Source organism: Mus caroli, unplaced genomic scaffold (assembly GCF_978045245.1).
Source record: "Mus caroli unplaced genomic scaffold, Mus_caroli_1 scaffold_3, whole genome shotgun sequence".
Taxonomy (NCBI): Eukaryota; Metazoa; Chordata; class Mammalia; order Rodentia; family Muridae; genus Mus; species Mus caroli.
The window spans coordinates 8,219,600-8,291,688 of NW_028227258.1; the positions used below are offsets into that span (position 1 = coordinate 8,219,600).

Here is a 72,089-nt window from a genome sequence, read left to right on the forward strand (position 1 = left end):
AGTCTATCTTGATTGTGGTAAGGACACACTAACTTGGAAATTGATATTTCTTTCATTTTACTTTACCTTATTTTGCCTTGAAAAAAATTAAGAAGGAATCCTAGTGTTTAAGTTTAAATGTCATTCATTCTTCTCTGTCTGCCCCTCCCCATCCATGAGGCCATAAAGCAAAATTCTCGAAGAGGAAACCTTCAATCTTAATGGTATTTGCTTCTGGATATTGGAGATTTGAGTTAGAGTTCAAAAGTGGTCTTTGCATTTTCCTTTAACAGTTACAGCGGTTAGTTAATATTTTTTTTTACTATAACAATAAAGCCATTAGTCTTTGAGAAAGCTCTGGTGAGACCTTGGCAACCAGCTGGGAAGAAGCTTTAAGCAACCAGGGAAGAAGCTGGGGAAGGGACTGAGTGGCTGTGCTTTCTGCTGTGCAAACGAAGAAGCAGAGGCTCTGCAAAGTGCGCACCAACTTCTGTTTCTGTACAGTTCAACCCCTGTGAGCCGATGAAGCCGAAGCACTTCCCTCACGCCGCCTCGCCGCCTCTGCAGGACAGGATTCACTGCGTGGCTTTTGTCCTAGACATCAACTCTGTTAATACACTACCTGATAAAATGGTGGCAAAGCTGAAAAAAATTCGCAAAGATGTCGTAGACTGTGGTAAGTGTTGTCTAAACGCTGAAATTTTTGAAATGATTATAATGTCATCGGACGCTACAAAAGGAGCAGTTTAGAGCCATATGCCCTGTGACTTTGGCAAAGGTCCTGAGGCTGGTGGCAAGCACAGAAGGAATCACTGAAAAATTTGCTTAACAGACATATGTTAGCCTTCAGAACTGAAGGCCTAGGCTGTCTATAGGTTTCATCTGTATAATGCTCTTGTGGTTTTTAAAGGGACTCACCTCCTCACAGGAACTAGCCGGTAAGGTTAAAACCAGTTAGACTGTTTTATCATACATAGCAATTCATGAATACATAGCTATGTCTACAACCCAGGATACTGAATCATCTCATGCCTACAAAGATTCCACTCTGACCATTCACCATCCTTAACTACTTGTCACCACATCTTTATGGTTATGTCTTCACATGAGAATATTATATAACTAGGATAATTCATAAGCCATGTTTTGAGAATGGCTGTTTTAACTTGGCCTAACTAACACCCTTTCAAGTTCATGTCAGACCTTCTATGTAGTAACTGTTTACTCTTTGGTTGTTGAGTATATTCTCTGGTATAGGTATACCAGAATGTGTTTACCCATTGTCTAGGTTTTAGATATAATAAAAAATGCTTCTGGACATTAGTGCTTTAATTTTTGGAGAGCATAGATCCCTAAAGGTAAGACTTCTGTGTCAAGAAGAAAGTATATATTAATTTTTAAAAAAAAATCACTAAAATGCTACTCAGAGAAATGACTCCATGTTACATTCCAATTAGGGCTATATGACCAATCCAGGTTTTCTGTATTTTTTCTAATATTTGTCATTATTTTTGTCATTATTAAAATTTACATCTGTAATAGATATGTAGAAACATATTATCATAGTCTTAATTTGCTTTACTTAATTGACTCTTTATTTCAACGGTGCAGTAGCCATATTTCTCACTTTAAAAGCTTACCAAGTTTTCAGATTTACTGTGAGTTTAGATATATCTCAAAGTAAGTTCTCCTTTTAGAAGGAAACAAGCTTTGGAAGAAGATCTCGCTCCATACTGAGATAATTGGGAATAGTTCACATTCAACTTTTCAGAGAACAGTGTTTACACATACATTTAAAAACCATCTTGCCACATTCCTATAACAATGGTGTCTGTTTGATTCAGGTATAGGATATGTAGCCTTGCTTACAAATGTGCAGGAGTATGATGAAGTTCTTGATGACAATTTTGCAAACATGACAGAAACTGTGACTTCTCTAAGCCAGGTAAAACGTGGTGCTTATAACCAGATGATATGGGGATAGAATCACAGCTATGTGCTCACTCATTGTCTTCTCTTTCTCCTCAAGTTTAGTGTGTGTGTGTGTGTGTGTGTGTATGCGTGTGTGCATGTGTGCGCGTGAATGATTATTCATACATGAAATGAGAATTAGGTCAAGGTGGGTTCAGTTCTGCAAGTCTGATGCTCAGAGGCTGATATCAGAGGGTTACAAGTTTAAGGCCTGTGTTGGGCTACATAATAAATTCAAGACCATGTCTCAAAACAAAAAGTAATAAGGAGATGAATACGTAGTTCAATGAGAGGGTACTTGCAAGTGCATTTGAGGCCTTGAATTCAGTCCTAATTAGTACAAGTAACTGGATAGATTGCTAAGTTCAGTCCAGTTTATATATTTGCTTTACAACCATAATTATCCATATTATAATTGTATTCTGAAGAGAATTTATCAACTCATCACCATTTCAGTTTCTGCTGTTAATTGTATTTAATAGTCAGTTAAATTTTTAGTATGATATACTGCTACAGACGAAACTCTATTGGGTTTCTGATCTGTAGGGAACGGGCTTCTGGTTGCAGGTGAGCAAGGGTCAGCGAGAATTGACAAACAGACACAGACACAAGGGAGTGCTGAATCTGAATGTATTTTGTCCAAACAAACACCACACTTTTAATACAGAAGAAAAACAAGAAAGCCAGGTGAACACATCTGCCAAGTTACATTGACACAAAACAAAAAAGAATGCATACATAAAAAGATGGCAGGAGCCAGGCCTTGCTTACCACTGAGAATAGGAACAACCTTTAATTTAAAAGATCAGTTAAACAGAGGGGCTAGGTGAATGCTCTGATGCAATGCTAGTCTATTGTTAAACCCACCACCTGGGGTATTTTAGTAAATACCTGGTTAGGCTATTCCTTTGGGCCTAGTGAAAAAAACCTGCACAAGGGAATTCCATTCTACTAACCCTTTCATGCTACAACCCACCTATTTCCTAGGCCATTATGTATTCCTGTGTTTGGGTATGACTTGGCTATTGTCCTAAGTAATTACTATGCAGACTAGCCTGAGCTTTTCTAGCTCTAGACAAGTAAATAGTAATGCCTGATTATTTTCACTATCTCTACTAGAAGTAAATTTGAGTGTTACTGAATAGGTAACATTCTTACTGAATTCCAAGCTCAGGGTCGGCTTTAAGGACTGCCTGGGACATTGGAACACTGGCGAAGGGTTAGCTATATGTCAAAATCAATCCTAAAAGGCACTTATAATAAAACAATACTGAAAGAGAGCACAGGGATCCATATACCAGACTAACACGGGAACAGGTTTTGAGTGTACGGGCTATTGGAATGCCAAGGTTCCAGGAGTCTGTTTCTGTGAAACTCATTGCCTTGTGACTGCTTCCAGGCTTTTAGGCCTGTAATGCGTGTCACTACTGGGGTGGATGTAGCAATATACTTCATATGTAAACATATGTATGCTTCATAAATATATTTTTACATATCACGCATCCTAAATACATTTTCCACAGGTGCAGAATGTCCAAAAAATGCTAAATATTCCTATAGCCAATATCTTGATGGTCAGCAATTATGCTTCAGAGCGAAGGTTGGAGCCTATGAAGGATATTCTGGTCTTTGCTGCTCTCAGGCAGATGTTGAGGGCTGCGGATGATGCCTTAGAGGATTTGCCTCTTGAGGATACTGGTAACCTGGCTCCTTTCTAAAGCACTGTCTTTTGGGAAACCCTCAGCTGTAGTTCACTAGGGTGTTTGGGGACCATTTTCCCAGCCCTGACATGTATTGTAATATGTGCTAGCTTCTGCTTTTGCTTGCCTTGTTTTGGAGCAATCTGAGGATTGGCACATGCTGCTGTGACATTAGTGTCCCTGGTTTTAGTTTAAACCTGGTTGCCACAAGAAGAGGCATTCTGCTGAAAGCCTTTGTTAATGTTCGCTGTCCTTCAATAATGAGTCACATATTAAAAATGCAAACCCTGAGAAGTGGAGAGAGAAAGGTCCTAGGAAAAATGGGCTTCCATATGCCCACACCATCTACAGTTTTATATGTGGAGGACAGAAGTGTCAGATCCCCCCGGAACTGAAACAGGGGTTCATGAACCATCCAGTGTGTGTACACATATACATGTGTCTTTCTCAAGCTCCTTAGGCAAAACAAATTTGGCTTTGCTTTTCCTTCTCCAGTACATTATACAACTCTATGTACCCGAATTGATTGCACAGTAGTTAGAAAATGATGTAGATGTCTGCTATTCCAAATGGAGCATGAGTTCTTGAGAAACAGGACTGGATTTGCCTTGTAGTCCCAGAGCTCATCACAAGGTCTACTAAGCATTAAGGATCCTCATTATAAGTCCTCTGTACCACTTTCTCTAACAATGATATTTACTTAGATATCCACTCCATATGGATGGGAAGATATGGAGAGTGAGATGCTGGAATGAGGACAAGGAAATAAAGCATGGAGTGAGTTTCACTTGTCTCTGGTTGAAAGCATGAATGTCTCTAAACACATTTAAAGGAATTGAAAAGAGCCAATATTTGTTAACAACTTGATTAATTATAGTAATGTTTTAATTTCATGAAATAAAGTTTCTGCTTGAATGTTTCCATGCTTGATTTTATTTATTTTTTATAAATTTTTATTTATTGGATATTTTATTTATTTACATTTCAAATGTTATCCCCTTTCTTGGTTTCCCCTCCAGAAACCCCTTATCCCATCCTCCCTCCTCCTGCTTCTATGAGAGTGCTCCCCCACCCAACCATCCACTCCTACCTCACCAACCTGGCATTCCCCTACACTGGGGCATCAAGTCTTCACAGGACCAAGGGCCTCCTCTCCCACTGATGCCCGACAAGCCATCCTGCTCCATATGCAGCTGGAACCATGGGTCCTTCCATGTATATACTCTTAATTGACTGAATCTCGAAACATCATAGCTGTGTCTCCAAAGTAGAACTATCAAGAGATGAAATCTATTAGTCACCAAGGAAGGTTGTCATGCAAGTCTTCCAAATGATTCTGAAGTCCCCCTGGTAGCTGTCAAAGTCAGAACTATTGTTAAAGAAAAATAAATCTTAAAATATTTTTCAGCTGTTTTTGTAAATCTTAACTCTTCAATTTTTTAGTTTAAAAATGTTTTTAATATTTCATTATGTCTGTAAATATTTATTACTTTTAATATGTGCATATGTATATGTCTCAGTGGTATGTGCACATGAGTACAGATGTATATGGAGGAAAGAGGTATCAGATACCCCTGGAACAGAGGTCATGAACCATCTGATGTATGTGCAGGGAACTGAAAGTGTCCTCTGCAAAGGCAGTATACATTCTTTTTTAAAAATATTTTTTATTACGTATTTTCCTCAATTACATTTCCAATGCTATCCCAAAAGTCCCCCATACCCTCCCCCCCACTTCCCTACCCACCCATTCCCATTTTTTGGCCCTGGCGTTCCCCTGTACTGGGGCATATAAAGTTTACGTGTCCAATGGGCCTCTCTTTCCAGTGATGGCCGACTAGGCCATCTTTGATACATATGCAGCTAGAGTCAAGAGCTCCGGATTACTGGTTAGTTCATCATGTTGCACCTATAGGGTTACAGATCTCTTTAGCTCCTTGAATACTTTCTCTAGCTCCTCCATTGGGGACCCTGTGATCCATCCAATAGCTGACTGTGAGCATCCACTTATGTGTTTGCTAGGCCCCGGCCTAGTCTCACAAGAGACAGCTATATCAGGGTCCATTCAGCAAACGCTTGCTAGTGTATGCAATGGTGTCATCGTTTGGAGGCTAATTATGGGATGGATCCCTGGATATGGCAGGGATGGTCTACTCCAGATGGTCTATCCTTTTGTCTCAGCTCCAAACTTCGTCTCTGTAACTCCTTCCATGGGTGATTGTTTCCAATTCTAAGAAGGGGCAAAGTGTCCACACTTTGGTTTCTCCATCTATGGTAATTGAGAGTTTGGCCGGGTATAGTAGCCTGGGCTGGCATTTGTGTTCTCTTAGTGTCTGCATAACATCTGTCCAGGCTCTTCTGGCTTTCATAGTCTTTGGTGAGAAGTCTGTTGTAATTCTGATAGACCTGCCTTTATATATTACTTGACCTTTCTCCCTTACTGCTTTTAATAGTCTTTCTTTATTTAGTGCATTTGTTGTTCTGATTATTATGTGTCAGGAGGTATTTCTTTTCTGGTCCAGTCTATTTGGAGTTCTGTAGGCTTCTTGTATGATCATGGGCATGTCTTTCTTTAGGTTTGGGAAGTTTTCTTCTATAATTATGTTGAAGATATTTGCTGGCCCTTTAAGTTGAAAATCTTCATTCTCATCAACTCCTATTATCCGTAGGTTTGGTCTTCTCATTGTGTCCTGGATTTCCTGGATGTTTTGAGTTAGGATCCTTTTGCGTTTTGTATTTTCTTTGATTGTTGTGCCGATGTTCTCTATGGAATCTTCTGCACCTGAGATTCTCTCTTCCATCTCTTGTATTCTGTTGCTGATGCTCGCATCTATGGTTCCAGATTTCTTTCCTAGGGTTTCTATCTCCAGTGTTGTCTCACTTTGGGTTTTCTTTATTGTGTCTACTTCCCTTTTTAGGTCTAGTATGGTTTTGTTCATTTCCATCACCTGTTTGGATGTGTTTTCCTGTTTTTCTTTAAGGACTTGTAACTCTTTAGCAATGTTCTCCTGTATTTCTTTAAGTGAGTTATTAAAGTCCTTCTTGATGTCCTCTACCATCATCATGAGATATGCTTTTAAATCCGGGTCTAGCTTTTTGGTTGTGTTGGGGTGCCCAGGACTAGGTGGGGTGGGGGTGCTGTGTTCTGATGATGGTGAGTGGTCTTGATTTCTGTTAGTAGGATTCTTACGTTTGCCTTTCGCCATCTGGTAATCTCTGGAGCTAGTTGTTATAGTTGTCTCTGGTTAGAGCTTGTTCCTCAGATGATTATGTTAGACTCTATCAGCAGACCAGGGAGACTAGCTCTATCCTTAGTTTCAGTGGTCAGAGTACTCTCTGCAGGCAAGCTCTCCTCTTGCAGGGAAGGTGCCCAGATATCTAGTGTTTGAACCTGCCTCCTGGCAGAAGTTGTGTTCCACTCACCAGAGGTTTTAAGATTCTGTGGAGGGTCCTGTGAGGACCTTGGGGGTGTCCAGAATCTCAGCGCACCAGGAACCCCAGTGCTGGAGTGGACCGGAAGGGACTTGTGCCCCTGATCAGGCCGGGTTATCTGCTTCCTGAATTAATGCAGTCTCAGGTCCCACGCGATTGGATTGGAGCAGGCGCTGTGTTCCACTCACCAGAGGTCTTGGGATCCTGTGGGGGATCCTGTGTGGGTCCTTGTGGGTGTCCGAAGACTACCCAGGCCAGGAACCCCGGTGCTGCAGTGAACCGGAAGGTGGCAGTATACATTCTTAATGGATGAGAAATCTCTCTTGTCCCTTAATTTTCCTTTTAAAAATATGTTTGGGTTCAGTAGATTTTTGTATCCTGACAGTCTCACTTGCTTTCAACCAGATTACTATTTCTTCTCGGTTACTAAGAGGACAAGAATTCCTTCAGGATAGGCATGAGGAAATGGTTTTTATTAACATAATGTTTTAAGGAAAGTTGTGTTCTTGTGAATGTTCAAGAACAATAAAACCATTAATATATAGATTTGTTTTTTTTTTAACTTTTGAGTTTCACATCATGTACCTAAGTCCCGCTCTTCTCCCCCTCCCTTCATGTCCAACCTTCACCCTTGCAACCTCTCCCTGCCCCAAGATTTAAAACACATAAACAAACAACAAAGCATAGGGAACATCTCATCATGGAAGCTATAGTATGTCACAGAGTGCCCCATAATATAGTCCTCTGTCCACACATCTTCACTTGCAAATGTTCATTGCAATGAGTCATTGGTCTGGTTTGTGATCTCTGGCTTTCATGATACCATCAATATTGGAGCCTCAACAGGACTCCTCTCTGTCATCCCATTGCTGCCCTGTGCCATGGAGATCCTGCAGCTTTAGAACTGTAGGAGTGGCCCTTTCATGCATCCCAACCATTTGCAGATGATATATATTTCAAGGTGAGCCATCTCAGAGCCCTGAATCTGGACCCGGGTGGCAGCCAAGCTGGCTAGTGAACTGGCTCTCCCTTTTGCACACCACCAGAGCAAGGTCCCCAGCACTGCTCCAGTTAGGCTACCCAGCTGCCATTAGCAGGGGACAGGGGCAACTTTCTCCCTCTATGCCCTAAAGCCGACTCACCAGCACTCATGCATCCAGAGCCAGCTTCACTGTGCTGTCCGATCAAGGCATGTGACCCACTATCCCAAGTCCCGAAGCCTTCAAAGGGCTCTCCTGTCTTTTAAGGCAGAAAGCCAGCTGTCTGCCTTTCATGAATCTGAGGCCAGCTCTCCTGACTGCCTCACTTATCAAGGGGGTTGAGTGAAGATGGAGAGTTTTAAGGAAGATCTAGAAGTTGAATAATAGAGGGAAGTGATGGGTAAAGACAGAGGAGAATATGGAGAATAGAATTTGAGTAGCAACCAGTGCAACTGTGACTGGATGTAGAAAGTGCAGATAGAAACATCAGGTAGGTATTTCTGCATATAACCTAGAGAAAAACAAGGCATAAACATTGTTGCTTGAGAGAGACTGAAAATGGTTGAAGATAGTCTCCACACTGACTGTAAGACCATAATCTTGTTCTTGTTGTTATGGAGAGATTTTCTGTGCAGGTGACAAGTCCTCATTTTATATAAAGATATAGCAGAGAGTAGCCTTATGGAGGAGATATAGAACCTAGAAGGAACGTGGGAGCAAGGCATAGAAGAACTGTCCATTGGAACATGTATATACTTTGGGAGTAAAAGCTTTGAGGCCAAGTTTACTGTCCAAAAAACCAACATGCCTAGGAATGGTTTGTAAACATATGTGTCTCATGCAATTAAATGTGAACTTGAAATTCACATAGGGAAAGGTTGGCAAGAGGGCTTCAAGAAGGCTGAATCTTCTATGTAGGAGGGGCCCTTTCTTGACTCGCTGACTCCTCTAATGTTTCTCAGGTGGAGCTGAGGGGTAGTAGATCTTACCATTTGGTGCATTCTAGAAGCTTCCGGGGTTTTGGAACTTTATTTAATTCAGCATTCAGCAAGGTGTGTAGCCAAAGTCATGGGATTCTTTCTTGACAGACAAGTGTGTTAAATGGTCCAATAAATAAGGCCTGAATATAGCATGAGGCAGAGGGAAGGTGTGGGGACTGCTGGAGTGTTAGTGCTAGAGTCCTTGAGGCAAATTGGTGAAGAAGGGAGACTTACATTACAAAGTGATGGCTTCTTAAGTATAGAACTTTGTGCAAACTCATCTATTATCTCCCACATGATACCAAGAGTGTGTGTACCAGAGTGTGTAAGCCCATGTGTTCTTTAAAAAACAGAAGTCTAACAGATTATCACGTGTTGGTTGATTCATTAGTAGAAGGTGGGTCTAGAATTAGTTATGTTGTGTGAAATATTTAAAAGGTAATTCACGCTACCACCAGCATGGCAGACAGGCTGACCTGTTCTCAGCTCAGCAGACTCTCTGACTCAGAGCTCTTCTCCACCCAACTTGCTAAGTTCCCACCCATGTTCCACACTTCCAAACTCCTATGGCTGGCTGGGGTTCTCTGGAACCCAGCTGAGTGAGTCTCTGCGTGAAGGAAAACACCACACAAGTTTAGAATCAACAGGCAACACAATCGCTGGGTGCAGAAACTAACATCCTAATTTTGTAAGCTATTTAAGTTATAAATCCTCCAGTGGTGCATCCCAGCAGATCTGCCACCTAAACTAGGGCCTCTCCCTACCAACATTGTGTCTCCATCCTCTCTCCAGTCCAAAAGAAATTATCTTCTCCTGTCTCCTCTCTTCCTCTCTCTGATCCAGAAGCCCCGCTTCCCTCTCCCCCAGTGATTGGTCCCTTGAAATCTTTATTCATTAGGGGAAGGTTCTGCCACATAGCTGAAGCTGGCTCCACATGCTTCAGAGATAAGCAGACAACCCCCAATCTGTTAGGATCATCTCAGTCTGATACTGACATCACTACTCAAGAGCTATGCTGATCAAAGATCTCACAGTGACCTTACAATAACCTGACTGCTATCTATAGGTTATATAACAGAAAGACATACTAGACATACCTGTCTTGAGAGCTAGATGAGACTAACAGTTTGATCAATTGAAATACATCTTTCTATATACAGATTTAAAATACTACTGATGTATAGGGTTCGTGCTTCACACTAAGAAAACCAGCAGATACAAACTGGGGACTTCAAACCCAGGTGGGATATATCAACAATCTAAACTCATATGGATTATTTATGTCTTCTCCAGGTTCAATGAATGTATACATCAATTTCATCCTTTTTTTTTTCTTTGTTGCTCAGGCTGGCCTTAAAATCACTATTCTTCTCCTCAGGCTCCCCAGGTTAGGATTTCAGGTATGTGCTACTACCCACAACAGGAAATACAAGATTCTTGAAGGTACTGGTTCATTAAGATAATTTCTTTCATTTGGAAATGTATTATTTCGAGTATGGGCTACCTAAGTTATTAGAATAACCGAAGAACAATTTTACTTGTTCTCTCTTAGCCAGAGCTGGAAATGTTCTTTGGTGTATGGGTAGCTTACTCCTAGTCACAGGCCAGAAATAACAAACATGCTTAGGGCGTTTCACTGGTTCATGTTCTAGTTTCTGGTTTTATTTCTTCTCCCTTTACATAGGAACTTAGTAATCATGGCTTTATGAAGCATATGCATTGAGTGTGACCAAGACTCCAGCCCAGTCATGGGGATAGGGAGACACACAAAACCTCATGGGTAGGACAACTGGGCCACACCTCAACTGAGCACAGCCTAATTAACCTCTGGAAGGGACCCTTGAAAGCACTCTATCATAGCCTGCTTTTCTTCCTATCTCTTAAGTTCTCACCTATAAGTCTGCCATTAACCACTTTCTGAGACTCACCTTTCTGTGGTGTGTGACACCCATTCTTTAAGATCAGGAGACAAAGACCTGGAAGTCAATGGCCAAGGGTGTTATTGATGGCCATCTTTCTCATTTATTTTTGAAATTGTAACATAATTGCATCATTTCTTCCTTCCTTTTCCTCACTCCAAACCCTCCCATATACCCTTTTGCTTTTTTTCAAATGCAATACCTTCTTTTCATTAATTGATGTTATATACATACACATGGACACACAAACACACACACACACACACACACAGAGAGAGAGAGAGAGAGAGAGAGAGGGAGAGAGAGAGAGAAAGAGAGAGAGAGAGCAGACAGACAGACACATTCCTAGATATAACCTACTAAGTCTACATAATGATAATCATATGATTGTCCAGGACTTTAGCCCCCTGGAAAATTGCTCATCTGAAGCAAGAAAACCACCAACAAATGCAAAGATCTTCCATTTTCCCCTCATAGCACTGTGCACTTAGTGAAAGAGAAATCTTATTTCTTTCAGTTTGACTGACATTTTTTGAAATCTAAGATTTCTAGATACATTATTTAACAAACAGGTGCCTGCTATACATAGGTTAATTTCTGTTGGTAAACATGAGTCTTTAAAGAAGTCCTCAAAAAAAAGGAAGTAATAATTAGTCAATTTCCTCATTGCTGTGACTGGCTACCTGATAAGTAGTATGTAAGAGAGGAAAGGTTTTTGACTTACACTTTTAGAGGGTATAGTTCATCTTGGTGGAGAAAGTATAGTAGACTATGGAGACTATGTCTGGGACTCCTTACTGCAGATCAGAAAGCAGAAATCTCAGATAGGTTGTTGGGAACTAAAAAAGGAGGGTCCTGGGGAAGAAGGGGAAGGGCAGACCCACGCCCTGCCAGAGTTCCACCTATTTTCTGGTCAGTCAGGTGTGGGAGGGCTGCTATCTACCTTCCATCCATCCCCAGGTGGGTATCTAAGCCTCTGATCCACTCTTCTGGGGGTGGCAAAGGGGCAGCCCTACCTGGGATCCCCGGCTACTTTGCTAAAGCCACCGGGGTTATGGGAGAGAGGGATGAGGGAAGAGGTTCCCAACACTGATGAGAGTGAGCACATTGGATCTTGACTGGAGCAGAGACTCTCTATGGTTTTAGAGCTTTATTATAGAAAGGAAGGGAGAGGAGAGGAGAGGAGAGGAGAGGAGAGGAGAGGAGAGGAGAGGAGAGGAGAGGAGAGGAGAGGAGAGGAGAGGAGAGGAGAGGAGAGGAGAGAGAGAGAGAGAGAGAGAGAGAGAGAGAGAGAGAGAGAGAGAGGAAAGGCTAGAGAGAAAGAGAGAGTAAGAGGGAGAGAGGAGAGGAGAGGAGAAAGGGGAGGAGAAGACAAAGAGGGAGGAGAGAGGAGAGAAGACAGAGAGGAGAGAGGAGGTGAGAGTAAGAGGTAAGAGAGTAAGAAGTAAGAGAGAGACAAGTAAGAGAGTGAGGTGGGGCTGAACAGCCCTTTTTAAAGTATGTTGTCTTATCTTATTGTTGCTAGGTAACTGGGGAGGAGTTTAGCCTGAAGGTCAGAAGCTTGGGCCATTGCCTACGTGACTTCTATCCATGCTTCTCTTGTGGGACTTGTGGGGGGTGGTAACTTAAGCAGGAGCCAGAGTTCCAGGAGACATGAGAGAATTCCTTCCATCCCATGTAGATGAATTATCACCACAGGGTCCTGGGGTTCAGCATCTCAGTTCGACTGAAGACCAGCCTGTCTGTGCACAGCCCAGTTCCCCACAGTAGGTATCAGGGTTGATCTGAATCATAAATGCCCACCTCGTCCCATCCCAGATACAGAGACTTTCTTTAGCCAGGTTCCACCTTGTAAAGCTTTAAAACTGGCTCTCTAGAACAGTTCTATCACCTGGGGACCATGACTATTTGTTAGGATCAGCGACAAAGCATTCCTTGTTGCTAGCATCTCTTGACCAGAGCTGAGAAAACCAAGAGCCCATACTTGTAGAGGGTTGAGCAACTTGGCCACAAGGCTGTCTCTGCTGGGTATGAGAGCATGTCTGAATCGCTCCCCCCTAGCAGAGTAATTCATTGGCTGTTGTAAGAAGCCACCTTTGGATTGCTTGTTAACAATAAATCCCATACTTTGTACTTCTGTTCAACCTTATGGAGATAGAATATCTTCAGTTTTATCCCTCTCTTGTAGCAGTTTCAATATCTAGCACTTCCCAGCTCTTCTGCAGACAGACGAGACTATCTAACCATGATGCTCTCTTCTTTCAGCTACATTTCCATGCTGCTCAAATTCACAGCTCGCCAGGAGGAGTGTCTTTCCCCATGTGCTAAGTAGAGGAAGCTCTGAAGGAAAGGAGAGCATTTGAGACAGGTGACCACTTTTTCCTTTCTCAACTAGCTTCTGGGACAGCTCACTCTTCTGACTTCTCACTAGTCCCAGGTTTCTGGGGTAAAGATTTTGAATACAAGGTTTGTTCTATAGAACTGCACTTAGAATTTGCCCTTCACTTCCTGTGTCTTTATGTGCATGCTGACATCTCTCAGGTTACGCTCATTCCGTAGTCTCCAACCTCATACACTAACCACTCATGCTTTTACTTACAGCTTCCAATGGAAGACAGAATACATGGTCCTCTTCGAGAACGTTTCCAATAGTCTCTTGTCAATAATCAATAGTCTCTCCGTGCTCAAGTAAAAACAATCCCTTTCTCCACCTCCACTCCTACCCCAGCTAACCCTCATCTGTCCCACTAGTTATTTCTTTCGGTGTTCTTCGATGCTTGAATAGACCCTGAATCTATTCACTTTCCACTGCATTTGCCTCTAGCATCCTCCAATTGTTCCATTCATCTCCTTCGATGACCTGAGGAAGAAGTAAAACATTACAGTTCATTATCAGTGTGAGGTTAATTAAAACTCTCCAGGGAATCATAGGTAAGCAGGAGGCACTGGACTCCTGCCTTCCCTAGCCAGTTTCAGTTCATCTTAGGGGTGAAATATATAGTTGAGCCAACATATCAGGACAGGTTGGGGGATCTTGAGCCTGATGGTGGTTTGGGGTAAGGACTATGCTGGATGAGTGGGAGGACTTCTTCCTGAAGAATTCAGCCAATGAGACATTGGGGGGGGGGATGCAGTTGGATTCAGCCAATGAGGCATCCTGGAGGCAGGGAAATGCAGTTGTGAGAATAAGTAAAAAGCAGTGTTCTGCATCAAATTCCATTTTTGATTTTTTCCTGAGTTGACACCTGACTTTTCAAGGTCAGAAAATAAACTTATTTGTGTTTGCTACTCTGGGTCTCCAGCACTCTTATTTATTTATTTATTTATTTATTTATTTATTTATTTATTTATTTATTTAAAATATTTTTTGGTTTTTCGAGACAGGGTTTCTCTGTATAGCCCTGGCTGTCCTGGAACTCACTTTGTAGACCAGGCTGGCCTGGAACTCAGAAATCTACCTGCCTCTGCCTCCCAAGTGCTGCGATTAAAGACTTGTGCCACCACTGCCCAGCAGCACTTCCTGGCAGCACTCTTATTTTTAAGCGAAGATCACTGATGTTCCATCCTGCTGACAGGCAGGATACTCCCCATCCCTCTCTGTACTCTTCTTGTTGAGTATATTGCCTATAGTGTATGGTGTTGACCATGTTTGTTTCCCTTCAAATTTAGTGAAATAAAAGCAACATCCTTCTTGTAGCCAGATGTTATAGAAGGGCACTTGTGCTCGCCGTAGCAGCCTCTGGAGGGATGCACACTAGTTTGGAATAAAATGATAACAGAGACTAAGTGAAGTGGGTGACTTTAAGATGCATTTCAGAGATACAATAGATAGTTAATTTTGCTTTGCATGTCCATCTACAGCAACTTGTTGAATTTACCTAAAAAAAAAAAAAAAGAAAAGAAAAAAAGAAAAAGAAAAAACAAAAAGCAAACCCCTGTCCCATGAGAGCCCCTGCTTCCTAAAATTTCCTGACACACTCTTGGACTGACTTTGCTATTTAAAAGCCTACTGAAGTTGGCCTGCTGCCAGCGTGAGTAGGTATATAGAGTTTCAGTTTTCATTTCCCGAGCAGGATGAGGCAAACCGCGGAAGTTTCTCTTCGTTTTCTACAGGCTTGGTCACGGAGACAGAAGCTGCCCTCCTCGGTGCCGGCCTCGGTGCAGACTCTTCACACAGGTATGCACTATAGCTTTCTTTCCACTTACCTTATTTGCTTGGAAACAGGAGTATTTAAAAGATTGAAAGCAATTATTTAAACGAACATTTTTGTAATGATTTTCTTGTTACAGGTTTGTCTCTTGTTTATTAATTTCCTGTGTTCTATGAGAAAATCGGAGTAAATGAGAGCTTTGTGTGTGTTTTTCTAGACTTCCGTGTTTAAAGAGGACTGTGCTCTTTAAGAGGGCTTTTCCACTAGACTGAAGTATGGTCATGAGAACTCGTTTGACATGGCAGCAAGAAAAGTGCCTGCAGAATTATTTTGGAGGAAAACGGTTTTGTCTTCTTTACAAGGCGAGTGTGCAGAAGTTTTTTCATCAGAATTTGCTCGGCACATGTGAGAATCAAGGTCCTACCATGATAGTGGTTTACAGTGAAAACTGTGTTATTGGCATGTACCTGAAAGAGGGCTTCCAGGAAAAAGACGTTTCTATCACCATCTTTGCACTCCAAGACACTGGATTTTCACTATGTGCAAAAGGACCAGATTCACCATATTTATTGTTCCATAAAAGAAAAACTAATGATTTCTCTATACTATTAGATAAGAAAGCTGTGATTATAAGTTCAGCAATCCGTAAAATGCTCCAACTGACTGCTCACAATGATGTCATACCTATTCAGGAGTGTGAAGCTTTTCGATGTGAAGGTAAGTTTGCTCAGGTAAACCCACTGAAGCTCTCCACTACCTGCTTGGTGACATATGACAATGTTAGATGACATATTCCTGAGGGAAGGACATGCTTAAACTCAGGCTCTCAAGTCTGGAGAGATGACCCACAGAACTGACCTGGCCAGAAATTACTAAAATTCTATCATGAAATGGGACTACTTAGCTATGTCTAAATTCCCTAGGATGTCGTTGTCTTGGGTCATGACATCTGCAGCCTTTACTATGAGCCCTCCCCCTTTGCCTGTGGTCATTAGTTGTTTTTTGTGAGTTTGACTGTGTTAGATTCCTCATACTTCTGTGATCACATAGAGTTGGCTTTCCTTAGTCAGCCCAGGCAGTTATTACTTCATTTCAGCTTAGGAGTCAACTCATCACTAGTTTGTCCCTGTCTAAGGTTTTACAATTTATATTCATGGTTTGACTAATCACTCCTGTTTTGGTTATTGTTGCTTTCCGTTTCTTTGGAGACCCAGTTTCTCTGTGTAGCTCCGGCTGCCTGAAACTTGCTCTGTAGACCAGGCTATCCTCAAATTCACAGAGATCCTCTTGCCTTTGCCTCCGAAGTGCTGGCATTAAAGCTGTGGTCCAACACTGCCTGACTCTTTTATGTTCTTAAGAGATCCTACAGTTTTTGTTTCCATTTTCAAACATTCCTTATTTCCTACCATGATAAAGCCCCAATCATCACAAAGTTGCTGTAAGATTTTTACACAGTTGATTTAACATAACTATAGTTTTATCTTTCCTCTCAGACACAGGTGCTATTTCAGAGAGTGCTTTGTATAAACTCAGAAGTTTGCTTTTATTTTTGTATGTGGTATTTATTTCAAGTTTAATTATGTCTTGGTCATTGAATGAAATTTTTATAATGATATTTGCTTGGTTGTTCTACATGTGGCCCCATAGTGAGAATTATTTAGAGATTCGATAGCATTGCTAAACTAATGGTTTCTTGGAGTGACTAGACATTATTATTATTATTATTATTATTATTATTATTATTTTTAATCTACTTTTGACTTCTCTTTTGACCCAGGAATGCATCAATTAAATAGAAGTTCCTATTGACAGCTGGCTTGGACAAAAATTTATGCATATTTTAAAAATTATTTTTATGCATCTCTGCATACTGCATCTTTCAGACCTAATACTACATTTGGGGGAAATATCAGTTGATGTTAGTCTTACCTTGGTTTGTGTATACTTCCACGTTCTGGCTTTCTGCTTCAGAAGACACTCCCAGTCCCAATCCCAATTCCTGTTAGAGTGAAGCTGAAAGGCCAGGGAGCAGCTAGGAGAACTCATCTGCAGGCTCCTCCTGAACGCTGCTGTCTCCAAGTGAGGCAACGTGGATGAGGCCCATTTGTGAATGATTAGTAATAGCTCTGTCCCTAGGGAGTTTGCTCACATTCATTTGACCTGCCAATTTAAGAATTTATAATCTATATTATCTGTTATTTTCCTTAGAGTTGTTGGATGAAAGAAAGACAAGAGGCATTGCTGTGTAAGTCAATGTTTTTTTTTAAATTATTATTAATTATTCACTTGACATCCCAATTGCTGTCCCCCCTCCCACAGTTCTTTCTCTCACCCTCCCTCCCCTTCTCCTCTGAGAGGGTGGAGGCCCCTCTTGGTATCCCTCTACCCTAGCACATCAAGTCTTTGTAAAGCTAGGAGCATCCCCTCCCACTTAGACCAGACTGGCAGCCCAGATAGAAGAAAGTGTTATATAGATAAGCAATAGCCTTAGGCATAGTCCCTGCTTCAGTTGCTTGGTGCCCACATGATAACAGAGTTGCACATCTGCTACGTATAAGTGGGGAGGCCTGGGTCCAGCCCATGCATGCTCCCTGGTTGGTGGTTCAGTCTCTGAGAACCTAAAAGGTCCAGACTTGTTGACTCTGTTGTCTTCCTGTGGAGTTCCCATCCTCTCTGGAGTCCTCAATTCTTGCTCCAACTCTTCCATACAAGTCCATAAGCTCCATCCACTATTTGGCTGTGAGGACTCTAAGTCTGCTTCAGTTAGCTGCTGGATTAAGTCTCTCAGAGGACAACCATAACAAGCATAACAGAGTATCATTAATGGTGTCAGGGACCGGTGCTTGCCCATTGCATGGGTCTCTGGTTGGGCCAATTATTGCTTGGTCATTCCCTCAGTCTCTGCTCCACCCCCAGTTCCTGCATTTCTAATAGATAGGATAAATTTTGGGTTGAAGGTTTTGTGGGTGGGTTGGTGCCCCTTTCAGTTTTTAACATTTTATTGCTCTACTACCTTTTATTATGACAGTGTATGTCACCAAACTTTTTGGTACAAATTATTAAAATTAATATATATGAATATCAATGAATAGCCAAAACCTATGTCAATAATTGCTAAACATATTTATCCTGGCAATGTTAATAGAGCAGTCAGTGGGAGGGGACTATTTTTAATATGTTTTACTTGAGGAAAAATAATGTTGCCTATGTGTTTGTGTCTTTTAGAATTCTTATAGTAGGGTTTTTACTTTGGAATGTGCTGAGAATTATTAGCAGGCTGAAAACATCTATTAATGAGAACATGTTAGAAATGTTCTAAGTCTATAAACTTCAAATATATGTTATATAATGACTTTTAACATTTACCATTATTAATCTTCACCTTTGGCATGACTAATATCTATTACTGAATTTACAAGATGTAGTAATATCAGTGAACAGTTTTAGGACTGATCAGCACTGTTTATATTTCTTTTACAATATGACTTAAAGGGGTGTGCATTAGCTATGTCTCAGTTGTTATAACAAAATACCGCAACCAAAAGCAACTTAAGGAAGAGAGGGACTATTTTGGCCTAGGGAGAGAGAGACTATCACGGTAGGGAAGGTATGGCTACAGTCACGGAAAGCATTGCAGCAGGCCCCAGGAAAACGGTTACAGAGCGAAAAGACAGAAAGTGCCTGAGGTTACAAGCACGCAAAGTGGGCCTTCACTGATGTTCCTCTTCCGGCAAGGTTTCACTTCCTAAGGGTTCTGAAAAATCTTTCCAAATACCAATGTCCAGTTCCCTAAGCCTATGAGGGACACTCTCATTCAAACCACCATATTCAATGGGCTTGTGTGCATGTGGAAGAAGGCAAGCTGCTAACTAGAAATGCTGTAGGGTAGAGAAGTGACTTATTAGAAGCTGCATGGTGAGCTCCTCTGAGCCGACCAGTCAGTTCTTAACGTTTGCTACGTCTTGACAGGTTACATAGTAATTTACTGCAGGCCCTGAGAGACTACAAGCCATATGGAGACCTGGTTCAGCACACACGAGTTCTGCTGCTGGGTCCTATTGGAGCTGGGAAGTCTAGCTTTGTCAACTCAGTCAAGTCTGTGTTCAAGGGCAGCATCACACACCAGATCTTGGTGGGCTGTGATGAAGATGGAATATCTGACAAGGTACTAGTATTTTAGCCTACCCAGGCTTCTCAGGTTCAACTTAACTGTATTGGGAACTATTTGGCCAGTCAATCTTATGTAGACTTTATTTAAATTTATAGCAAAAACAGAAATGCTGTTTTCAGGTTGTTGTCTTTCACTTTTCAGTACAGGACATATTCCATCAGGGCCAAGGATGACAGTGACCCCCTGCCATTTATTCTGTGTGACTCACTGGGACTGGGTGAGAATGCCGGCTTGCACATAGATGATGTATGGCACATCTTAAAGGGCCACACTCCTGACAGGTACCAGGTAAGATTTGACTGATATTTTTTTAAATGAATTTATTTTTTTAGGATGTTTGCTTTGCCTGCAACCCACCTCATACTCTGGCCTAACGTTGCCGCTTGAGCATGCTAAACTGCACTTGCTCAATCTCCTTTGTTCCTTTCAATAGAGAATTCACCAGGAATTTTAAATATCCAGAGGATTCTTCTGTTACACCTATTATAAGGGCCATCAAGTGTTTGCACTCTTTTTTCGTGAAACAGATATCCATCTGTATGAATTATATATCTAACTTCATCTTTACCAGCAGGAAATCTGAAGACAGAAACTTGGGAAAGTGAGAGCTTTTGTGGGGTTATTAATTTCAGAAATTCCCCCTCTTTTGAACACCGTAGCCTGGAATACTGTCTTAGTCAAGGTTAATATCACTGTAACAAAATATAACAAGACCAAAAAGCAAGTTGGGAAGAAAAGGGTTTATTCAGCTTATGCTTCCGCACCGCAGTTCATCATCAAAAGAATTCAGGACAAAATTCGGGCAGGACAGGAACCTGGAGGCAGGGGCTGACACAGGGGCCATGGAGGGGTGCTGCTTACTGGCCTGCTCCTCATGACTTGCTCAGCCTGCTCTCTTATAGAACTCAGGGCCAACAGCCCAGGAATGGCACCATCCATGATGGGCTGGGCTCTCCCCTATCCATCACTAAGAAATGCCACACAGGCTTACCTACAGCCAGATCTTATGAGGGCATTTTCTCACCTGAGGTTCCCTCCTCTCTGATGACTCTAGCCTGTGTTGTTAAGGTAAACCTTGCCAGCATGGGTGTTAGGGACTGAATGGCTCCCCCCCTCCCCCCAGGATGTCATATGTTGAAGCCTCTGACATCAGTTTGATGGCATCAGTAGGTAGAGGCTTTGGGAAATAGTCACGTCTTGTGGATGGAGCCCTTAAGGATAGAATTAATGCTCTTCTCAGCTGATCCCCTTTTTTTGCCATGTGAGGGGACAGGCTAAAGATGAACCTTTGAATAACCATCAGTAGACAAACTTTACTGGCACCTTGATTTTAGAATCTATGTGACAGATTGATTTTTATTTTTTTGTTTGTTTGTTTGTTTGTTAGTAAATTTCTAGCGACCTCACCTAAGTAGGTGTGTGTCCTCCATCGCTATACTTCTCAGTCTACACTGACCGCAGGAGGGGAGGATGCGGGGGGGGAAAGTCAAAGAGTTGTTTCTGTTTCTAGTTTGCTTTAAACTTCTAGTCATCTCCACAAACATTTAGATAACCAAGTAATCCTTAATCTTGAACCAAGTGAATAGCCCATTGTAGCTGCATCTTTCAGCGATGTCTTTGTCATCCTCTGTTCAGGATGATTAAAATGTATGGGAGTCACGTTTTGCATTCTGTAAGGCTTTTTTTTTCTACTGATATGTTTATTTATTCCTTTGTGATGTCACCTTAATTACATATTGCATAATCATTTTTATTACTGCAGAAATAAATAATTTCTTGATATACTCTATCATATTCAACTCTCTTGCTTTTCTTGACAGATTTTAAAAAAGATTTATTTATTTATTTTATGCACGTGAGTACGTTGTCTCTGTCTTCAGACATACCAGAAGAGGACATCGGATCCCACTACAGAGTGTTGTGAGCCACCAGGTGGTTGCTGGGATTTGAACTCAGGATCTCCAGAAGAGAAGTCAGTGCTCTTAACAGCTGAGCCATCTCTCCAGGCCACTCTTGACAGTTTTTATATATACTTTTGAAAGAAAGCTTTCTTGTGATTGATTTATTGTTGTTTTGAGGGACATTTTATTCATACTTTATGGCTTAATTTAATTTGTATGTTCACATATCCTGTGGATTATCCAGAAAGACTGTCTTAACTTTTTGATCTTGGAAGTTTCTTTTATTCCTTAATATGGAGATGACATGTAGACAGCTTAAAGACTGTTTTTTATTATAGAACACTTAAAATTTATATAAAAGTAGACAAAATAGATTAATGAATTCCTATGTACCCAGCTTTAGAATGAGCTTCAGAATTCCTGAGTCATGCATAATCTTATTTAATCTGTATTTCTTCTCTTCTCTTCTCCTGTATCATTTAGAAGCAAATCAGGGAAACCATACCTGTGGTATGTGTCACCTGACTGTACCCGCTGTGGAGTGCCAGCTGAGGTTCTGGGCTCTCTGCTTCCTCCCTCTCAGGTGTCCAGGTGCTGCTGCACAGCAGCCTGGAACAGCTCTTTTAGACAGAGGCCCACGCTGATGGTCTGCTGTGAAACTCTTACCTGGACACTTACCTTTATTGGGGTGGGCTGGTGTGCATACACTTTATTTGGGGTGGAAAAGGGTTATATACAAACTTTGGAGAGTGGCAAGTAGTTTTCAGGGCAAATGAAAATCACGGCTAGAGTTTAAAGTACTGCTGCAAATGCCTCATTTGTATGGAGAGACATTCCAGGAATTCTAGGTACTTGCTGGGTGGGTTCTTTTTTCTTTATTTTTTTTTAAACATTTTATTAGATATTTTCTTTATTTACATTTCAAATGTTATCCCCTTTCCTGGTTTCCCCTCCGAAAAACCCCTCTCCCTTTCCCCCTGCTCACCAATCTACCCACTCTTGATTCCTGGCCCTGGCATTCTCCTACACTGATGCATAGAGCCTTCACAGGACCAAGGGCCTCTCCTTTCATTGATGATAGACTAGACCATCCTCTACTACATTTGCAGCTGGAGCCATGAGTCTCAACATGTGTACTCTTTGGTTGGTGGTTTTGTCACTGGGAGCTCTAGGGGTACTGGTTAGTTCATATTGTTGTTCCTCCTATGGGGCTGCAAACCCCTTCAGCTCCTTGGGTACTTTCTCTAGCTCCTTCATTGGGAACCCTGTGCTCAGTCTAATGGATGGCTGTGAGCATCCACTTCTGTATTTGTCAGGCACTGATAGAGCCTCTCAGGAGACAGCCATTTCTGTCTCCTTTCAGCAATTGGGGGAAGTTGAACTTTGAAGGTCTGCCAAGGACTGATCGACCTTCCTGAGGTAGAGAGTGTGGGAAGTCACAATCTCCAGTCAAGGTCAGAAAAGGGGAAGACTTTCTGGTAAAGGGAGTTCTCTAATTTTTTACTGAGCTCGGAGGAGCTATGTAGTCTGGTAGACTGTGACCTTAATTAGCAAGTTGTCCTCACACATAAAAGTTTGGATATAGTTGGGTATCATTTTTATAATACAAAGAAACACACACACACACACACACACACACGTCTATCTATCTATCATCTATTATCTATCTATCTATCTATCTATCTATCTATCTATCTATCTATCTATCTATCTATCATCTACATATATTTTTGACCATTGCTATAATAACCATAACATGGTTACTTTTATTAAATATTATTATACTCTGCTTTTTCTTTGCAATTTAACTATATAAAAGATAAATCTCTTCCTCCACTGTGTGTGTGTGTGTTTGTGTGTGTGTGTACTTGTGTACGCTCATGTGTGAGTGGAGAGGTCAGAAGACATGTTGGGGAGGGTTGGTTCTCTCCTCCCACCATGTTGTTTCTGGGGATTGAACTCAGGTCATCTGGATTTGCTGTTGGTGAACACTTCCACCTGCAAGCCATCTCACTGGCACTACAACTTGTCTTTTTAAGACATTGGAATGGTTGTTTCCTAGATCTCTTTATAGCATGGACTCTGTTTGCATCCTTAAGTGTTATTTTATGTGTACCGCTTTCCACAGTACAAAAACCAGTTAACTGAGTTCAGAGAAATATTGTGAAGTGGATTCTACTTCATAGGTGGTGTGCCATCTGCAGGTGTATAGTGCCAGGTTTTCTTGATTTCATTAGTGTTCAGTGTGAGAATCATTTATTTATTAGAGTGAATGTAGTAATGTTCTCTTCCCATCATTCTTCATCATGCCCCTATGGAGAGAAATTCTCCCATGCCCACTCTCTGATTTCATAGTGGTACACATAAATACAAGGGAAAAACAGGATATAAAAACAAGCTGGAATTTTTTTTGTCTGCTTTATGAACTTTTGAAAATAGTAAGTTGTCCTCTGAATACTTGCCATCAATTATGTTGTTAATTTATTATCATTGTGAATTTCACACAAATTAACTATATTGGATGTATTTTGATACATTATAGTTTTTCCATTTTCCAATGCTGCCATCAATAGGGACTTTACAAGTTAAATCCCAGGTCCTTTGGCAGAGACACAGTCTTTCTATATTTCTTGCTCTGTGGTATACTGAGTACCCCAACCACATCTTATATGTTTCCTATCCTGTAGGGTGAATCAGTTGTTTCTTCAAAAAGCCTTGGCTTGTAGCATTAGAAAAGTTGTTGCTATTTTGTTGGTCAATCTTTTTCTTACACTTTTCAGGGAAACATAATTTTTTTCTAATAAGATATCTTATAAATTCATAAATATGTATTAAAATCCTGGACTTGAGAATTTTAATTTAATTTTTTCTAATTATATTTTACTGACTTCCTTCTAATTTGAGAACTCTTATTCTCAAACAGTAGAGTTGATAGAATATTGTATCAACTAATTTCTTCATCTTACACAGTAACCTCAGAACAGACTCCATTATTAGTGTACGCCACCTAATTTTAACATAATCATATTTAACATTACTTAGTAAAGTAACAATCACATCTGGATATGATGTAACAATACTAGAAGACTTTTATACCATGTTGGGCATGCATCATATAAGGATGTCATACTAATTACATTGTGTTTTGCAGTCACACAGAAACAATTTGACTTTGTACTTATTACGTCTATGTACCATATTTAATTTGATTTATGGATTTATCAATTAATGAATTGATATTCTTTCTGTTTATCCAAACAAATCCCTTTGTTGTTCCTTTAAGAAATCATAACAAATTTATGACTTTCTTCTGCTTTGCAGCATCAAAGAAAATACATGGATCATTGTATTTCCTTCTGTTTTAGGGAAATGGTAGTTAATATGGCTTATTGATATACTGCGCTTTTGTTGTGCAAATAGGTTTACAGTCAAGATGCTGTGTGGATACTGTGTTGTCTTTATACCATGCTCTCTGTGAGACACACCCAGGCAGAACAATTGTTAGCTCAAGATTCATGACACTTTTGCATCATGAAAGTTCTTCCTCTTAATACACTGTGTGATGACTCCAACTTCCTCTCCAAATGCTCTGACTCCTGTTTTCATACACGTGGTTTCTTTTATTTAAAGCACTAAGCTGCCACAGTCTTATTCACTTTCTTGAGAATCTTATTGCATTATAGCCCCTACATCATGTATCCCTTGATCAGAGATCCTTTATCAGGCTGTGTAAAAGAGCCACTGCCCACTTGTGTAATTACTTTCTTCTCCATCTTATGATTAGCCTTTTAGTATCAGGGATCTGTGCATTTTCAAATGTACAGGACTGGAGTATCATTTATAAGCAAACACACTGTAACTGCCACCTTCTTATATATTTTACAGTTCGATTCCATGAAACCAATCACATCAAACCATCCGAACTATACCCATGACCCACTGCTGAAGGACAGAATTCACTGTGTGGTTTTTGTGTTTGATATCAATTCTTTTGAAATGCACTCTTCTGAGCTGGTGGCAAAGATCAAGAAAATTCGAAGAGACTTGATAAAACATGGTGAGTGTTATTTCATTTTGCTACTGAAGGTAACTGACTGGACTTATCAGCAAAATTTTGGGGGGTAAGATGAAGGACTACCGTGCTTGCAAGTGGGAGTCTTTTCGGATCATTACCAGGTTACATCTCGTTGAGCTCTCAACAGCTGCATGATCATGCACATGTGACTTAAACTCAATTTCCCTCCATACCTTAACATGATGTAATGATAGGACCTCCCTCTGAATATTTTGACTGTAAATATTACACAAGGTGAAGAAAAGCCACCCCCGTTCACACACTGCTTTATATTTTGTCATGTAGTTTTTGGCTAGGGGCTATATCTTTTCTTTTGGACCTTAAAGGATTAGAAAATAGATAGCCATAGTTTAGAAAAAAGGCCAGCATCTAAGATGTCGGGTAGAGAAAGGCATCAGGAAGGCAGAAGAGAACACAAGCTGGTAGTTCCGGTGCCAATTCTGGCTTCTCTTGGTTTTATGCATCAGAGTTGGAAAGAGTTCATCACAAATCCGACTCAGGAGCTAGGCATGATGGTCTCCTGCTCACTGAAATTAAAAGGTTTAAAAACTTAGATAAGGACTTTTTTGGCAGCACCATGAAATAGTAGTAAAACATTATTCATGATGAATGATGTTTTTTCTCTTGCTGTTGGAGAAGTCCCATATTCTGTAAGGTTTTTTTTTCCAGTCCCTACTAAATCAGCACATTTAGGATTGAATAGCAGTTGGCAATAATATGGGCTAAATTTTAGTTTTTGCAAAATGTGGTCTCTAGTGAAGCTTCATTTCTTAGATTGGGATGAAGAGTACATTGCATGCAAAAGAAGCTCCAGTGTATGGCGCGTGTATGTGTGAGGTGGAGGGGGCATTGGAGGTAGAAAAATCCCTAAATCTAAAGTTGGCCCATTACCGGCTGGCAGCAAAACTGATAACTTACTAAGTTAAACATGCTGTAAGGATAAAATCCTATACATCTCTTCAACACAGGCATTCTGCATTTGGCTTTACTTACACACGTGGATAGCCTGGATCTGATTACAAAAGAAGACCTGACAGACATATACAACTATAGTCCTGTGAAGTCCAAGGTAATACATAAACAGTTCTTTGAGGAATGTTGATATCCATATACTCAACCTCATATAAAGAACAAGAAATGTACTAAACTGGAGAAGAATTAAAATAATTGCTGGAATAGTTAGGACACACTTCCCAGGTTTAAAATAGTAAATAACCATAAACTTATCTTTGTGTTGAACTTAATGTTTAATTACATTTGCTGCAATTTAATTTAATTCAACACATTTTTTATCAATTTATTTATGATCAAACCAATATTACAGCCTCTATTCTCATATACAGATAATGAATACAATTATTGCACTAAAGATCTTATCATTTTACAGACAGAGGTGAGGGTAAAGAAAAACACACGAAGGACTATGACATGATCATACATAATAAATATCACGTAAGAAATGGTGACGACAATGTGTCCTGATGGTTCAGAGGAGAAAAAAATGGCACAGGGGATGATTTTTATAGCAAGGTGACACTGAGAGATAGTGTCTGAGCACTTTAATAAGAGAAAAGACAAAAGGAGAAAGTGATTCAGGCAAGGGAAGTTTAAATTAATGTACTGAAGGATGAAAAGGTAGCATGTCTGAGATGCATGGGGTCCTCAATGTAGTGGAAATCTAGATATTTGAAGACAGAAAGGCAGAAGCTGGCAGTGATGACAATTCATTTTATGATTTTACATTTTAGAGAATCATAGACATTAGAAACTCGCCATATAGTCAACCTTAAGATTTCTTTAAATTCTTTAGAATAGACTGGAAGCAAAATATGGCAGAGGTTGGAAAACGATTTGTAGGCATGTCAAGACAGGCCGTACTAATGAACCACTACATATGTGGTGGATCTTTCTTCCTGAATCATACTATCAATCCTAGGAGATAGGTGCAAATAACATTGTGTGGCAGGTGACAAGGCAATACAAACTAGAAGCAAGGCTTTGTCAATGTTTATTAATAGTGCTATGACTTGACAATGCTGTATTGGGAACCTAGGTGATCTGTGTTCAGGAAGAGCTAATATAAGTTAGAATTAATCATTAAACTGGTCTAATAAAATTGGTCTATCCTGGACATGCCTTGGAAAGAAAATTGAAATTTCTAGACACTAGCCCATGCATGTTCCAATGGCTCCAGCTTCATAGGAATCCTGTAGATCAGTAGTCACCATTCCCTTTATTTGCTGACTTCCACATGTTTGTGCTTCAGTACTCTACATGAGCGCAGACACTATTTAGGATCATCTGGCCTCACATTCCCTGCTCATGCCAAGGTTTCTAGTCACTCATGACTGGTCCTCATGCAATTGACCTTACTCTGTCCTTCTCCTTTCTCTCTTGCCAATGCTTTCTTACTCACGCTCCTCAGAACCCCACTCCTTTCGTTTATGTTTTATCTTTTCCTCTCCTTCTTTCTCTCCCTCTGATTCCTTACCTTCCTCTTTGTCTCCAGTTTTGCTTCCCTTACCTTCCTGTTACATTTCTTTTCAAAGAGTTCTTATTTTTCCATATAGTGTATTTTGATCATATTTTCCCTTCCTCCAGTTCATCGTATTTGTTCCACACCTCCATACCCACTCACCTTTATGCTCTTTCTCATTCAAAAAAAAAAGGAATCATTAAAAACTTCACAAAACAAAAATAAAAAAATAAAAGAAGCAGGTAAAAGATCAATAAGACAAAAAAAAAAGCCAACACAAAATAAAACAAAACCTAAACAAATAGATGAACAAAATAAAAAGCAATGAAGTTCATTTGGGTTGGCTAGCTGTTCCTGGGCATGGGCCCACCATAGAATGAGGTTGGTTGATAAACCCAGTGACACTTCACTTGAGAAAACTGAGTTTTGTTGTTGCCAGTAGGCATCAGTTCCAGAGAGCTCCTTAGTTAGGCGTGGGATCCTATGTTCCCTTCCCTCTCTCAGTGCTACTATTCATTCTGGATTGAGTCTATGTAGACCTTAGGCACTCTGCCACATTCTCTGTGAGTTAATATGTGTGTCAATGTTATGCTGAGTATAAAAGACACTTGATTATTGCAGTCATCTATCACTTCTATCTCTTACAATCTTTCTGTCTCCTCTTCTGCATAGGTTGATCTCTGAGCCTTGAGGGGAGGAGTCTGATGAAAACATTCCATTTTAGGGCTGAGTGCTTGAGTCTCCTCATTCTCTGTATGCTGTATAGTTTTGTTTCTCTGTGTTAATTCTCATTTACCCTAACAAGAAGCTTCTCTGCTGTGGACTGTTCTACAGTAGCTGTAGACCTGTTCTACAGGTCTAAATAGAATATCATCATGAGTCATTTTTATTGCTTTGTTCCTTTAGCAGAATAATAGGATGAAAGTTTTCTCCTAGACCTATCTAATTTCAAGTTCTTGGCCACTTTAGTTGGGCCAAGGATGGTTTCCTTCTCATGGAGTGTGCCATAAATCCAATTCAAAAGTGGTTGGTTACTCCCATAACATTTGTGCCACTATTAAGTCTGTATATCTTGCAGGAAGGTCACTGCTGTAGGTCACAAGAATTGTAGCTGGAAGATTCGATAACTGTTTTTCTCCTCCAGTTGTATACAGAGTACCTTCCAAGACCATGAATGCTAGTCTATAGGAGTGAAGCTTTTAGTTAGGCCCCAGATCAACTTCTCTGTGTTCTATGATATAAGTATGTGTCTTAATCAATAAGGAATTACCACCACATTGTGGAGTGAAACTAATAGTGTCATAGTGGCCTGTGATTTTGTGGGGCAGTCCATGGGACTCTACTGGCCAATGACTCAAAAAGATGTAACTGATTTCTGGCATGGGACATTTAACTTGGCATAAGATGTCTTATTGGGGCATTGTCTTCACTATTATTTAATGACATCATTTAGATTCCTATAATATATATATATATATATATATATATATATATATATATATATATATACACACTAATTTTATACCTTAGTAGATTGAAAATTTCTAAATCTTTCTATATTGTTTTTTAGTTTGCCTTTAAATTGTCCTTCCTCATAGTCCCCCCTTTACCCTTTCCTCCCATCCCCCTCTCTATTTAACCTTCCTATTCTAGTTTCCTCTTTATCCCTCCATGACACTATACTAGATTTCTCAGTCCTTGAGAGATTTCCTCCTCTACCTTTCATTCCTTTACTAGGCACCTAATCTATGTGGTTATTCAGATTGTAACACACACATCAAAACCTTAAAGGTAACATGCACATACAAGAGAAAACATACAATATTTGTCTTTTAGGATCTGGATTACTGCACTCATGATATTTTTCTGGCTCTACCTATTTAGCTGTGGATTTCATAATTTCATTTTCTTAACAGCCAGATAATATTCCATTGCATAAACATACCACATTTTCATTTCCCACTCATCATTTGATGGACATGTAGGTTGTTTCTAATTTCTGGTTATTATGAGTAGAGTAGCAATGAACATGGATAAGAAAATATCTCTAGTGAAACGTGGAGTCCTTTGGATATCTGCCTGAGAGTGGTCTAGATGGAGTTTGAGGTGGATCCATTTCCAGCTTCCTGAGGAGACAACACACTAAGCTTTGTAGCGGTTTTACCGGTTTGTTGGCTTACCATGAATGAATAAGTGACCCCTTTCCCCACACCCTTGCCACCATGAGCTGCCATTTGTTTTATAGCTCTTGGTCATTATGACTGGGGTAAGATGAAGTTTCAGAGTGATCTTAATGTGCATTTCCCAAATGGCTAAAGATATTGGAACATTTCTTGAAGCTCTTCCTAGTTACTAGTGTTTCATCTATTGCGAACTCTTGGTTTAGTTCTGTACCCCAGTTTTAATTGTTTTTTTTTTTTTTTTTTTTGATGCCCAGATTTTTTGTCTCTGTTTTTCATGGTTTTGTAAAATATATTTTAGATTTTAACCCTCGATCAGATGTATAATTGCAAAAGATTTTTTTTCCTATATTGCAGGCTGCTAGTTTACCCAAATGATGGTGTCCTTTGTCATAAAAAAAGCTTTTAAATTTCACGAGATCCCATTTATTAGTTTTTGCTCTTAGAGTCTGTGCTAATGTATTCTTCTCAGAAAGTTTTTTTCCTGTGCCATGATTTTAAGCTAGGCCTTATCTCCTCTTCTATCAGATTCAGTGTATCTCGTCTTAAATTGATGAACAAAACTCAGTTTGGAGTTGTTTGTACAGATTGGTGAATATGGAATACTTTTTATTCTTCTACATGCAGTCACCTAGTTTGACCAGTCCTACTTGTTGAAGATGCTGTCTTTTTTTCCAGTGTGCATTTCTGACTTCTTTATCAACAATCAGTTTTATCAACAATCCATAGGTGTGTGGATTTATGTCTAGGTCTTCAGTGTATGTCTGTTATTTTTGCCAATACCATGCTTATTTTATTACTGTAGCCTGGTAATATGACTTCAGATCTGGAATGCTGTTATCCCCATCTCTTATTTTTCAGGATTGTTTTTGTGATATTTATTTATTTATTTATTTATTTATTTATTTATTTATTGGTATGTGTACTTCCATATGAAGTAGATAGGCTTTCCAATTTCTGTGAAGAATTATGTTGAAATTTTGCTGGGGATTGGATTAAATTTGTAGTTTGGTTTTGGTGTGGTAGCCATTTTCACACTGTCAATAAGAGCATGTCCTTTTTTTTGTAATTCATGTTGAGTATACTAATGCATTTTAAATAAGATACCAGTGATGTTGGAACTTGACATAAAATTCAAGAAACTACTGCAGAGGATCCGACCTTTGATTTTTAAAACTATGGAAAAATTATCACCAAGCTCCTAGTTCTTATTACTTCTCTTATACTTTATGTTGGCATTAGAGATTTTTACTATGTTAGACACCTGAGAGGTTGTGTGTACATGTCTGTGTTGGGGTGCATGTGTGTTCATGCTTATATGTATATAATTACATATGTGTATGGAAGCCCTAATTCAATGTTGGGTGTCTTCCCAATTGATCTCTACCTCACTTTCTGAGACAAAGATTCTTGCTGAACTTGGAGCATGCTTGCCTGGATGGAATGGTAGGTTAGTAAGCCCAGGGCCCTTCTGTCTCTTCCTTAACACTAATATTTGTTTAACATGTGTCTTCATGGATCAAACTCCGGTCCTCCGTTTTACACAGCTCTGGGTTTCCACTTCTCTATTTCAGCTGGAGGCATTCCATGGAGTCTTTGGTTTTGCCTTATCTGACATCTTGGTGGTGAGTAATTATGTCTCAGAGTGGCAGCTGGACCCCGTGAAGGACATGCTTATCCTCTCGGCACTGAAGGAGATCCTGTATACTGCAAATGAATTCTTAGAGGATTTGCCTTTGAACAAATAAGTAGACTGATTATCTCGGAGCTTGACAGTATCATCAACTTGGCCAATTCTTGTCTGGGTCTGTTGATTACCTGCTTGGTCTGTTTCTTTAGGCTGTTGGCATGTGAGTAGCCCTGACCTTTAACCCACTGGTTGAATGTATTTTCCTCTGCTTATTTCCTTCCTGATATCTTCCTCAAATCTGTCTTGGAAGATCCGTATAACTTCACTCTTGTTTTAAAAAAGAAAATTATGAAATGATTTATATCCTTTGTCCATTTCTTTTAAACTGGAATGCTTTGCTTGAGACCTAGAACTGGGTTGGATCAATACTGTCTCTCATTAGATATGATCTTATAGGATCCATCCCCTCCCTAGGACCAAATATATCTGATGTAATACATACATACATACATACATACATACATACATACATACATACATACAATATATTATGTATGTAATATATTATGCATATAATATACAGTTCAAATTCATATATATAAATTTATATGATTGTCTAAATATCTAGGAACCAAAAATGAGGAAAAATATTGTTTTTTCAGGTCAGCCTAACTTCTTAATAGATTATCTTTAGTTGCATACACTTGGGAAAAACCTAACTTTTTACTTTGTAGCTGGAAGGAGTTCCATCATGTGTAGACAGTGCATTTTCTGGATTAATTCCTCCATCATCATATACCTAGTTAGCATCCATCCTTAGCTATTGTAAATACACACACACACACACACACACACACACACACACACACACAAATGTAAAAGTATTTTGTGATACTTTTAGCTTCACTTTTGTCTCCCCCACCCCTGACCTCATTTATTTCTGCTTCATTTAGTGTAGTTCCTCCTAGGTAGATATTTATCACCTCTGATTATAGACTCACTATGTCTTTAAGTATGTTCTATTATCAACCTGTGCATATGCTGCACTGTTACCATTAGAGAGTAAATATTTTGATTTACTTTATTCAAATCTTATTCCATCCTGTTAGAGTGCTATATTATGTTCATTTACTGCTAATTCTGAAAGGACTGGGAATGAACTTCTCTTCTGGCTAACTTGCAGTCTGACTCCATATCCTGAGTTTTGCTAGTTCTCTTTCTTATGGTGTGCAGGGTTCTAGCCAGGATGAGCTTAGTTCTGCTTGCTTCTCACTAAAAACCCACTGAGAACATTTTATCTTTTCTTAGATATCAGAAGAGAAATGTTACAATGTTGCAAAAAAAAGAAAGAAAGAAAAAGGAGAGACTTTATCATATGTTAATAATGAATTCATCAAGAGAGTAGTGAGAGAACAGGGAATGAAGAAGGCACAGAGACTATGCCAGGGGAAAAGCATACAAACAAGATTACAGTGCTCTTGATAAAAAGATGAACAAGATAAAAGTAATCAGCTATAAAGACCAATCACAATTCTGTTGGATTTATATTCTGTATCTATGAAAAATAAAATAGTTAACTGTTTAAAACCCCAATTCTAATTGAAGTATGTGTCATTTATTTTCAAATTCTACATTGTGGTTATGGGTTACAAGTGACAAAACTCAACCTGGACAACATGGATAAGAACATGACTATGTTAGAGACCTAGGATAGGAAAGAAAACAATAAAATGATTTCCAACGATATTATGATATAGTCGTAGCCCAAGAGCCAGCAGAGAGGCTTCCTTCAGCAGCTGATGGGAGTGATGCAGAGACCTGCAGCCAAACATTAGATAGAGTCAAAATTGGAGATCTCTACTGGATCCCACCCCTTGGAGCCTCGGGAACCATGCAGAAGAGGAAGAAGATGAGTTGTAGAAGCCAGAGGGGTTGAGACACAAGGTCTACAGAATTAACTAAGCTGGACTCATCGAGGCTCACAGAGACTGAAGTGGCAATCCTGGAACCTGCCTGGATCTGTGTAAGGTCCTTTGCATATATGTCATGGTTGTCAGCTTGGTATTTTTGTGGGACTCTTAGCAGTGGAAGTGGGGGTATTCCAGATTCTTTTGCCCACACTGAGGGTCCTTTTCCTCCTACTGGCTTGCGTTGCTCAGTCCTGATTTGAGGATATGTGGCTGGTCTTATTGCATCTTGCTATGCTGTGTTCAGTTGCTATCCCTGGGAAGAACTCTCTTTTCTGAGGGTACACAGAGTAAGAGTGGATCTGGGAGGGAGAAAGGGGGCGGGGCTGAGAGGAGTAGGGGGAGGGGAAACTGTTCTTAAAATGTATTGTGTGAGAGATAAACAAATAAATAAAAGAAACTTGATATACTAGTAAGCCGAATTTTGTTAAGTATTGCTAAGAAACCAGCCACTCCAAAGTTTCGTAGCTCAAGTCAGATCTCACTATTACCTAAGTCTGAGGTTGGCTGTGGGTTTGTTGATGCATCACTGGCTCAGTATAGGTGCTCCCACTCTCATTCACTGACTCCCATTCATGATGTGTCTGCAGTGACTGTGCCACTCTGCAGGTGCTTCCTGAGACGAGAGATGAAGAAACGGTAGGCTCCTAAGAAACCCTTTTCTTGAAGAATTAGACGACATTACAGTGAAACAGTTAAGGTTCCTAACATCCTAGGCATGCAACAAACAAAAACCCATTTCTGTTGACAAATCCATTTCTGCTATAGACAAAAGCAAGTCACATGGTGAAACCCAAGAATCGGATGGATTCAATCCATTTGAAATGAGGTTACAATGTATGTGAGTGTGGCATGCAGAAAAATAGTGTTATCAATAGTTTATTTAGTTTATTCATATGTCTATTGTACTCACATGTGCATGTGTGAGCATACATGGCAGCATGTTAGGTTGTACATGTGTGTGTGTGTGTGTATGTATGTATGTGTGTATGTGAGTGTGATTTCAGATTGCAAACTTTCTTTTTTATTCTTTTCCATTTCAATATCAAAGAAAATTTAGACTAAATTTACTTTTTCACTAGAAAAATAATATACATTTTCTATATTTCCTCAAAGGTATCTTATATACTTTCACTCTAATAGGCTCTAACAAGATAAGGTTTAAACTCGATCATTATCAAAATTAAGTTGATTCATTATTCTGTTCTATCCGCTCCTTTGTCATAAAGATAAAACAAAACAAAATAAAATAAAATAAAATAAAATAAAATAAAATAAGAAGCCTAAAGGGGAAGGAATGCTGTGATCGAATTTAACTCATTGTTGAGAGAAAAATTTAAGCTAGTGTCATAGCTGACATCCAACAGATAGAACAGAACAAACACACTGTCTTTTTTTTTTTTGAATTAATTTTTTTTATTAGGTATTTTCCTCATTTACATTTCCAATGCTATCCAAAAAGTCCCCAATACACGTCCCCCACTCCCCTACCCACCCACTCCCACATTTTGACCCTGGCATTCCCCTGTACTGGGGCATATAATGTTTGCAAGTCCAATGGGCCTCTCTTTCCAGTGATGGCCTACTAGGCCATCTTTTGATACATATGCAGCTAGAGTCAAGAGCTCTGGGGTACTGGTTAGTTCATAATGTTGTTCCACCTATAGGGTTGCAGTTCCCTTTAGCTCCTTGGGTACTTTCTCTAGCTCCTCCATTGGGGGCCCTGTGATCCATCCAATAGCTGACTGTGAGCATCCACTTCTGTGTTTGCTAGGCCCCGGCATTGTCTCGCAGAGACAGCTATATCTGGGTCCTTTCAGCAAAATCTTGCTAGTGTATGCAATGGTGTCAGTTTTTGGAAGCTGATTATGGGATGGATCCCTGGATATGGCAGTCTTTAGATGGTCCATCCTTTCGTCACAGCTCCAAACTTTATCTCTGTAACTCTTTCCATGGGTGTTTTGTTCCCAATTCTAAGAAGGGGCACAGTGTCCACACTTTGGTCTTCGTTCTTCTTGACTTTCATGCGTTTAACAAATTGTATCTTATATCTTGGGTAACCTAACACACTGTCTTAACATGCATATACTGTATCTTTTTGTATGTAAGAAAGAACCCATGCTCAGCTCACTTTCTTCGTAATCACTCTAGTATCTCATCCCAGGAAATGGCACCGCCCATAATGGGCAGGTCTTCCATCTCAATTAACCTAATTAGGATAATCCCTCACAGCATACCCAGAAGCACTTTACTCTACAGGTTGACTAGTTACTCTAATGTTATCCAGTTGATGGTTGGTGTTAACTATTACAATTCTTTAAGAGAACAGCAGCTTAATTAAAAACTAGAACAGGTCCTTCTGCAAGGCCATGGTAAGTCATCCAGTGAGAAATTCCAGATTTATGGAGCTTTTAGGTTATAAAGTATGACCAGATTTTCTGAAAGCCAAGCCAAAATTCACTCACTCACTCACTCATTCACTCACTCACTCACTCACTCACTCACTCACTCACTCACTCAGCCATTCAGTCAATCTATCACCTCCCTCTCTCTCTCTCTCTCTCTCTCTCTCTCTCTCGTGTGTGTGTGTCTGAATGATTGTGTGTGTGTGTGTGTGTGTGTGTGTGTGTGTTAGGTTTGAGGAGAAACATGTCACTGATATATTTCTAGATTCTAGTAGATTGAAATTTTCTTTCACTTTTTTTTTTAATAAAAACACTATTCAATAGAGAAAGGACCATCAAACTGGACTTTCAAGTCATCAGAATGGCATCCATGACAGAGAACTTTTGCTGGATATAATGACAAAAATCTCTTATGTATTCTCCTCTTAAAGGTTAAAGGGGAGACTTGAGGAGGTTCCTGCATCAAACCATTAATTGCACCAAGGAATCAAGTGTTCAACACATAATTGCCTGGTATAGTAATATTTTTTATTCAAAATGGATGCCTTTCTCATAAAATATAGCCTGATTATTGTTTCCTCTCCCTCCACCCTTCCCAATTCCTCCCCACTTCTCCTCCTCTCTGATCCACTCCCTTTCTATCTCTTATTAGAAAAGAACAGAGATAACAAGCAAACATGATAAAATAAAATATAATAAGATGAAGCAACATCTATCTATTGAAGTGGGTCATGGCATCCCAACAGGAGGAGAAGCATCGTAAGATCAGACACAAGAATCAAAGACCCAATCATATTCAGTCAGGAATCTCATAAAACTATTAAGTTATAGCTAAAATGTATGTGCAGAGGATCTGGTATACACCCATGTAGGATTTATGCTTGTTGCTTCAATCTCTACGAGCTCATATGCGCCTTGCTTAATTGATTCAGAGGGCCTAGTTCTTTTTGTGTCTTCCATCCCTTCTGATTTTTACAATCTTTCTATTGAATCTTCCTTGGGGTTTCTTGAGCTCTGGGGGTTGGAATTCGGTGGAGACCTCCAAATAAGACTCTCCACATAATGTTTGGTTGTGGGTCCCTGCATCTGTTTCTATGTGCTGCAGGAGAAAGCCTCTGTGATTATGACTGCATAAGTCACGGGTCTATTAGTATAGCAGAATGTCATTAGGCATAATTGTATTGATTTTTTTAGGCTAATAGTGTTTGGTTTTACCCTAGGTCTTTGAACTATCTTGTCTCTGGTACTTGGTTACCCAGGCAGTGTAAGTTATGGGTTGCTTTTCATGGAGTGTGCATTAAGTCAAATCAGACTTTAGTTGGTTACTCATTCAAATTCTGTGCCATCATTGGCCTAACACAATTTGTAGGCAGGGCAGATTGTAGGTCAAACACCAGTTGTTTTTGTTTTGGTAACTTGGAGAGTACCTTCCCTTACCAAACAGAGTAGAATGTAGGAGTGAGGCTCCATGCAGGCAGCAGCTATTCTTTTCCATGTTCATTGAGTTCATTGTGTACGGGATGTCTTCTGCAATAGGCTCCTACTGTCAGTTTGTAGAGAACAACCCCTTGTCTTAGCAACAGCCTGTGTTGTTTAGAGATTTCCATGGGAGCCAGTTGGCCACCAACTCAACTGAATGCAAGTCAGTTCTGACACTGGAGGCCTCACCTGATTACAGAAGGTGCCAGGTAGAACCCCTCATCTCCCATTGCTAGGAGCCCTCATTGGGATCACCTTCACAGATTCTAGGAAGTTTCTACTGCACTAGGTTTCCACACCAATTCCCGAATATTCCCTAGTTCTTGATGTCTCTCCCACACTCTCTCATACCACTCCATCTTTCCCCCACCTAATCCCCCTGTGTCCCCACCTGACCTCAGTCTGTCTGTAAAATCTATTCTATTTTCCCTTCCTAGGGAGATCCCCCTCTTTACCCAACATCACTGATATTATGGATTATAGCTTTGATATCATTTACATAATGGCCAGTGTCCACTGATGAGTGAATCCACACCATGTTTGTCTTTCTGGATCTAGGTTACATCACTCAGGGTGATTTTTTTTTCCAGTTCTATCCATTTTCCTGCAAATTTCATGATATAAGTTTTTTTTTAACAGCTGAGTGATACTCTTTTGTGTAAATGCACCACACTTTCTTTATCCATTCTCATGTTGAGGGACATCTAGATTGTTTTTAGTTCCTGGATATTATGAATAGAGAAGCAATGAATATTTTTGAACAAGTGTTTTTCTGGTAGGATGGAGTGTCTGCTGGGTGTATGACCCAGAGTAGCATAGCTGCTTGTTGAGGTAGATTGATTTCCAAGTTTCTGAGAAACCATCATATTGATTTCCATAGTGGCTATACATATTTGCACTCCCACCAGCAGCAGAGGGGTGCATGTTCCTCTTGCTTCACATATCACCTCCATTTTGTTGGCTGCAATGTTATCATTTTGATGATGTTTGTCTTATGGGAGCTTTTAAGTTTCTTGAAGTCCAATTATTAATTATTGATCTTAGTGCCTGTGTTGTTAATGTCCTGTTCAGAATGTCATCTCCTGCACCAATGCTGTTCAGGCCTAGGATAGGTTAAACAATCCCGAATCCACCATTCCTGATTTCAAGTTGTACTATAGAGATATATAGTGAAACCTGCATGGAATCAGCATAAAAATGGACATATTGATTAATGGAATAGAACTGAATACACATAAATTCTCACACAATGAACACCTGATTTTTTTTTTTATATAAAGAAGCCAGAAATAGCTCTTCCGGCCAGACCAGAACCGGGGTAGCTAGAGCGCAGGGTCGGCTGACACCCGCCAGCTAACCACGACCCCCGCCACAGGATTTTGAGACTGCGGGTGAGTGGAACACAGCTTCTGCTCCAGTCCAATCACGCGGGACCTGAGACTGCTTTGGTTGGGGAGGCAGATATCCGGCCTGAATAGGGCCACAAGCCTCTCCAGTCAGAAAAGCGCCAGGGTAGCTAGGGCACAGGGTCGGCTGACACTCGCCAGCTACCCACAACACCCGCCACAGGATCTTAAGACTTCTGGTGAGTGGAACACAGCTTCTGCTCCAATCCAATTGCGCGCGGGACCTGAGACTGCATTAGTTAGGGAAGCAGAAAACCGGCCTGAGTAGGACCACAGGCCTCTTCCGGCCGGACCAGCACCTGGGTAGCTAGAGTGCAGGGTCAGCTGACACCCACCAGCTACCCACGACCCCCACCACAGGATTTTGAGACTGCTGGTGAGTGGAACATAGCTTCTGCTCCAATGCAATTGCACGTGGGACCAGAGACTGCATTAGTTAGGGAAGCAGAAAACCGGCCTGAGTAGGACCACAGGCCTCTTCCGGCTGGACCAGCACCGGGGTACCGCCAGCTTCCCACGACCCCCGCCGCAGGATTTTGAGACTGCTGGTGAGTGGAACACAGCTTCTGCTCCAATCTTTAAACAGTGACAATGATAACAACTAAACCCAGAGATTACCAGATGGCGAAAGGTAAACGTAATAATCATACTAACAGAAACCAAGACCACTCACCATCATCAGAACCCAGCACCCCCACTTCGCCCAGTCCAGGGCACCCCAACACACCGGAAAAGCTAGACACGGATCTAAAAGCATATCTCATGATGATGGTAGAGGACATCAAGAAGGACTTTAATAACTCACTTAAAGAATTACAGGAGAACATGGCTAAAGAGTTACAAGTCCTTAAAGAAAAACAGGATAACACAATCAAACAGGTAGAAGTCCTTAAAGAAAAACAGGATAACACAATCAAACAGGTAGAAGTTCTTAAAGAAAAACAGGAAAACACATCCAAACAGATGATGGAAATGAACAAAACCATACTAGACCTAAAAAGGGAAGTAGACACAATAAAGAAAACCCAAAATGAGGCAACACTGGAGATAGAAACCCTAGGAAAGAAATCTGGAACCATAGATACGAGCATCAGCAACAGAATACAAGAGATGGAAGAGAGAATCTCAGGTGCAGAAGATTCCATAGAGAACATCGGCACAACAATCAAGGAAAATGTAAAATGCAAAAAGATCCTAACTCAAAACATCCAAGAAATACAGGACACAATGAGAAGACCAAACCTACAGATAATAGGAGTGGATGAGAATGAAGATTTTCAACTCAAAGGACCAGCAAACATCTTCAACAAAATTATAGAAGAAAACTTCCCAAATCTAAAGAAAGAGATGCCCATGAACATACAAGAAGCCTACAGAACTCCAAATAGACTGGAGCAGAAAAGAAATACCTCCTGACGCAAAATAATCAGAACAACAAATGCTCTAAATAAAGATAGAATACTAAAAGCAGTATGAGAAAAAGGCCAAGTAACATATAAAGGCAAGCCTATCAGAATTACACCAGATTTTTCACCAGAGACTATGAAAGCCAGAAGATCCTGGACGGATGTTATACAGACACTAAAAGAACACAAACTCCAGCCCAGGCTACTATACCCAGCCAAACTCTCAATTAACATAGATGGAGAAACCAAAGTATTCCACGACAAAACCAAATTCACACATTATCTCTCCACGAATCCAGCCCTTCAAAGGATAATAACAGAAAAAAACCAATACAAGGACAGGAACCATGCCCTAAAAACATCCAGTGGAAGAAAGACAGCATTTTCAACAAATGGTGCTGGCACAACTGGTTGTTAACATGTAGAAGAATGCGAATTGATCCATTCCTATCTCCTTGTACTAAGGTCAAGTCTAAGTGGATCAAGGAACTTCACATAAAACCAGAGACACTGAAACTTATAGAGGAGAAAGTGGGGAAAAGCCTTGAAGATATGGGCACAGGGGAAAAATTCCTGAATAGAACAGTAATGGCTTGTGCTGTAAGATCGAGAATTGACAAGTGGGACCTCATGAAACTACAAAGCTTCTGCAAGGCTAAAGACACCATCAATAAGACAAAAAAACCACCAACAGATTGGGAAAGGAACTTCACCTATCCTAAATCAGATAAGGGACTAATATCCAATATATATAAAGAACTCAAGAAGGTGGACTCCAGAAAGTCAAATAACCCCATTAAAAAATGGGGCTCAGAACTGAACAAAGAATTCTCACCTGAGGAATACCGAATGGCAGAGAAACACCTGAAAAAATGTTCAACATCCTTAATCATCACGGAAATGCAAATCAAAACAACCCTGAGATTCCACCTCACACCAGTCAGAATGGCTAAGATCAAAAATTCAGGTGACAGCAGATGCTGGCGAGGATGTGGAGAAAGAGGAACACTCCTCCATTGTTGTTGGGATTGCAAGCTTGTACAACCACTCTGGAAATCAGTCTGGCGGTTCCTCAGAAAATTGGACATAGTAATACTGGAGGATCCAGCAATACCTCTCCTGGGCATATATCCAGAAGATGTCCCAACCGGTAAAAAGGACACATGCTCCACTATGTTCATAGCAGCCCTATTTATAATAGCCAGAAGCTGGAAAGAACCCAGATGTCCCTCAACAGAGGAATATCGGATACAGAAATTATGGTACATTTACACAATGGAGTACTACACAGCTCTTAAAAAGAATGAATTCATGAAATTCCTAGCCAAATGGATGGACCTGGAGGGCATCATCTTGAGTGAAGTAACACAATCACAAAAGAACTCACACAATATGTATTCACTGATAAGTGGATATTAGCCCAAAACTTAGGATACCCAAGATATAAGATACAATTTGCTAAACGCATGAAACTCAAGAAGAATGAAGACCAAAGTGTGGACACTGTGCACCTTCTTAGAATTGGGAACAAAACACCTAGGGAAGGAGTTACAGAGACAAAATTCGTAGCTGTGATGAAAGGATGGACCATTTAGAGACTGCCGTATCCAGGGATCCATCCCATAATCAGCTTCTAAACGCTGACACCATTGCATACACTAGCAAGATTTTGCTGAAAGGACCCAAATATAGCTGTCTCTTGTGAGATGATGCCGGGGCCTAGCAAACACAGGAATGGATGTTCACAGTCAGCTATTGGATGTATCACAGGGCTCCCAATGGAGAAGCTAGAGAAAGTACCCAAGGAGCTAAAGGGATCTGCAACCCTATTGTTGGAACAACATGATGTACTAACCAGAACCCCGGAGCTCTTGTCTCTAGCTGCATATGTATCGAAAGATGGCCTAGTTGGCCATCAATGTAAAGAGAGGCCCATTGGACTTGCAAACTTTATATGCCCCAATATAGGGGAATGCCAGGGCCAAAAGAATGGGAATGGGTGGGTAGGGAAGTGGGGGGCGCTATGGGGGACTTTTGGGATAGCATTGGAAATGTAATTGAGGAAAATATGTAATAAAAATATTAAAAAAACAAACAAACAAACAAACAAAAAACCAAAAAAACAAAAAAACAAAAAAAAAAAGAAGCCTACAGAACTCCAAATAGACTGGACCAGAAAAGAAATACCTCCTGACACAAAATAATCAGAACAACAAATGCTCTAAATAAAGATAGAATACTAAAAGCAGTAAGAGAAAAAGGCCAAGTAACATATAAAGGCAAGCCTATTAGAATTACACCAGATTTCTCACCAGAGACTATGAAATCCAGAAGATCCTGGACGGATGTTATACAGACACTAAAAGAACACAAACTCCAGCCCAGGCTACTATACCCAGCCAAACTCTCAATTAACATAGATGGAGAAACCAAAGTATTCCACGACAAAACCAAATTCACACATTATCTCTCCACGAATCCAGCCCTTCAAAGGATAATAACAGAAAAAAACCAATACAAGGACAGGAACCATGCCCTAGAAACAACAAGAAGGTAATCCCTCAACAAACCTAAAAGAAGACAGCCACAAGAACAGAATGCCAACTTTAACAACAAAAATAACAGGAAACAACAATTACTTTTCCTTAATATCTCTTAATATCAATGGACTCAACTCCCCGATAAAAAGACATAGACTAACAAACTGGCTACACAAACAAGACCCAACATTTTGCTGCTTACAGGAAACTCATCTCAGAGAAAAAGATAGACACTACCTCAGAATGAAAGGCTGGAAAACAATTTTCCAAGCAAATGGTATGAAGAAACAAGCTGGAGTAGCCATTCTAATATCTGATAAGATTGACTTCCAACCCAAAGTCATTAAAAAAGACAGAGAGGGACACTTCATACTCATCAAAGATAAAATCTTCCAAGAGGAACTATCAATCCTGAATATCTATGCTCCAAATACAAAGGCAGCCACATTCATTAAAGAAACTTTAGTAAATCTCAAAGCACACATTGCACCTCATACAATAATAGTGGGAGACTTCAACACACCACTTTCACCAATGGACAGATCATGGAAACAGAAACTAAACAGGGACACAGTGAAACTAACAGAAATTATGAATCAAATGGATCTGGCAGATATCTACAGAACATTCTATCCTAAAACAAAGGGATATACCTTCTTTTCAGCACCTCATGGTACCTTCTCCAAAATTGACCACATAATTGGTCACAAAACAGGCCTCAAAAGATACAAAAATATTGAAATTGTCCCATGCATCTTATCAGATCACCATGGACTAAGGCTGATCTTCAATAACAAAATAAATAATAGAAAGCCAACCTTCACGTGGAAACTGAACAACACTCTTCTCAATGATACCTTGGTCAAGGAAGGAATAAAGAAAGAAATTAAGGACTTTTTAGAGTTCAATGAAAATGAAGCCACAACATACCCAAACTTTTGGGACGCAATGAAAGCATTTCTAAGAGGAAAACTCATAGCTCTGAGTGCCTCCAAAAGGAAACTAGAGAGAGCACACATTAGCAGCTTGACAACATACCTAAAAGCACTAGAACAAAAGGAAGCAAATTCACCCAAGAGGAGTAGAGGCCAGGAAATAATCAAACTCAGGGGCGAAATCAACCAAGTGGAAACAAGAAGAACTATTCAAAGAATCAACCAATCAAGGAGCTGGTTCTTTGAGAAAATCAACAAGATAGATAAACCCTTAGCCAGACTCACTAGAGGGCAAAGGGAAAGCATCCTAATTAACAAAATCAGAAATGAAAAAGGAGACATAACAACAGATCCTGAAGACATCCAAAACACCATCAGATCCTTCTACCAAAGGCTATACTCAACAAAACTGGAGAACCTGGATGAAATGGAGAAGTTCCTAGACAGATACCAGGTACCAAAGTTGAATCAAGATCAGGTTAATGATCTAAACAGCCCTATATCCCCCAAAGAAATAGAAGCAGTCATTAATAGTCTCCCAACTAAAAAAAGCCCAGGACCAGATGGGTTTACTGCAGAGTTCTATCAGACCTTCAAAGAAGATCTAATCCCAGTTCTTCACAAACTATTCCACAAAATAGAAACAGAAGGTACTCTACCCAACTCATTCTATGAAGCCACAATTACTCTGATACCTAAACCGCAAAAAGCTCCAACAAAGATAGAAAACTTCAGACCAATATCCCTTATGAATATTGATGCAAAAATCCTCAATAAAGTTCTTGCTAACCGAATCCAAGAACACATCAAAACAATCATCCATCCTGACCAAGTAGGTTTCATCCCAGGGATGCAGGGATGGTTCAATATATGGAAATCCATCAACGTAATCCAGTATATAAACAAACTCAAAGACAAAAACCACATGGTCATCTCGTTAGATGTGGAAAAAGCATTTGACAAGATCCAACACCCATTCATGATAAAAGTCTTGGAAAGATCAGGAATTCAAGGCCCATACCTAAACATGATAAAAGCAATCTACAGCAAACCAGTAGCCAACATCAAAGTAAATGGTGAGAAGCTTGAAGCAATCCCTCTAAAATCAGGGACTAGACAAGGCTGTCCACTTTCTCCATACCTATTCAACATTGTACTTGAACTCCTAGCCAGAGCAATTCGACAACAAAAGGAGATCAAAGGGATACAAATTGGAAAAGAGGAAGTCAAAATATCACTTTTTGCAGATGATATGATAGTATATATAAGTGACCCTAAAAATTCCACCAGAGAACTCCTAAGCCTGATAAACAGCTTCGGTGAAGTAGCTGGATATAAAATTAACTCAAACAAATCAATGGCCTTTCTCTACACAAGGAATAAACAGGCTGAGAAAGAAATTAGGGAAACAACACCCTTCTCAATAGTCACAAATAATATAAAATATCTTGGCGTGACTCTAACTAAGGAAGTGAAAGATCTGTATAATAAAAACTTCAAGTCTCTGAAGAAAGAAATTATAGAAGATCTCAGAAGATGGAAAGATCTCCCATGCTCACGGATTGGCAGGATCAACATTGTAAAAATGGCTATCTTGCCAAAAGCAATCTACAGATTCAATGCAATCCCCATCAAAATTCCAAATCAATTCTTCAACGAATTAGAAAGTGCAATCTGCAAATTCATCTGGAATAACAAAAAACCTAGGATAGCAAAAACTCTTCTCAAGGATAAAAGAACCTCTGGTGGAATCACCATGCCGGACCTAAAGCTCTACTACAGAGCAATTGTGATAAAAACTGCATGGTACTGGTATAGTGACAGACAAATAGACCAATGGAATAGAATTGAAGACCCAGAAATGAACCCACACACCTACGGTCACTTGATCTTCGACAAGGGAGCTAAAAACATCCAGTGGAAGAAAGACAGCATTTTCAACAAATGGTGCTGGCACAACTGGTTGTTAACATGTAGAAGAATGCGAATTGATCCATTCCTATCTCCTTGTACTAAGGTCAAGTCTAAGTGGATCAAGGAACTTCACATAAAACCAGAGACACTGAAACTTATAGAGGAGAAAGTGGGGAAAAGCCTTGAAGATATGGGCACAGGGGAAAAATTCCTGAATAGAACAGTAATGGCTTGTGCTGTAAGATCGAGAATTGACAAGTGGGACCTCATGAAACTACAAAGCTTCTGCAAGGCTAAAGACACCATCAATAAGACAAAAAAACCACCAACAGATTGGGAAAGGAACTTCACCTATCCTAAATCAGATAAGGGACTAATATCCAATATATATAAAGAACTCAAGAAGGTGGACTCCAGAAAGTCAAATAACCCCATTAAAAAATGGGGCTCAGAACTGAACAAAGAATTCTCACCTGAGGAATACCGAATGGCAGAGAAACACCTGAAAAAATGTTCAACATCCTTAATCATCACGGAAATGCAAATCAAAACAACCCTGAGATTCCACCTCACACCAGTCAGAATGGCTAAGATCAAAAATTCAGGTGACAGCAGATGCTGGCGAGGATGTGGAGAAAGAGGAACACTCCTCCATTGTTGTTGGGATTGCAAGCTTGTACAACCACTCTGGAAATCAGTCTGGCGGTTCCTCAGAAAATTGGACATAGTACTACTGGAGGATCCAGCAATACCTCTCCTGGGCATATATCCAGAAGATGTCCCAACCGGTAAAAAGGACACATGCTCCACTATGTTCATAGCAGCCCTATTTATAATAGCCAGAAGCTGGAAAGAACCCAGATGTCCCTCAACAGAGGAATATCGGATACAGAAATTATGGTACATTTACACAATGGAGTACTACTCAGCTCTTAAAAAGAATGAATTCATGAAATTCCTAGCCAAATGGATGGACCTGGAGGGCATCATCTTGAGTGAAGTAACACAATCACAAAAGAACTCACACAATATGTATTCACTGATAAGTGGATATTAGCCCAAAACTTAGGATACCCAAGATATAAGATACAATTTGCTAAACGCATGAAACTCAAGAAGAATGAAGACCAAAGTGTGGACACTGTGCCCCTTCTTAGAATTGGGAACAAAACACCCAGGGAAGGAGTTACAGAGACAAAGTTCGTAGCTGTGATGAAAGGATGGACCAGTTAGAGACTGCTGTATCCAGGGATCCATCCCATAAGCAGCTTCTAAATGCTGACACCATTGCATACACTAGCAAGATTTTGCTGAAAGGACCCAAATATAGCTGTCTCTTGTGAGACAATGCCGGGGCCTAGCAAACACAGGAATGGATGTTCACAGTCAGCTATTGGATGTATCACAGGGCTCCCAATGGAGAAGCTAGAGAAAGTACCCAAGGAGCTAAAGGGATCTGCAACCCTATTGTTGGAACAACAGGATGTACTAACCAGAACCCCGGAGCTCTTGTCTGTAGCTGCATATGTATCGAAAGATGGCCTAGTCGGCCATCACTGGAAATAGAGGCCCATTGGACTTGCAAACTTCATATGCCCCAATATTGGGGGAATGCCAGGGCCAAAAGAATGGGAATGGGTGGGTAGGGAAGTGGAGGGTGCTATGGGGGACTTCTGGGATAGCATTGTAAATGTAACTGAGGAAAATATGTAATTAAAATATTAAAAATTAAAAAAAGAAGCCAGAAATACATACTGGAAAAACCACAGCACCTCAACAAATCGTGCTGATCAAACCAGATGTCTGCATGTAGAAGGATGCAAATAGATCCATATTTATCACAAAATTTAAGTCCAAGTGGATCAAAGACCTCAACGTAAAACCATATACACTGAACCTGATAGAAGAGAAAGTATGGGAATAGCCCTGAACAGCATTGGTGCAGGAGAGCCCTTTCTGAACAGGATATCCTTTCACAATAAAAGTGAAAGGAATTCAGGAATTCAAGGGAATTCAGGAATTCAAGGGACATATCTAAATATAATAAATGCAATTTATAGCAAGCCTATAACCAACAATAAATTAAATGAAAAAAAAAACCTCAAAGCAATTTCACTAAAATCAGAAACAAGACTAGGTTGTACACTCTCTCCATGTCTAATCAATATAGTATCTGAAGTTTTAGCTAGAGCAATATGACAACTGAAAAAGGTCAGGGGAAGCAGATTGGAAAGGAAGATGTCTAAGCATTGTTATTTGAATACCTTCAGCAAAGTGGATGGATACAAGAGAAACTAAAAAAAAAAAAAAAAAAAAAAATCAGTAGCCCTCCTATACACAGATAGCAGACTGAAAGTCAAGTTAAGGAAACAACACCTTTCACAATAGCCTCAAATACCTCAAAATGCTGGGGAAACTTTAACCAAGCAAGTGAAAGATTTTTGTCAAAGGCCTTTTCTTCATCTAATGAGATGATCATGTGTTTTGTTTTTCTTTCAGTTTGTTTATATGGTGGATTATAGTGAACCTTGCCTAAATCTTTGGGATGAAGCCTACTTGATTGTGGCGGATGATCTTTTTGAAGTGTTCTTGGATTCACCTTGCATGTACTTTTGCATTTACATTCATAAGAGAAATTGGTCTGTAGTTTCCTTTCTTTGATGAGTCTTTATGTGGTTTGGGTTTCAGGGTAACTGTCACCTCATAAAAAGAATTTGTCAGTGTGATTTCTGTTTCTGGTTTGTGGAATACTTTGAGAAGTGTTAGCATTAAGTCTTCTTTGAAAGTGGTAGAACTCTGTACTAAATCTGTATGGCACTGAGCTTTTCTGGTTGAGACAATTTTCGTGATTGTTTCTATTTTACTAGGGGTTATAGGTCTATTTAAATTGCGTATTTGATCTTGACTTAACTTTGATAAGTATTTCTCTATCAAGAAAATTATCCATTTCCTAATTGTGGAGTGCAGTTTTTTAAAGTATATCCTTACGATCCTCTGGATTTCCATGTTATGTTATTATGTACCCTTTTTTGTTTCTGATATTGTTATGCTTTTCTGTCTTTTAGTTAGTTTAGATAAAGGTTTGTTTATCTTGTTGATTTTTCTCAAAGAAACAATTTTTTGTCTCATTGACTTTTTTTTTGTACTTTTTAAAATTCTTTATTCTTTTGTGTTTGGGTGAAGTGTGCTGTACATGTCTGTTAGGTCTATTTGGTTCATAACATGTTAGCTCCAGTATTTCTCTGTTTTTAATTTATGTCTGGATGACCTGTTGATTGTTGGGAGTGGAGTATTGATGTCTTCCATTATCAATGTGTGAGGGTTGATGTGTGATTTAATCTTGTGCATCCTTTACAAATGTGGTATTCTTGCATTAAGGACACAAATGTTAAGAATTGAAAGATCATTTTGGTGAATCTTTTCTTGATGATTACAAACTGTCCTTGCCTGTCTCTTTTGATTAATTTTGGTTTGAAGTCAATTTTTTAAGATACTGGAATAGCTACACAAGTTTGCTTCTTAGGTCCATTTGCTTGGAAACTCTTTACACTAAGGTAATGTCTATTTTTGATGCTGATGTGTGTCTTAGTTTGGGTGTCCATTGCTGTGAGAAGACACCATGACCACAACAACTCTTATGAAGGAAAACATTTAATTGAGGCTGGCTTACTTTTCAGAGGTTTAGTTCATTATCATCATGGTAGGAAACATGATGGCACACAGGCAGATATGGTGCTGGAGAGGAGCTGAGAGTTCTACATCTTGAGCCACAGGCAGTAGAAGGAGACTGCCCACTAGGCCTAGCTTGAGCATATGAGACCTCAAAGCCTGCCTCCACAGTGACACACTTCCTCAAACAAGGTCACATCTATTTCAACAAGACCACACCTACTAATAGTACCACTCTTATGGGTCAAATATTAAAACATGAGTCTATGGGGGCTATTCCTATTCAAACTACCACAAGGTGTGTTTTGTATGACAGATGAATCCTTTTTTAGTATCCATCCTGTTAGTCAGTGTCTTTTTATTGGGGAATTGAGTCCATTGATATCAAGAGATAGAAATGATCAATGATTGCTAATTTCTGCTATTTTGTTGTTGTTGTTGGTGGTGGTGTTGGTGGTGGTAATAGTGTGTCTCTCTGTGTGCGTTCGTGAACACACATGTGTGCATGTACGCATTGTCTTCCCTTCTTTTGGGTTTGCTGTTGTGAGATTATTTATTCCCTGTATTTTCATAGGTGTAGTTAACCTCCTTGTGTTGGTGTTGGGAGCGACCCTGTTTGAATGGTAACTGCCTTGTCAGCCATATGTGCTTACTTATAAAGTCTCGGCCTTAGTGGAAAAGTACTGGCGTAGTTGAGATTTCTGTGGGAAAAGTTGAAGCCCCTGTGGGAAAGTACTATCCTCAGTGAAGAACAAATAGCTATAGATCTTGTGGACAGGTACCTAGCAACCCACTCTGTTTTGTTCCTCCAGCTGAACTTTTTACCTAACCAATATCCTGGTTTTGGGAACAAGTGCATTCCCCCAAGAAACAAAGCGATTCTGTGTCATCCCCCCGCCCCCCTATATCCTGCTTCTTTTGGGTATAAAACCTGCCTGGGAAAAATAAAATGTGTCAGTTTGATCAGATTTTTTTTTTGTCTTCCTGTCCATTCTTTGTGTTTCTTGCCCCCCATTCTCTCCTCAGACCCTGCTCGACTGTCCTCAAGGTCGGGAGTTTTCCTTCTAGTTTATTCTGTAGGGCTGGAGCTGTGGATAGATATTGTTTAAATCTGACTTTATCATGAAATATCTTGTTTCCTTCATCTATAGTGATTGAAACTTTTGTTGACTATAGAAGTCTGGGCTGACATCTGTGGTCTCGTAGGGTCTGTAAGATATCTGCCCAGGCCCTCTGGCATTTAGATTCTCTACTGAGAAGTCATGTGTGATGTTATAGGTCTCTCTACTGAGAAGCCATGTGTGATGTCATAGGTCTGCCTTTCTATGTTACTTGTCTATTTCCCCTACACCTCTTTTCTTTATTCTGTATGTTTAGTGTTTTGATTATCAAGTGGTGAGAAGACTTTTTTTCTGGTCCAATAAATTTGGTGTTCTGTAACCTTCTTGTACCTTTATAGGTACCTACCTCCCTTATGCTAATAAAATAGGTGCCTCCTTCTTTAAGTTAGTATTTTTTTTTTTGTTCTACAATTTTGTTAAAATATTTTCTGGGCCTTTGAGCTGGGATTTTTATCCTTCTTCCATTCCTATTACTCTTAGGTTTGGTCTTTTCACAGTATCTGATTTTCTGAAAAATTTTTTGTCAAGAATTTTTTTAGATTTAATATTTTCTTTGACTGATTGTCTTAGTTAGGGTTGTACTGCTATGAACAGACAACTCTTATAAGGCAACTCTTATAAGGACAGCATTTTGGGGCTGGCTTACAGGTTCAGAGATTCAGTCCATTATCATCAAGAAATGGCAGCATTCAGGCAGGCATGGTACAGGAGGGGCTGAAAGTTCTATATCTTCATTTGAAGCCTGCTAGCAGATTACTGGGTTCCAGGCAGCTAGGATGAGGGTCTTATAGCCTACACCCACAGTGACACACTTCTGAGCATGTACAAACCATCATACTCCACTCCCTGGCGCCCACAGGCTTACCTAAACATATGAGTCTACAGAGGCCATACCTAAACATAACATAATGCAAAATACATTTATTCCCACTTCTAAAGTCCCAATAGTCTATAGCAGTCTCAACAATGTTAAAAGTCCAAAGTCTTTCCTAACATTCATCCAATCACTTAACTGTAGTTCCCAAAGCAAGACAGGAAACCAGCTGGGCAAACTCCAAACTCTGCATCTCTATGGCTGATGTCAAAGCAGTTTTCAGATCTCCAACCCCTTTTTCTTCTTTGTTGACTGCAAGAAACTTCTTTCTCCTGGGCTGTTTCCACTTCCTGTTAGCAGCTCTCCTCAGCAGATAGATCACGGCTCTGGCATCTCAAACCTCTTGGGGTCTCCAAGGCAATTTCATTGTTAAAGCTTTTGGTTTCAATGTCTGGGATTTACACATGATCTTCTGGACTCCTCCTAAGGGCTGGCATCACTTCTCCAGCTTTGCCCTCTGTAGCACTCTAAGCTCACCTTGATCCACTTTACTGCCACTGCTGTTCTTGGTGATCATCCCATGGTACTGGCATCTCCAATACACTAGGGTCTCCTGCTGTAATTAGGCTTCACCAATATCTTCTCATAGGCTCTCTTTATGGTGCCAAGCCTCAACTCCTTTACATGACACCTTCAGTCCTGGGCCATCAACTGCAGCTGAGCTGCACTTTCACCAATGGCCTTCCATGGCCTCCTCACAGTGCCAAGATTCAGCTGTTCTTCATGACCCCTTCATACCTTCAAAACCTGTACCACTTGGGTGACTCTTACACATTACCAAGTACAGCCTCAGCATGAGGTACAACTTTGGCTATCTCTGGAACACAGCTTCTTTGTGTTCTCAGAAAACACTTCCCAGAAGATTTTACCTCAGTGATGCTGGTCTCTTCTTAATCACCACTAACTTCTTAGCTTCAGCAAATCAGCATCAATTGTTCCAGTAGCTCCTTCTATTCTGGACTCTAAAGCCAGATCCGTGTGGCCAAAGCTGCTGAGTTCTGCTGCTTGCTGGAGCTAGGAACATGACCCCCTTGTTCTATTAAATTATTACCACACTTCTGTTTTCCAACTTCATTGCTGTCTAAGCTTGGCTGTCCTGGAACTATCTCTATAGACTGACTTTGAAGTCAGAGATCTGCATGCCTGTCTCCTAAGCACTGGAATTAAAGGTGTGGTCTACCAAGTCTGGATTTAAGTTTTTCTTCACCTAGAACTTTTTCTAATATGGGCTTGAACTCAGAGATCTGTTTGTCTTTGCTTCCTAGCATTAAAGGCTTGTACTACCATGTCTGGACCTAAACTTAGCTGGGTGGGATCTTGCCCCAAGGTCACTATTCCCTTAATTCAATTTAATATTGTTAAACACAGGATTCTGGTCCGTTTTACTTCCTGGGGCCCCTATAATTCTTCAACCATATATTTTATATTTTTTCTTTTTTCAGCTTGCTATGCTAGTTTAAAATGTTCTTCATGAAACTTAACCAGAGAGCAAACTCTATGATGGGTATCTTTGAGACTTCCTTTGTCATTACAATTAATCTGACTCTTTTCACCTTAGCTTCAGGCAGACTCTTCAGAAAAGAGCAAAAAGTAGCCATGGTCTTCACCAAAATACTACATATACAGTCTCTAGGCCACATATTGAAATTCTCCATTGAAACCTCTTGGGCCAGGTCCATACAATTCAAACCACTCTCAGTAACAAAGTGTTTCATATTCCTACCAGGATAGCCCATTAAACCCCATTTAAAGCATTCTACTGCTTTCCAAATCCAAAGTCCCTAAATCCACATTCTACCAAACAAAAGCATGGTCAGGCCTATCACAGCACTACCCCAGTCCCTGATACCAACTGCTGTCTTAGGGTTTTACACTGCTGTGAACAGACACCATGACCAAGGCAACTCGTATAAGAACAACATTTAATTTTGTCTGGCTTACAGGTTCAGAGGTTCAGGCCATTATCACCAAAGTGGAAACATGGCAGCATCCAGGCAGATGTGGTGCAGGAAAAGGTGAGCCTTTCCCTTCTTCACCTGAAGATTGATAGCAGAATACTGGCTTCCAGGTAGCTATGATGAGGGTCTTAAAGCCCACACCCACAGTGACACACCTACTCCAACAGGGCTACAGCTTCTAATAGTGCTACTCCCTGGGCCCAGCACATATAAACCATCACACTGATGTATCAACTTTTTTTTTTTCATAATACCTTCTATGCCTGAGATTCTGTCTTCCATCTTGTTGGTGATACTTGCATATGTGGTTCCTGTTCACTTACCTAGAGTTTTTATCCCCAGCATCCCCCAATTTGTATTTTGTTGCTTCTATTTCCATTTTCAGGTCATTAAGAGTTTTGTTCACTTCCTTCACCCATTTGTTGGTTTTTCTTGGCTTTCTTCAGGAGATTTATTAATTTCCTCTAATTGTTTGCTTGTGTTTCCCTGGATATCTTGGAGGGATTTATTTATTTCTTCCGATTGATTGTGTTTTCTTGGATTTCTCTAGGGGATTTATTTATTTCCTCTTGAAGGACCTCTATCGTCTTCATAAAAGTGGCTTTACGGTCTTTTCCTTGTGCTTCAGTTGGACTTGCTGTAGTAGCGTAGGTGGACTCTTTTGATGAAATACAGCACTGGCTGTTGTTGATCATGTTCTTATGCTGAACTCCATTCATCTGGGTTTGGGGTAATTATAGGTGGAGTTGCTAATTTTTGAGTTTGTCTTTGTTGGATGTTTTATTTTCCCCTTGATTTCTGTCCTTCTTGCATCTATGGTATTACAGTCTGAGTGGCCTACAGTTCTGGTGGCCAGCCAATCTTCTGGTTCAGTAGGATGTCTTTTCTGGGGTTCTGGCAGCCTGAGTGACCTCTGGGGTTCTGGGAAGCAGCATGGCTACTAATAGAGTAGTGGGCTTCCACCCAAGTTCTGGGCCAGGAAATAGTGATGGGAGGGTTGTTGGGGGAAGGGTGGGTGGACTCTGAGGGACTGTTGGCAATCTGTGGGCGGGGACTTACCTGGGGTTCTGTGCTTGGCATGGCCTCTGGTAAAGCCAGAGTAGGATCTTAATGGGATATGGTGAACAACCACTGAAGGAGAAGCAGGGTCTCACACTTTAGCTTAATAAGGGAATCAGGGAGAGGAGAGGGTGAAGCATTACAATCAGTAAACAAGGAGGCTCTCCAGATGCTAGAAAGAAAGAGAACATTCCAGAAGGAGTTGGATTAAAAGTAAAAGAAAAGTGTAATTTAACAGTTGATATCCCTGCCTGGTAACAGGGTTAGGCAACTAGGCCTAACTAGGAAAGACCTTAGAAAAACAACTGGGTAGCCCCAAAGGGAACAGAGGAGAGGACTTATAGCCTTGAGCTAGTGAAGTCAGCAGTCAACACTCATTACAGAAATCTGGGAGGAATAGTTTTATCTGAGTAAACAGGAAGTATGAACCAAGTACCTAGACAGTCTGTAGGCTTCTCCATGTTGGTGGGGGACAAGGTCCCAGAGCAGTGTCAATCCTAAATTACCAAGCCAGGTGATTAGGCTTCGGCTACCAGGCCCAAACAGTCTAAAAGATTTTTCTATGGAGGAGGAACTCTGGGGACTGGCCTCCTTTGGCCGACAGGGCAGAGAGGAGCAGCTGATCTCCAGTGTCCTGACTGCCTACAGTTTTGGTGTGGTCTTTGGATTGTGCAAGGTGAAATGTCATTCGTTCTTCACTCAGTGACTGGTGTTGCCACCCTTGAAGCAAGCTCTAGGTGGAGTCCATGGATGCCCCATCATCTTTGGAGGTTGCCTAAGAAACTGTTATTCTGTCTATTCCGAGTAACTTGTCTGCTCTTTCCTGCTCCTCCCTCTGTTAAACACTTTAAATGCCAGCCTCAGTGGATCTCTTTGAGGTATATCATTTAGTAACTCTGTGGCTTAAAAATCTATACTGTTTGAATATAAGATCCTTTAATATCCAAACAAACTTTAAACCACAAATACAATTCACAGAGACTAGGAAGTTCATTTTTCTAATCTTGTTTTAGTATCCTTTTACAAAATATATATGACACAGTTTTCCCAAATATCTACAGCTTAACAAAGTTAACAAAGATATAAATGGTTAGACGCACATCTTTATGTCTGTTTCTGTGAGCCTAAAAGACCATTATAACTTTAGGGATTTATAAGCCTTAATGAAACACATGTTGTTTATAAATCCTACCTATTATTAATTGAGGTTGATAGTGTTATTCTCATCTGTTATTTATAGTTTTAGGACAAAAATCATTATATAAAATCCATCCTGGTTTTGTCTTCTTAGTCTAGAGAAAATAAAATAAAACAAACAATTTGGGAGGTTTGGGGTTGCCTCTTTAGTGTGATAAAAGTGTGTTTTCCTAAACAAGAATTGACTTCAGCTTACATACGTGATATACTGCAACCGATTAAGATCATACATATACAGATTTTCAACTATCAACCTATTTTGTAACAGGTTTTAAACTAACTTTTACTGCTAGGACTTTACTGATTTTTTTTTTTTTTAGATCACATCTTAATGATTTCATAAGTCCTGAGACAAAGAACATGGGGGAGGAAGGATTGAAGGACACAGAGAGGACGAGGGCAGCACAAGTAAACGTACAGAATTAACTAAGCTGGGCCCGTATGTTCTCACAGAGACTGGAGAGCCAGCCAGAGAGCATGCATGGAACAGACCTAGGCCCTCTGAGCATAAGTAGCAGTTGTGTGCAGCTGGATCTTTATGTGGCACTCCTAAAGTGGGAGCAGGGCTATCTGTGACTACACCGCCTGCACTTTCTCTCTGACTGGGCAGCGTTGTCTAGGCTCAGTGTGCTCAATGTGCCTATTCCTACTGAAACCTGCTATGGCAGGGCTGGTTGATGTCCATGGGAAGCCAACTAAATGTTTCCTTTACCAAGAGTTTTCATGGTCACAGTGTGTCTCTTCACAACAGTAGGAACCCTAATTGAGGCACCAGTCTTGCAGTACTTTTCAAAGGTGTGTGGTAAAATGAAGCTATTAATGAATATACCTAGCAATTCTATCAATACATGCCCTCAAAAATACAGACCAAGGTGCTAAGGGCTACTGCCAATCTTGTGGGATAACAAACTCACATGTGCTATGTCATTTTAATGTAAATTTAATCTGATTCTAATTGAGAACACAGATAACACTTGATAGCTTCTAGAAAAGAAAGACTAAAATCCGAATCATCAAATAAAAATCAGGGCTTTTTATTTGGCATGATATTTTAGCAAAAATATACCTAGGAGTGCAAAAGGCACTACTTCACACAGGTTAAATTTTAAAGGGTTCCGAGAAATGTATTAAATGTCTTGGTCACATCTGCCCTCTAGTGGCTAAGGTTCTGCAATGTGGAGAGATGAGGAAGAGTGACTTTGGAGGTTTGAATAAACTTGTATGTAACTATGAGAGAGTAAAAGGAACCATCAAAGTGAGAGGAGGTGGCAGGGGTGAGGGGGCATCTGAGGGAGGACGCAGGAGGAGCAGGAGAGAGTAAAGGGAAAGGGGTGTGTGATTAGATTTTATTAAGCTAAAATATTTGTTAAAAAATCTTTTGAGTTTGTAGCTCTTGAAAAAACATTTAAAGCCATTATATTATTTAATATGTGAATTATTTAAAGGGAAGAATATTTGCTTTTGGTGCTGATCATGTGACAGTGCTGGAAAACACCTTCTCCTGTTTAATATTTAGTTTTTCTGCTGCAAAAAAAAAAAGCCTTAATTTTCACATACCGCTACTTTAGTTAACATTAATGTATCTTAATTTAGCAGGTGTCTATCAACCTGAAGATTTCATGAAGAATGCATATATAATGTACACCATTTGGTAGGGCTCATGTCTCATGTTTTTTATAAATGTGATTTCCCAGTTACAAAATCTGGATAATGAAGTTTTGAAGCCAACTATACATGAGCATAATTTGAAAAGTCATTATGAAACAGGAGAAAAATTATGCTTCAACTGTCATGGTACCTAAGTTTTAATTTATAGTTAATTTAGAATTATTCCGTAGAAACAAGTAGTTTGCAAATTGGTTACTAAAACAAATTGCTATTAAAATGAGAATATACCCTTGTTTCCTGCCAATGAATAAAGGTTTGTGATGGATTCTTTTCAGCTATACCATGCTAAGTGTAGACTTCTTGAAATGGGGTACCTGTATCAAGGTTCTTCAGAAAAATAGAATATAAAGAGATGAGTGGGTAGGTAGACAGATTGATTGACACACGGTAGATAGACAGATCTAAGAGACCCCAGTAGGTAAATTGTGCACATAATGATGAAGGTGGATTCCTCAGTAGGCATCTGCAGGGTGGGCAACCCAGGAACCGGGTCGTGGCAAGCCTTACCCGTGTCAGGATCTGAAGGTGAAGGGTGTGAATTTCATTCTGAAGGCCAAGTCCCGGGAGCTCGTGAGGTTCCTAGTGCAAGGTATGACCCCATGGACTTCCGTGTTCCAATCCTGGTTCTGTAGCTGACGGTGCTGATGGAAAGCGTGGTCGACTTTAGGAAATGGAGACTTACTGGAGAACGCAAGCCACTGAGAGGGGAGGAGTGGAGATTCTGAAGACGGTGAGAGTTCGGTTTCGAGGTTTTATAGCCAGGGATCACTTCCTCCTCCTCCCCAGCTTCCCGAGTACAGATGCATCATGACAAGTCAGTTTCCTGTTCCCGCCGCCATGCCTTCCTTGTCTGGTGGCACAAGTGGCAAGTAGTTTTACTTGATGAGCCACCACCTCGCTGACTCTTTATGTGATTTCTTTAGCAATCCTATCTTAAATTATCACACTATATGTCTGTTGTTCAGTGCAAGGCACATTGGTGATTCTATAGTGATTCTCACAGTCAGGGATTTATCAGCCGAGTTTGTACACATGATTGATGTTCAATACTATTTTGAAGAGAGAACACGGCAAGAATAGAAAAGATATGAGGCTGATGGGATGTGAGCTTGGGGCACTAAAAGCTCACTGTGGATAAGAAAACCAACCATGTATGTGTAGCATTCTCTAAAAATGTTAATCTCTGCAACTTGGAATCCATCCCATCCCATGTGCAGGCACCAAACCATGACACTATTACTGACACCATGTTGTGTATGCAGGCTAACATATCTGTCTTCTGAGAGACTCTACCAGCAGCTGACTAAGACAGATGCAGATACTCACAGCCAAGCACTGGACTGAGGTCAAGGACCCCAAGGGAGAGTTAGGGGAAGGATTGAAGGAACTGAAGAGGATAGCAACCCCATAGAAAGACCAACAGTGTCAACTAACATGGACCCCTTGGAGCTCCCAGAGACTGAGCCACCAACAAAAAAGAGAATACCTGGGTTCTTCTGAGGACCCTGATACATATGTAGCAGAGGACAACCTTTTCTGGCCTTAGTGGGAGAGAATGGGCCTAATCCTGTAGAGACTTGATGCCACAGGGAGGGGGATGACTAGAGGAAGAACTCCGTGAGGAGACTGAGAGATGGGCAGCATTTGGGATGTAAATAAATACAATTAATAATAATAATAATAATAATAGCAACAATAGCAGTAATAAATCCTTTAGGAATATCCATGTTCCTTCTCCACATGTATCCATTGTTCTCTCTAGCTGTGCTGGCTACTTTTATGTCAACTTGACAGAAGCTAGAGCCTTTTGGGCAGAGGAGGAAACCACATTTGAGAAAATATTCTCTCCAGATTGGTTTGTGGGCAAATGGGTGGTAAATTTTCTTGATGATTCCTGTGGGAAGCTCACTGTGGGTGGGGCCACCCCTTGGTTGGTTGTCCTGGGTGCTATAAGAAAGCAGATTGAGCAAGCCACGGGGAATCAGCTACTGGAGGCTCACCTTGCTGTAACAGTCAAGTCTGACTGCTTTATAGCCATGCCGAGGACTTGTATGCCAGAACCTAGGCCTCTGCCTACCCTTCCATGATCACAACCTGTATCTAGTACCAGCAGTTACCTCATGGCCTCAGTTAAACTTGAGCATCTCAGTTCCAGGTTCCCAGCATTACTATTTACTATTCTAATTTTGGTTTTTTTTCTTCTCCAGTCCTGCTTCATTTATACAATGCTCATTGCTCATCTGGGTTGAATTTCCTTTGCGTTTCATAAGCATGGAAAATGCTTATCTTGAAAAATCAGACCACTGGTAATGCACAAGAACGGACTTCTGTTTGTATTTAACAAAATCAATCCCTTCCACCTCACACTTATTATTCATAAGATTTTCTACCATGTAGGGCATTCCTCCCTCCCAGATTCCACTGTATCAAGTGGTGTAGCATTATCACAGGACTCTGGGAGCCTGGATTCGAAATTTTGCTTTATTGTTTAGAGAACCTCAGAAGTTAGTGTCTTTGTTTCTGTAAGATTTAGGTTCCTAAATGTTATTTATTTGTAAAATAAAGAGCTTGGACTTTAGAAAATTGATCTAAACTATTTTCTTGGTCTGAAGTTCTGTAGTACTATAAAGTGAACCTCAACATTAATATTTACGAATATCAGAGGTACAGTTAAAGCTTTGTAGAGTGTAAGTCTGAAATGTGAGGTTTACAACTTGTAAGGCACCAAGGACTTCAATTTGATTTTCAAAGTATTGTTGGTAATCTAGTGGTAGGATAAACATTTAAAAACTACACAGCAGCCGGTAAATTATGAACTAGATTTCTCTTTGGTTTAAACTTTTAGTTTTCTCTCCATAATTTCATAGTCAAGACCAAAGCAGGTGATAAAATTTAATCATGTTGATTTTGCTTTAGTATCTCATTTAAAATGACGAACTGTACCAAATACAAGTAGTTGGTCTCAGCTCACCATGTGTTGGCTCAAATGTCAGGGCTGTGTCCAGAGAACCAAGACTTGCCCTTCTTCAGTTTCAGCTTACGTGACCAAGCAGCGACAGGCTCACAACTGGCGATGTGACATGGAAGAGAGGGAGGAGGCAGGAAAATGAAGGACCAAGAAGAGAGGGGGTGCGGACAGGACTGCCTAGGGGAGTGGCCTTGGTCCTGGCTTGTGGAGCTTCATGGGTGGTGATGATAGCCAGGTTGGTGGCTAGATGGCTCTGATCAGCTCTTAATTCCATGCTTCTCCTTTTGTTTTCTATCACTCACAAAATAAATTAGCCGTGTTCAGAACCACAATAACTTGTAAACCTACAATATATTCACTCTGCCATGTTCCCTGCACAACATTTATTAATGCTGCTGTCCCTCAATACCAGTTACTAGGAATACATTGCAGAAATTTAGAATAATGCACAGTATTATAAGACTAGCAACTCCTGGGGTCTAATTATAACCCACACATTCCGCTTGATTTTCCTTCATTAATTTATACGATACATCAAAATAATCTAAGGGGCCATCAAAACCAAAGACAAAAAAGCCACTGACTCTGTTGGCAACTGTGACTGCTTTTCTTTGTAGTCTGCACAGGTATCCCAGTAAAATGAGGGGAAGTAGTCCGAGGAGGACTTCAGCCAGAGATAATTTTATCTGAGGGTCAATTAGCTTGTACCCAGTAAGCCAGGACTCAAACACAGGTTCTTATTTTCAGCTCCGTTTTGTGTTCTTCTCCTGATACATTGTGTATCCTGCAGGTCAAAGTTATTAGACAGAAATGATTACAGTTTATTTATTTTTTGTTTATTTCTTACATCAAGTGCAAACTTTTACTACTATTAATAAGAAATGCCCCTAAGAAGGATATCAAAGTGTTTTTATCGTCACGTCCCACCCCCTCTTTTCTGTTTCATACATTCTCCTTGTAAAGACTTCCCTTGAGTTTTTCAGCTGAGTTACTGAGCAATCCCATCTTCGTTTTAACTTGGGATCTCTTCAATGCTTCTACCTATTTATTGAACTTGGTTTTTAAATCTCGGGTTGACTTTCTTATCCGCATCCACTGAATGTTCGTATTTTCTTAGGCATTAGTTGGCATTTGTTTTCTAGTAGTTCACTTTCTATAAATCAATTGAGTTCTTTTCTTGTCTTCTTTAAACTTCTTGAATTCTTTGATGAAGTTTATGGTTGTATCCTGGGGTTCGTCTAGATCAGTGGTCCCCAACCTGTGGGTTGGGACTCCTTTGGCAAACCTCTAGCTCCAAAAGTATTTACATTACAATTCATAACAGTAGCAAAATTACAGTTATAAAGTAGCAACAAAATAATGTTATGTCTAGGGGATACCACAACAGGAGGAACTGTATTAAAGGGTCACAGCATTAGGAAGGTTGAGAGTCACTGGTATAGGTAATTTTAATAAGTGAACATTTTTATAAAGCTAGTGGATTAAGGGGCATAAATACTGTCGTGATCTTTTATATTGTTTTATTTTTTCCCATGAGATCTGGGTATGTGTACTTCTTTTGTTTGATAACTGATTTGGACACAGAGGGCTGAGGGGGAGAACAGTATGTATGAGCTAGGTAGAGCCTGAAGGTTAAAGATGGCTTAGGTGGAAAGAAGTAAGGCGGACACGGGGGACTGGGCTGCCAGGCAGGATGCACATCCCAGTCCAAGCATGGAGTTTAATTTGAAGTTCGAGGATGATGTGGGGAGCAGAGGCTCAGGCAGACTCACTTGGATACACTCTGTCACAAGATATGCAGAACCAGTCTGGGCAGACAGGTTGGATGTGTTCTACGGGGGGATTATAGGTTGTGGACAGTATAAGCATGGCTGTCCAGACTAAGCTGGGACACTAGATGTGGGACCCAGGTTAAGTCTGGAAGTTTGGAAAGGTGTATGGAAGGGAAAATCAGGTGACATTTCTGGCTAGTCTATGTCACAGGACCCAGTTGGGTGTAGAGGTTGGATGTGAAGCTGGAGGAGCCTGTAGGTTGGGGTTGAAGCAGGATGGGTACTGACAAAGCCTGAAGGTTGGAGACAGTGCAGGTATGAGTGGGCAGGAGCTCCATGTGGGTAATGATCTAGAAGGTGGGACGTTGGTGGAGGCGTTGGGACCTGGCCAGACCCTGGAGCAAGATGCTTCTCATCTTAAGTTCCCAATAGCTTTGTTAGGGTATGGTTCATATACCATAATTGACCTACAGTTTGACGAGCTTTGGTATTTGCATACTGTTGTACTACTTATACCAAAGACATCCCATTATTTGTGTTAGCTTTATGTCATTGTAGCAAATAGCTGAGATAAATCAACTTCTAAGGAGAAAAGATTGTTTGGGTTCACAGTTTGGTTTAGGTGGGGTTAGTGTCTGACTGATTAGCTAGGAATATATAATAATAATAATAATAATAATAATAATAATAATAATAAAAAGACTGTTTTCCCATAGTCAGAAAGTGAAGGAGAAGAAAAGATTTGTAATAATAATAATAATAATAATAATAATAATAATAATAATAAAAAGACTGTTTTCCCATAGTCAGAAAGTGAAGGAGAAGAAAAGATTTGTAATAATAATAATAATAATAATAATAATAATAAAAAGACTGTTTTCCCATAGTCAGAAAGTGAAGGAGAAGAAAAGATTTGTAATAATAATAATAATAATAATAATAATAATAATAATAATAATAAAAGACTGTTTTCCCATAGTCAGAAAGTGAAGGAGAAGAAAAGATTTGTCACCACAATCTCTCTAGAGAGGATGTCTTCAATGACCTAGAACATTCCAGGAACTTCCTCATATGAAAGGCTTCAAGTATACATACAAAGTCCTTGGGGAGATGTGAGCCTCATTCCATAGCTTTGTCTCATGTTTTACTGACATTCATGGTCTCCTAATCCAGCTCTGGGCAGTAACTGACCTGATTTCATGTCATTGCATTTTGGCTTTTTTTTTTCTTTTTTGAGAATTACACATATAGAAACATATTTAGCATGTTGTTTATTTAGGTCTTTACATTTTTTTTCCTGAAAAATACCAAGGGGAATTTAGTTTTGATTCATCTTACAGTTCTGTGTCATATTTCATTGACTACTGACTGCTCTTATCTGTCCTATCTCTTCCACTGTACTTTCCTGAGGAGAAAAATCTGCTGTTGTGTTTCTTATGATTGACAACTAGGTTCTTCTAATTGACTATCAGGTTCTTATATTTTAATCATTTTAATTTTAGGGCTTTCAATAGAAGTTGTAAATTCCTGCATACTATGTTTCCTGTATCCCAGATATATTAATTTGCTCTAATCTTGTTGCTGTCTAAGTTTTAGTAGATTCTAATTTTCATTGTGGTCTGTGGTCGCTTCTTTGGCTGTGAATGCTTTGAGATGCCATTGCAGTTTCTGAATGTTTTCAGTGTACCATAGCGTGTTAAAAATCCCTGCATACTCAGTAGACCTCAACAGGTTCATGGAATAGTTTTGCCAGTTTTTCATTAGACTTTAAGAGATTATAAATCTAGGATTACAAGGCATTCTATTTGAGTCCTTTGTCACTATTAATTTCTGTTTTTTAGTTTTTATATGTTTCCTGTATTTAAAGGGAATACAGAAATATTCCTATAATATTTAATATATTACAATTTACTGTATCAGCTGCTAGTTTATCTACTCCTTTTACTTCGATTACTGTCTATAGTGTTTTATTATTAATTTTTTATACACTTATGTTTAAGGTATGTTGCTTGTAAACAACATAACCAAGGCAGAGAAGCAAAGCTGGCCATGGTTTCCCTGGACGAGGGGTATAAAAACAGGCATTCAGAGAATGATGACCTCATCAACAAAATCCTGAAGAAACCAAGGCCATAGAGAAACCAAGCAGCCTCTTCGCCAGGCTTCTGATTCCAATCAGGAATCCACTTGATGCCTCAGCTTCTCTACTCCCCATGTACCTAGAGAGCTTTCTGCTCTCCGTTAGAATTTATCTTTATAGTCCACAAGGAAATGGCCACGGTAGTGTATAGTACAAGCACTTCCATTCTTTGTGTTAAACTTCCCAGTGAACATTGGAGATAGCAAGAAAGCAGCACAAGATCAGTGTAAGCTACTGTGATGGAATGTGTGAAGAAGCCAGGCCAGTGGGCTTCAGGGCTGGAACTCCTTTAGGACTTCTGGCTGTAGTTTCCACCAAAAATTATAATTATATTAGCATCTGACCTCACATTCATCAATTGATGTGAAGGTAGAGGCCATAGTGTGTGTGTGTGTGTGAGTGTGTGAGTGTGTGTATGTGTTTCATGGGTCTCTGCTGTGACTAATTAGCTGTGTTATTATAGTCTGCATATGGCCAGACAAAAATCAAATAAATTAATGTTCATGAAATAATATTTTTTCACAATTTAAAAATGTAAAAAACACTCTTTACTGATAGACTGTACAAAAACAATATGGGAGGGTGGATTTGACTAGTAGCTATAACTTTCTTATCCATGACTTATAGCATCATATCTGCATTGATATTGATGGCTCTCGGGAGACTTGATAGATTTTTTTTTTCCTGTAATAAAAGTATTGTGGTCAAGTGAGGTTTGGTGGAAATATCTGGAGACAGCCTATGCCTGGAATTAGTCTCAAGTGCTTGATAGTTGCAGCTCTCTCTCTCTCTCTCTCTCCCCCTCCTCTCCCTCTCCCCCTTTCCTCCTCCCCCCTCTCCCTCTCTCTCGAACGCAACCCCCCCCACACATGATAGCTTCCATGTGTATGCTCAGCTATTTTTGCTCAAAATTGCTTGATTTTTCTCCTTGAAAGTGATGGATTCTAGTCCTGTGTGAATAACAAATTACTATCACTCAATGTCTTGTCAAGAGGGGACTGCAATGAGACAGGATTGCTGTTGAAACTTTATACTTACTAATGAGTGAGCCTGCTTATGTGTAGATGTAAGACCAGGCTGGATTTCTGCACATGTTCTAGTAGATTGTCAGGAATTAAATAGGTATCTGGGATGACATTAAAAATTCTGACGTTTATTATTCTTGATGAATCAAGCCAGAGAATGCCCTGACAAATGAGGAGATTAAAAAGGGAGCCAATGGTTATTAAAAAAACCAAACCAAACCAAACCAAACCAAACCAAACCAAACCAAACCAAACAAAAAACAAAACCCACGTGGAATCTGAGCGTCAGAGTTCAGGGAAAACATTTCCTAGTTTTTGCAAAGCCTAGATAACCAAAAGGCAATTCAATAGGTTGAAGTCCACACAAATTTCCAGATGAAGATGGACCACCACCAGAAGTTGTTTCCAATTCCAGAGAAGGGACTCCCCACCCCCACATTGCTTTTCATGAGAATTCTACAATGTTGCTTTCTTTCTCTTGGCAACCACAATCTCTTTCTCTACAATAAGAGTACTTCAAAGAAGAAATTAATTTTTGTAGAGTCTCACTACCGGAATAGTCTGGGATGTGTTGCCAGCCATGCCCTCGAGAGAATATAACTTTAGAAAGACACCGAACACTTGGGTGAAAATGTCCTCAATATTTGTTCTCTAATCACTGGGAAATTGTCCAGATCAAACAATGAGAATGGATTTTGGGAAAACAAGTAATTGAAAGACCAGTAGATGGCATTAATAAGTCAGGATAGACCCAGAGGCTTGGTGGGGGGGAAAAAGCAAACAATTTGGCAGCTTCCCATTTTTGTGTCTTTTCTGTCTTAAGCTCATGCTCTTGGTTTCTGTGATCCCAACACCCTGAGCTACAGCTGTGATTTTAGTCCACCTTCAAGTATTCCTAAGTACCAAGTGCTCCATGCACTGCTGGGGTCAAGAGAGCTGTATCTTGCTATTGTTTTCCTGTTCCCATTCTTCATTCTGTTTCCCACATTATTCCTCTTCCATCCCTCCTCTCCTCCCTTTTCTTCATCCTACATGCCAGTTTCTCAGGCCCTTGAATACCATCCTAGCTTGCCATCAGTAGGAGTTGCATCTCTTGAGTACAAGAGATTCTCTGTCCTTTTCTGGACTTCTCAATACAATTCCTTCATAGGTATCCACATTCATTCTTTGATATCACCTTTGACATTTGTAAAGTATGCAATGTTTTAAAACTTTATTTTTTTTAATGTGTGTGGGTGTGTATGTGCAGGTATGCCTGTGAATTAGACACATGCCAGGTGCCCACAGAGGACAGAAGAGAACATTGGATTTAACAGGACAGGGGTTATAGGTGTTTGTAAGCTGTCATGTGGTTTCTGAGAATTGAACTCAGGTTCTCTGGAGGAGAAGCCAGTGCTCTTAACTGAGCCCCAAGATTGGAGTGCTTTGTGCACGTACACATTGTTAGTTTTCACAAGCAGAATTTCATTATTGGTTTCTATGTTTGTTTGTTTTTGTTGTTTTGTTTTTTGGACTTCCTCATAAATTCTAGTTTTCCTAAAATGTTTAAGAGGATGTCTTCTAGCTGCTGGCTATATTTTTCTATAGTATGGATAGAATGCCTTTCCATTGGTCACTCCTTTAGTCAGGGGGAAAAACGTTGGCTAAGGTTATAGGGAGACAATAAAAACTCTCTCTAGTATTTATTCAAAGGCTCTGATCTAAAGACCATCTCTTTCCATCTAATGTGTGCTTCCCTAGATGCGAGTCACAGAACTTATGGTGTGTCTCTCTATACTGAGGGCATTTATTGTGATGACTGTCTGTAGTCCAACTCTCCAACAACGGGCAGCTGTAAATGGAAGTCCAAGAATCTAGTAGTTGCTCAGTGCCACGAGGACTTCAGCTGGTCCTCTGTAGAAGTCAGTTCCGACAGATGAGCTGGCAAGTAAATGCAAGCGGGTGAAGAAGAGTGACTCTTCCTTCTTCCAATATCCTCATGTAGGCCTCTAGCAGAATGTGTGGCGCAGATTAAAGGTGTGTGCCATCACATCTGGGAGTTGTTTTGTCCCAGGCTGACCTTGAACCCAGAGACTCATTGCCTTAGTCTCCTGGGATTAAAGGCATGTACTACCTTGCCTGGGCCTAAACTTTTCACAGCCGCTATGTCTCAGGATCTCCATGCCAAGATCCAGGTCAGAAACTTGTGTCTTTCATCCTCAAGATCTGGATCATAGGTGAGTCCTCCAATTCTGGATTGTAGTTTATTCCAGATATAATCAAGTTGACAACCAGGAATAGCCATTGCAGCAATTATCAGTAGCATATTACCAGGAGTGGTGCCCTCTCATGTCATTAAGATACAAAAGGAGCTGCTTCTGAGAAAAAGCAGGTTATTCCAATGAATCCCCCACCACATTTGGTTCTCCTTCAGTCAAACACGTCTTCTCAGTTCTTCTTCTTTCCACCACTGTGCCTGCCACTAGGAACACTTCAGTTTAAACTCTTAATTGAAAACTGCTTTATTGATAAAAACATTTATAGCAAAGCAATAATAATAGTTAATTATATGCAACCTGATTTAAGTTGCATATCACATTTCTTTCTTTTTTTTTTAAATTGAAAATAGATTCTTCTCTCACACAATACATCTCAACCACTATTTCTACTCCTCTGTATTACATTTCAAGTTGAACTTGAGACAAGCACCTTTTAAAAATTAGGTATTTTCTTCATTTACATTTCCAATGCTATCCCAAAAATCCCCCATGCCCTCCCCTCCAAATCCCCTACCTACCCACTCCCACTTCTTGGCCCTGGTGTTCCCCTGTACTGAGGCATATAAAGTTTGCAAGACCAATGGGCCTCTCTTCCCACTGATGGCTGACTAGGCCATCTTCTGATACATATGCAGCTAGAGACGGGGAGCTTGGGGGGGTGGGGGTGTGTACTGGTTAGTTCATATTGTTGTTTCACCTATAGGGTTGCAGATCCCTTTAGCTCCTTGGTTACTTTCTCTAAAAGTAATCCATTGGGGGCCCTGTGATCCATCCAATAGCTGACTGTGAGCATCCACTTCTGTGTTTGCTAGGCCCAAGAATAGCCTCACAAGAGACAGCTATATCAGGGTCCTTTCAGCAAAATCTTGCTAGTGTATGCAATGGGAGACAAGCACTTTTTAAAATAGACATATCTCTAGGAGTTCAAAGGCAGTGAGGTTCAAGTCTCAGCCAAGACAACATAGTGAGTGAGAGCCTGTCTCAAAATTCAAGATGCATGCAACCAAACATACAGAGAAAAATTAAAAAGGAGTTGTTAAGTACATTGTGAGAAATTTAAGTGCTCAAATAATCCCAAGGTTCTCCTGGGAGAGTGGAAAGGCTGCTGTGCAACCCATCCATCGACTCATATTTTATATGTGAGAAGGAAGAGAAGATAGCCCTCCAGTCGGCTTTGTCACCTGATCTAGCATGAGTCAAGGGGAAGGCAGCTGCCAGCAGCAGGAAATAGGCAAGGGACTCTGTGGCTCTTACCTTTGGGAACGGTGAGAGGGAACGGTGGCTTTTCCCTGTCATTCACTCTGAACAGTGGTTGAATGTTGAGTAGCTCATGCTACTCTGTGACCCTGTCACCCAAAGGGGATGTGTTCTGCAGAGCAAGGATCCCCTGCTCTCAGTTGTTTTGAGTATCTGTATGGATTTGCAGAGGTAACTATATTTGTCTGCAGCAATATATTCTATAATTAAAAAAAAAAGACAACTGAGCTCCCAATGCCAATGAACAGTGAAGGAAAGGGCTGTGCAGACCACTGAGCAGTGCTATAACTGTAGTTTATTTTTCATTAGGGACCATAATGTGGCTTTGAGAGTTCTGTAAATCCCCACTGCCTTTCGTGTGACTATGTAGTAAGAGTAAAATATATGTTTCCCTTCCTTTATTGGCCATTTCTTTTATTTTTGAGGTTCTAATACAATTAAACCATTTCTCCTCTTCTTTTTATTCCCAAACCTCCTACACAGCCCCCACTGCTTTCTTTCAAATGCATGGCATCTTTTTCTTTCTTAAATCTACGTAAAATATTTAAATCTTTATTCTTCATAACTTATAGTATTATTGAATATCCTAATATATAAATTTTCTTTTTTTATTAGATTTTTTTCATTTACATTTCAAATGCTATCCCAAAAGTTCCCTATACCCTCCCCCTGCCCTGCTCCCCAACCTGCCCATTCCCGCTTCCTGGCCTTGGCATCTACATGTGCTGCTAGAGACACGAGTTCTGGGGGTACTGGTTAGTTCATATTGTTGTCCCACCTGTAGGGTTGCAGACTCCTTCAGCTCCTTGGGTACTTTCTCTAGCTCCTCCATTGGGGGATCTGTGTTCCATCCAATAGATGACTGTGAGCATCCACTTCTGTATTTGCCAGGCACTGGCATAGCCTCACAAGAGACAGCTATATCACGGTCTTGTCAGCAAAATCTTGCTGGCATATGCAATAGTGTCTGCGTTTGGTGTTTGTTTATGGGATGGATCCCCGGGTGGGGCAGTCTCTGGATGGTCCTTCCTTCCATCTCAGCTCTAGTCTTTGTCTCTGAAACTCCTTCCATGGGTATTTTGTTCCCCATCCTAAGGAGGGACAAAGTATCCACACTTTGGTCTTCCTTCTTCTTGAGTTTCATTTTGCCCTTTATGTCTTATTTTCTGTCAATGCATGCAGAATTACTAATTCTATCTAGAAGGTATTTTTTTGGAACCATATTCCTAAGAGATAGATGTGTCTTCTTAAATTAATTTAAGAGAACCATTCTTCTGGAATCCATAGAACCCTTTTCATCATATTTCTTCTTAAGTTTTATTTTGTCATGTTGATTTTGTTTATGTATATTTACTTGTTTGGTAATAGTTGATGTTTTTAGATTTCTGGAAGATGTCAATTTATAGAAAGGAGGCAAATATCCTTTTCTCATCAATGAATGACCATCTCACTCTCTAGACTCTTCTCACACACCATGTATACCCATCCAATTACACCGGTACAGCCACATTTATTGTTAGGTAATCATAGTGCTGCCAATCTAATAGCTGTATGGTGATAATATTCTTATCTCTGAAATATCTAAGGGATATAATTTAGGCAGAGAAGGCTTTATTTTAGTTCATAGTTTCAGAGGGTTCAGGCCATGGTCAATTGTCATTTCTGGGCTTCATGCCAGAAAAAAGTTGTTTTTCTCATGGTGTCTGAGAGACAGAAGAGAGACTGACAGATGAGGGCAAGATATATCATTCTGGCCATACTTTTGAATGACCTACTTCCTTTGACCAAGACCAAAATTCTTTATATCCTTCTGCTTTTAATATATCACTATATTATGAACCTATTAATATTGAGGCCAGAATCCTTATTTCCTAATTAATTCTTTTAATACCAGCTCTGGATATTGCTGCATTGAGAACCAAACCTCTGGTGGACATTCCACTGCAGACAATTGTGAGACTAGCATGCTTTTAAACTGTTGCCTTTGCTACCAGAGAAAGAGAGCTAAGGAAGGAAGTTACTGGATCTCTTATGAGCATTGCTCATGTCTGTTTTTTTTTTTTTTCCTGGTAGAGGCTGATGTTACTGATAAAGCAGGAAGTGCTCTGTTTGCTACTTGTAAGTTCAAGGGTCATCTTGACTGGGGGACAGAGGAAATGCTGAGCACAATGGAAGTAGACTGTGAGAGTTACAGTTCTCTGCCGGAAGTTGGTCCTAGGTCTGTGTATGCTGCTGGGCAGGGGGAGTAAAACACCTGGAGTTGGTTCAAGGTCTGTGCATGCTGGTGGAGAGAGTGAAAGACCTGGAGTTGGTTCTAGGTCTTTGCATGCTGGTGGGGAGAGTGAAAGACCTGGAGTTGGTTCTAGGTCTTTGCATGCTGGTGGGGAGAGTGGAAGACCTGGAGTTGATGCTAGGTCTAAGCATGCTGTTGGGGAGAGTGGAAGACCTGGAGTTGGTTCTAGGTCTTTGCATGCTGCTAGAGAGAATGGAAAACCTGGAGTTGGTTCTAGGTCTTTGCATGCTGCTAGAGAGAATGGAAAACCTGGAGTTGGTTCTAGGTCTATGCATGCTGCTAGAGAGAATGGAAAACCTGGAGTTGGTTCTAGGTCTATGCATGCTGCTAGAGAGAGTGGAAGACCTGGAGTTGGTTCTAGGTCTGTGCATGCTGCTGGAAAGAGCGAAAATGCTCCTTTCCTTTTCATCTTGTTTTATTTACTTATTTATTTAAAGGAAAGGCACCAATGAATGAGAAATAACTGAGGTTTCATGGGAACTAAATAGTCTGTGCAAATCGAGCCTAATTCTGCTATGATCTCACCTGAAAAGCAACTCCAACCATTCTGCTAACTCTTAGAAGCTGGGGTTTAATATTCAGGCAACACATAGGTCCTATATGCTGAATTATTGGTGCTTATCGTAGTGATCTAAACTTTGGGTACCAAAGAATAGCTAATGCCACACATGTATCCATGGATAGCCTGGGGGTGAGCAGCTCTAGGGTGTACATAACTGACATGTTTCTGACTGAAGATCGAGCCAACTTTGGCTCTTCTTTGAGGTTCAGCTCAGATTGGCTCCATGCATGCTAATTCTGGGCCAGGTTGAAGGGGTAGCAGCTGCTGCAAGGGATGCAATTTTGGTAATCAGAGGGCAAGGCAAGCGAGGCAGAGTTCTGCCTCCAAGGATGAGTAAAACCCTTCTGTGTTATGTCTGTTAATAATATATTGATCAAAATGAGACTTTTTTATCCTGAAGTCAAGGTACAGAGAGGAAGAATGCCCTTGTCATCCAAGTGGGGCATGGGAAAGCAGCCACCAAGTGTGAGCAAGACAGGAAGAACAGAATTTACTTTGCTCTAGCTAGGTTTGTTCCTATTTCATAGGTTGATGTCTCCAGGGAGAGGTACCAATATATAAAATGTCAATGGGGTCAGGTGAACTTACAAATTGTGGAGGTGAGGTAGTGAATAATGGAGTAAATAAAAAACAGTGTGTTAAATTCAAATTAAATAAAGACCATGGAAAAC

The 72,089-nt window shown here is 40.2% G+C and overlaps 2 protein-coding genes across 3 annotated transcripts in view; both read left to right on the plus strand.

Annotated features, from left to right (window-relative positions):
* The window catches only part of Ifi44l (interferon induced protein 44 like), a 13,114-nt gene extending 8,532 nt beyond the window's left edge, over positions 1-4,582 (plus strand). The window contains exons 6-8 of one of the 2 annotated variants that reach the window (XM_029474785.2): positions 484-655; positions 1,824-1,924; positions 3,474-4,581. In XM_029474785.2, coding sequence (XP_029330645.2) covers positions 484-655; positions 1,824-1,924; positions 3,474-3,668 — 468 coding nt within the window. In that variant the 3' untranslated portion in view covers positions 3,669-4,581. Of the gene's footprint in view, positions 1-483; positions 656-1,823; positions 1,925-3,473 lie in introns of both variants that reach the window. The other variant, XM_085835420.1, reaches the window with a different exon arrangement.
* Positions 4,583-14,991: 10,409 nt separating this feature from the next.
* On the plus strand, positions 14,992-33,138 carry Ifi44 (interferon induced protein 44). Its single transcript, XM_021158923.3, has 8 exons — positions 14,992-15,138; positions 15,330-15,829; positions 17,321-17,357; positions 19,082-19,277; positions 19,425-19,571; positions 25,070-25,241; positions 26,228-26,328; positions 31,490-33,138. The coding sequence occupies exons 2-8, from the start codon at positions 15,388-15,390 to the stop codon at positions 31,661-31,663; spliced, it is 1,269 nt and encodes a 422-aa protein (XP_021014582.1). The 5' UTR covers positions 14,992-15,138; positions 15,330-15,387; the 3' UTR covers positions 31,664-33,138.
* Positions 33,139-72,089: the final 38,951 nt, after the last annotated feature.

Excerpts from the sequence above, each read along its gene's own strand:
- Ifi44 (XM_021158923.3), top strand. The coding sequence starts at position 15,388 with ATGGTCATGAGAACTCGTTTGACATGGCAGCAAGAAAAGTGCCTGCAG. Across the intron at positions 15,830-17,320 it reads TGAAGCTTTTCGATGTGAAG|AGTTGTTGGATGAAAGAAAG; the intron begins GTAAGTTTGCTC and ends TATTTTCCTTAG. Across the intron at positions 19,278-19,424 it reads AAGATGGAATATCTGACAAG|TACAGGACATATTCCATCAG; the intron begins GTACTAGTATTT and ends TTCACTTTTCAG.